We start from the raw sequence: 72,024 nt of genomic DNA, 5'->3' as shown, positions 1-72,024 counted from the left end.
GCCCCAGGATCCCAGCCAGGGCGGCCTAGCGGGGCTCCTCGTTTTCCCCAGGTTTCTCCTACCCAAGAACCTGAATCGTCTGGTTTAGCTACTCTGAGACCGAAAAGGTCAGTGACGTTGAGACTTAAGTAGAAGCCAACTGGAAACTCAGGGACAAATCCTTCCAAAACAAAGCCAGGATTGTTTGGTCTTTTCAGGCTCGGAGATGCCTTCTGTCCTGGTAGCTTGGACAGACACTTGGCCAGCTGGAGCCTTGGATCTGCGACAGGCTGAGAAAAACGCAGGGCTGCTCACCACCAGAACCTCCCACTTGCCTGTCCGGGCTTGGGCAAAACTTGACCCTTATTTCTTTTGCTCTGCCCTGTATTCCAGGTGTGGCCACATGTTTTTCCATCCTGGCTTTGAGAAGACCTGTCCCAGGGAGACCCCATCATGAAGCTGATGGAAGTAACAGCCCAATTATGTGTGGAGCAAACGTTTCCCCCAGAAGGGCATCCCTGGTGGCTCAGACCATAGAGAATCTGACCGCAATGCAGGGGACCTGGGTTCCATCTTGGTGGGGAAGATCCCCTGGAGGAGGAAATGGCAACCCATTCCAGTATTCTTCCCTGGAGAATGCCATGGCCAGAGGAGCCTGGCAGGCTACAGTCCATTGGGGCTGCAAAAAGTTGGTCACAACTGAGCGACTAACACTTTCACTTTCTTGGGGAAAGAGCAGGCTCCCTTTCCAGTGGAGGTTAGAGAGGTTAGCGGACATAGGATTCCTTAGAGTTGCTGAGCTGGGATCAAACTTGGGTTTTATTCCAATACCCAGGCCCTTTCCCTCTGTCAAATGGCCCTGGTTTTACAGCCGAGGAAAAGGCTTAACAAGTTAATTTGTTGCTCAGCTGCCAGCAAATAGTGGAAGTGCCCCACTGAAACTAGGGTGGTTTCCTTTTCTGGCCATAAGGGGGAAAAACTCAGGAGTACTGCTTCCAGGAAACCAGAGCCAGGCTCTCTGGGGCTGAAAAGTTAGTTGGTCACTTATACTATCTCCTACGTCCAACTGCCTGACACCAGTGTCTTGTTTTGCCCCTTGCTTTTTCCCTGCCTTTGTCTGCTGTGTGTAAAATGGGAATAATGGTCTCTGTTAAAGTGAGCTAAAATATATATAACACATAGAACAGTACCTGGCACATGAGGAGTGCATGTTAACCATGAGAGCTTCACTGGAAGCCTCTGGTGTTGGGAGATGAGTGGGAAGCTTTGATTGGACTCATCTGGAACCTTGGAAGTCTGAGGTCATTACTCCACAGTCTCAAATGCTGGTCATTTTAGTCCAAGGGCTGACACATATTGCTTGAGAGTGGGCACTAGAAATCAAATCTAGTGGGCCTGTTCTTATTATTGGAGAGAGAAGGATTTTGCCAGTGGGTCCTGGTCTTAAAATCCAGCCCTTGGAGACAGTGAGCAAGCAGCACCTCTCCTGGGAGCGACTTCTACAGCAGAGTCCACCAGTGATAGGGATCTGCTGGCATGTGTTCACTGAGCTCAGCTCTATCTCTGGCCCTGGGCAGGAGGCAGAGTCATCTCAGGGACTCCCAGGGCAGGCCTTAGTTGCTCATTGGTCCTGCTGAGTCTCCCCCAGTAGGTATGGACTCTGTATGGGATATGGATCTAACTCTATCCACAATGCCTTCCTATCACTCCCAACAAGGATCTGACAAATGGAAATTTCAGAAAACCTGGAGAAGGTCTCAGGTCTCCCTTTTATGGTCCAATGAAAAAGGCAAAATACCGGTTCAGTCAGGAGGTTTTTTTTTTTTTAATGGATTCCATTTACAGGTCAGAGATGATATCTGTTTGATTCTGGTTTTGGATTGTAGGGTTTTATATTACTTTGTGTGTGCTAAGTCACTTTAGTCGTATCCAACTCTTTGGAACCCTGTGAACTGTAGCCCGCCAGGCTCTTCTGTCCTTGGGGATTCTCCAGGCACCATGCCCTCCTCCAGGGTATCTTCCTGATCCAGGGATCGAACCTGAATCTCTTATGTCCCCTGCATTGGCAGGTGAGTTCTTCACCACTAGCAAAAGGGTGGATAGGGTGTGGGCATATAAAGTCTATAATTTGTCCCTTTAGGGGAACATACTTTCCTATCTTCATTCCAATCCTAATACAGAAGGCTATCATAACTCAGCACTATAAAGCACAGCCTGTGCTTACCCATAAACTTCTAAACTGCTTTCCTTCAGCAAACTTGATCGGCATACTGTTGTCCTACAAGGTAGAACTGACTGATTTAGATGGGCCCACCTAGAGGCCACACAGTATCTTGTCCAAAGTTACAATCTCTGTGCTAATACATGTCCACATTCCTTATTGAGTCCCTGGGGCCAGATGTAGTTCAGAATATAAAAATTTATATTTTTAGAAAGTAAGATGCAGATACTCCAATGGGACTTGGGCAGTACCCTGTGATCAAACTCATTGATATTTTTACTGTAAAAATGTATACATATTGGTATTAAGTGGAATAAATTTTATTTTATACATCAGGCTAGGGCATGGAATGAGTTTTTAAATGGCAGATTAGAGATCATGACTGCTTTTTTTTTTTTGGCCATGGCCAAGTATTTTATATTTATTTATAATATTTTACGTGTGTAGGGTATTTTACATTATATATACATGTTTTCCATTTGTCTATACTTTTACTATAAACATTTTTGTTTTTATTATTTTTTTGTTTGTTTTTGGCTGTGCAGGCTCTTAGTTCTTCGTGTGTGTGCGCGTGTGCACACTCAGTAAACCAGGGGTCAAACCCATGCCCCCTTCAGCTTGGAGTCCTTGGACCACCAGAGAATTCCCTATAAACATTTTTTAAATGCTTCATGAATTTGCATGTCATCCTTGCACAGGGACCATGTTAATCTTCTCTGTATCGTTCCAGTTTTAGTATGTGTGCTGCCGAAACAAGCACCCTATAAACATTTTTAAACATGCAGAAAAGTGGAAATATTTTTACACTACATATGTGTATACATTCTACCTAGATTTTGTAATAAACATTTTACTATACTACTTGCTTTTATTATGTATCTATCCTACCAGTTTTCTTGTTAATCCACTATTTTGCTTAATTTTTAAAAGTCAGTTCACTTCAGCTATAAATTCTTCAGCATGCATATTAGTAACCAGAGTTCAATATTTCCTTCCGGTTTATTTTCTAAGTAATATTTACAAAAGTGAATGCAAATTGTAAATGTATCTTTTGACACATTTTGACAAATATGTAAGCTTGTGAAACTCAAACTGTTTATCATGATACAGAATATTTCTATCACCCTAAGAAATTCCTTTATACCTCTTCCCAATAATTCTAAATTCACCTTCCCTCAAAGGCATGACTTTTACACAATTGTTTTGTATCAGTAGCATTTTTACTTTTTTAATTGAGTTATCGTTGACATATAATACTATATGTTTCAGGTGTATAACATAACTGTTCACTATTTGCATATACAGTTAAAAGGATCACTACAGTATGTCTAGTTAACACCTGTCCCCATACATAGTTACAAAAATGTTTTTCTTGTAATGAAGACTTTTAAGGTCCTTTATTGAGTGCTTACTGTGTACAAGTACTGTTGTAAACATGTATTAATCCTTGTAACAAAATGAGCTAAATATAAAGATTGGGAAATGGGGCCCCAGAGAAGTCAAACAATGTCCCCCAATGTTACAAGACTAGTAGATGGCAGAATTAAGATCTTAACCCAGTTACCAATTTCAACCACACAATCAGCAAAGTTTTCTGCTACTTTCTTACCTTCTTTTCCTTATGGGGATAATTGTTGCCCAGAGGACTTGTATGATGAGGAGGATGAAATGAAATGGACAACCCAGAAACACATATGGATACTCGCTTTACAACAATATCACTGCAGACAGTAGGTACAGAAAATCTGCAATAAACGGTATCCAGATGGAAACAAATGAAACTTTACTCTCTACCTATTCCCTCCCCGCCCTGAGAATTTATCTAGAGGCAAAGGGCAAAACAATAGGACTTCTAGAAGACAAAATAGACAAATATTCATGAACTCAAGGTAGGAAAGACTTCTTCAATAGGATACAAGATACATTAACCATAAAGAAAAAGATGCTTTTGACAGGGAGAAAAGGACAACCAGAATCAAGGGAAAGATCTGGAGCACGTTTAATTGACTAGGAGCTTATTCCAGAATTTGTAAAGAATGTCTGTACATAAAGGAAAAATAATCCAATTGAAAAATGTTTGGTTATTCCCTTGCAGGCCAATGGTTAGGACTCTACGCTTCCACTGCAGGTGGCCCGGTTCAATCCCTGGTTGGAGAACTAGGATCCCACCTGTCATGGGGCACAGTCAAAAAAAACAAAGATGGTTGAGACTAGAATAGGGGCTTCACAAATGGAAGTAGTTAATAAACACAGTAAAAGGTTTATTTATCACAGTTGAGGGGAATGCAGTTTAAACCACAGTGAGATTTAAACCCAGTGTATGCATGTCCACTCCCATGCCACCGCCCAAGAGAAATGCACCCATATGTTCACCAAAAAGCATACACAAAAATGCCCACAAGATGGCTTGTATGTCCATTTGGATTCATAGAATGGAACGTTAACTGTGAAACACTCCTACAATGAAATACTACTATACAATTGCCATTCTTGTAGTAAAAATTTGTCAAATAGTATGCATCAATGATAATGAACAATTTATTTATTATCTCATGGAACAAAATGGATAAGTCTCATCTCACAAACATAATTTAAGTTAAAGAAGCCAGACCAAACTTTCATACTGTTTGATTCTAATACTTGTAGAAAAGTCCCAAGCCAGACAAAATGAAATTTTAGTGATCAGGAATGTATGCTTAAGTGGTAACTGAAGAAAAGTGAAGTCTGACTTCCTGGCGGTTCGGTGTTAGGACTCCGTGCTTCCACTCAGAGGGCCTGGGTTCCATTCCTGGTCCCACAAGCCATGCATTGTGGCCAAAAAAAAGGAAAAGTCTGTGCAGGTCACTTTGGTGGGAAGGAGGAAGACTGAGGGAACACGAGGAGATTTCTGAGGTGGTGGCAGTCTCCTTCTTGATTGTGATTGATTTGTGATAAATCTTTGAGTTACACTAATCCTATGTATTTTTTTTCCCTATGAATGTCTCACAATTAAAAAAATTTTTTTAAACTTCATTAGTATTAGGTAGGAATTCAAGGAAGAAGATAGGTTCTGGGTTTATTTCACTGAGTTGGAATTCTTTTAAAGCCAGTAAGTTTGAGCCACTTACTAGCCTTGTCACATGAATGTTCCATCAGTAGCAGAGCTAGTCCTTCTATATGTCTTGCTCTGTCTAGGATGCTTAATCAATTGTTGGTTCATTAATTGGCCCCACACATAGAAGGCAGGCAGAACCCTAGAAAGAGGCAACCACTTTAGATTGGAAGGTAGCAGGGTTAGTAAGCCGGGAAACTCACATATGAGGCTTGTCTTGGGCAGCTGCAAAACAAGTAGATTTGTGCACCTGCCTGCCAGAATTTTAAAAGTTTCTATGGAAGGCTTAACTGGGCTCAGTCACACATATCACCCAGATGGTCTTAACAACACCGTACTCTCCCAAGGCTGTGTCCTTGAAACAGCTGGGAGACTGTGCATTCCAAGAACAGGGGAGGGAGTGAGGAGCCTACAATTGCCTGGGTCTAGCTCCAGGGTCAGCCAGCGGTCACATCCTCTCTATTACCCCCTCCAACACCAATTATGTGATAAATTTTTAAAATAGAACACACAGACTTTCTTAGTGGGAGTAAACTGAATATAACCACCTCCTGATGGCTTATTACTTATGATCATTTTACAAAATCCAAAGACAATCCCAAAGTTCCTTAAGCACTTCAGAGCTGTTTTTAATAACCTAAATAGGTCCAGATTACTAACATACCTTTAAATTTTCCCTATTTGTATATGCTTTATCATCATCATTCGTTATTATTATTATATTGTTATTTCTAACCAGTTGTGGATTAAGAAAATTGCCCATCTCATTCATTTATCTGTTCAATTAACAGTCATTGAAACTGTGCGTCAAGCAAGAGTAAGTAAGCCTGAATCTGTTTATATGCATCTTGTGCTACCTAGACTTAAAAACATTTACTCAGGATAACCAGAAAATGTTTCCTTACTTACTGGGCTAGATTCTAAATATTTGAGGCCATTGCCACTAAACTCCTATTTTAAAAGGACATACCATAATAGGAATAAGCCTAACAAGCTGGCTTCAATGTGGACCAGTATGTATGTGTGTATATGTGTATATGTGTATATGTGTGTATCTGAGCCTCAGATGCACAGTCTGGGTGGTAGCCAGGGGTCCAGCGTGGAGAACAGGTGGCTTCCCTGCCATCTGGTCTGCTTTCTCCTTCTGTCACTCATTCCCACGCCAGGGCCTTTGCTCTTGCCGTCCTCTGAGGGAAACATTCGCTTGGGCGTTCACAAGGATACGCCTCCTTATCATTCAGGTCTCAGAGACCTTCGCTGTGCATTTTCCTGGCCCACCATTGTCACCCTATTTTTATCTCCTTCACAGATTGTTGTATGGCTTTTTTTGTTTTGTATTTTTCAATAATAGACCTCCAAAGAGATGACTTCTTCCTGGGCTGAGGGATTGGGGTTTGAGGCCCCGATTGCACCATAAATATTTCACTTTCAACTCAAGACTTTTTTTTTGAACTTTTAATTTTGTATTAGGGTATAGCTAATTTTTTGTATTAGGGTATAGCCCCCATGGGGGCTTCCCTGCTGGCTCCAACGGTAAAGTGTCTGTCTGCAGTGCTGGAGACCCAGGTTCAATCCCTGGGTCAGGAAGATCCCTTGGATAAGGAAAAGTGCTCTTGCCTGGAAAATCCCATGGACAGAGGAGGAGCCTGGTAGGCTACAATTCATGGGCTTGCAAAGAGTCAGACACAACTCAGTGACTTTACTTCTACTACTACTACTCTAGCTAATTAACAATGTTATGACAGTTTCAGGTGGACAGTGAAGGGACTGAGCCATATATACATGTATCCATTCTCCCCTACAACACCCACCTCATCCAGGTTGCCATATAATGTGGAGCATAGTTTCCTGTGCTATACAGTGGGTCCTTGTTGATTATCCATTTAAAATATAGCAGTGTGTACATGACCATCCCAAACTTACCCCTGGCACCCAGAAGTTTGTTTTCTAATTGACTTTAGCATTTCTTAACCAAGGGGATTTAGAGTTTAGAACATACAATTTTTTATCACATTATTTTAAATTAATTCTTAATTAATTAAAATCAAAAGATTTTAATAATAATTGGAAGTTCAAGAGGCACTCACAGCTCTGAACTTCAGTGTGAAGGCCATCCGGGAGGGCTGCATCGCCCTTCTACTCTCTGGTGCCTCTGGGTCCAACAGGCCTGGTTGAGGACATCAGAGAAAGAGATATGATTCCCAAGCACCACACCCACACAGAAAGATCTCCTAACAGCCCTTTAGGCATCTCATCATGTGCAATCACACCTCCCCCCCAAATGGAAGGTTTAGAACCCAATGTGGGTGGAGTTACGGCAGGGGGGGGAGGGGGGGCGGGGGGGTAGAGGGTGTGTGTATTCTCTCAGGAGGCATTGCTGACAGTGTGAGAGCAGTGCTTAACCATGATCTTCTTGGGACCTCCCTGGCAGTCTAGTGGTTAGGACTCAGGGCTCTCACTGCCAAGGGTCTAGGTTCAATCCCTGGTAAGGAAACTAAAATCCCACAACCCGCCACCCCCCATCCCCAAATAAAAAGTCTTCTACTTTGCTTTAGCACCTACTCTGCTTCAGCTTCAGCTTCTACTCTCCCCTCCAAAGCATTATGTATTTAGATGTTCCTAAAGGTAATACTTATGGTGCCAAACAATTGGAAATCACTTAAACGAGTGTATAACAACTTCAAACCTCACAATCTTTCCCACATTGACATCTATTATACGTAATGCTATAGTATAGGCTAGACACAATGTTTACTGTTTCATATATACATAACAAAATCCTTATATCCAGACAACCATTGAGCCAATGGGGTACCACTGAAAAAGCACAGAATAGATACAGAGAGAAAAAGATTAGAAGGTATATACTAGTCTTAACAGGGATAATCTAAGGATTTAACAATTTATTCTTATATATATGTGTGTGTATCTATACATACTTATTTTGAAATTAGAAAGAGAAATTTATTTATTTATTTATTGGTCATGTCACACAGCTGTGGGATCTTAGTTCCCTGACCAGGGATCAAACCCAGATCCTCGGCAGCGAAAGCACCCTGTCCTAACTACTGGACTGCCAGGAAATTCCCAAGAAGTAAAAATTTAAATTTTATCCATTATCCATCCATTTATTGCTAAAAGCCCAGGTGGCATAGAGGTAAAGACTCTGCCTGCCAATGCAGGGGATGCAAGAGGCACAGTTCCCATCCCTGGGTTGGGAGAGTCCTCTGGAGGAGGCAATGGCAACCCATTCCGGTATTCTTGCCTGGACAATTTCACGGACAGAGGAACCTGTTGGGCTACAGTCCATGTTGGTTATGGTCCGTGGGGTCACTAAGAGTCAGACACGACTGACCAAGCATTTCTGAATTCCCAACCTAGAGGCCAGCAAAATGCGAGCCCTTTGATAGAGTTCATACAGGTCTCATGGAGCAGAGAGCTTGGAAAGAAGGGTGGACAGTGGATCTGAAAAGAATAATGATTTATTCTGTCACTGACTGACATGGTTTTCTTACTTGTTATATGGGGGCAATGTTTTGATCTGCTTTACCTAACTCATCCCCTTCGTGGATCACAGCCTTGGTGTGAGGAAGGGGTTTGCATAACTCAATGAAGCTATGAGCCGTGCTGTGCAAGACCACCCAAGATGGACAGGTCATAGTGAAGAGTTCTGGCAAAACATGGTTCCCTGGAGCAAGGAATGGCAAACGACTCCAGTATTCTTTCCTTGAGAACCCCATAAACAGTATGAAAATGCAAAAATATATGGCAGATGAATCCCCCAGGTCAGAAGGTGTCCAATATGCTATTGGAGAAGTGTAGAGAAGTAGCTCCAAAGAGAATGAAGAGTCTGGGCCAGAGCAGAAATGATACTCAGTTGTGGATGTATCTGGTGGAGAAAGTAAAGTCCTGTAAAGAACAATGTTGCATAGGAACCTGGAATATTAGGTCCATGAATCAAGGCAAATTGGAGGTGGTCAAGCAGGAAGAGCCAATTCACTATAAAAGACCTTGATGCTGGGAAAGATTGAGAGCAGGAGAAGAAGAGGGCAACTGGGAGGATGAAATGGTTGGATGGCATCACCGACTAACTCCATGGACATGAGTTTGAGGAAACTCTGGGAGATGGTAAAGGACAGGGAAGCCTGATGCACTGCAGTCCCTGGGATCACAAACGCTCAGAAATGACTTAGTGACTGAAAAACAACAATCTCACAGATGATGAAAATTTAGTAAGACAGCACAAGAAAAGAGCTTTGTAACTCTAAAGACTTACACAAATGTCTGATAGTTGGATTGTTTCAACAATGTATATACACATACACAAATATTGTTGTGTTCAGTAGGGAGAAACAGGGTAGTCCTTCCGCATCCCCAGTAACCTCTACCAAATGTGTACTTGTGCATTGACAAGGATGGGAATTCCATTTAGAATATTTATATCACTTATTTGTCCTTGGTTTTACCTGAAAAGCTGCTGAAATGCATAATAAATTATAACACAAACTCTAGCTCTTTGGGGACACCTACTCTCATGCATGTAACAACCCAGCCCAGGATTAGGTGAAGGGGAGGCCTGGCCTGTGTCAGGACACTCCTGTCCTATCTCTTCCTCCTGAAACGCATCCTGCTTTCACCCACCCTGTTATCTGTTTTACACTTTACCAGTCAACAGAGGAAGGCTTTCAGACTTTCTGTCCATACATAGTGTCCTCTCCCACTGTTCCTTCTTGAAAGCTTTGCTGCTACTGCTGCTAAGTTGTTTCCATCTCTTTGCGACCCTATGGTCCAAAGGCCATCAGGCTTCTCTGTTCATGGGCAAGAATACTGGAATGGGCTGCCATTTCCTCCTCCAGAGGCTCTTCCTAACCCAGGGATTGAACCCATGTCTCTTTTGTCTCCTGAATTGGCAGGTGGGATCTTTATCACTAGTGCCACCTGGGGAAATCCAGCAGGCTGATTCCCCAAATGCCCCTGCTTTCCAGCAAACCCCTCCCACCCCAATGTTCCTGCCTTTGGAGAAGGCAGGAGTTAGATATCTTATCTTTAAATTCATCAGCCTTAGCCGTTAAGGACACAGATAAAGTGCCTGAGCACAGATTGAGGCAGGAATTACTCCCTCAGGGGCAGGCCCCAGGCAAGAGAAGACAGGTGTGTTCTGTGCTAATCTGAACAGGCAATGCCCAGGCCGGGCTTAGCTCCAGATGTTGCAGGACAGACAGGGATGGGATGCTGCCAGATATTTGGACTTTTCTGAAGAAGTCAGTTTTTCATGTGAAATTTACCACTAGGAAAAAAAAAAAAAAAAAGGCAGGCCAAACAAAGCAGGTCTGTATGCGTGCTCACTGGTGTCTGACTCTTTGAGACCCCCGTAGCCCACCAGGCTCCTCTTGTCCATGGGATTCTCCAGGCAAGAATACTGGATTGGGTGGCCATTTCCTCCTCCAGGGGATCTTCCCAATCCAGGGATCAAACCCGTGTCTGATCCCTGCATTGCAGGTATGTCTCCTGCATTGCAGGTGGATTCTTTACCACTGGAACACGGAGAAAGCCCCAAAGCAGGTCTGTGGACCGCCAATTCAGTGTTCATGCGATGCCAGAATCTATCCTCAGATGTTCAGACCCTGACCCTTTCCACCAGCTGTGTATTAATATATGGCTTATCCTCTGGGGCTGAATGCTTCTTCCTGCTGGTCTCCTAATCCACTTGGTGGGGCTGGCATTCTTTAAGGTGGTAGAGAGAAGCTCTCAAGAGGAGACAATGGCTCTCTTGCCTGGGAGATGGCTGTGTCCTGAGAGATGGGCACCCGGGAGCCAGACTCTTTCATTTCTCATCCTCAGCTCAATGCCCTGCCCTCCAAGTCACCAGGCCTGAGAAAACCAAGGCATTCAGACAGACAGGAGAACCAACCCCTGGCCTTGCCCAGTTCATCCCCAATTCCTCAGCAGTGGGAAACTGCCAGTGACTGAAACAAGAAAAGAAGGGAATGGCACATATTCCTGTTTGGGTCTCATCTGTGAGAACTGGGCCCAGAGAACTTGTCTACTCAGGTCTGGAGGGCAGTGGGCAAGCAGCTTGGTGCTGTCCTGCCCACAGCCCCTGCAATACAAAGGCATAACGTAGATTGTACCATAAAAGCCCGAAAAAGTGGCTCCAAAAATATCACCTGAACAAAACCGCTTAGAACCTTTTGCATCCATTAGGAGCTTCTTCAGGGCCTGTGGCAGCGTTGATAATTTTAGACTGTTCAGCCAGGCCCACTCTTCAATGCAGCCAGAATTCAGGAAATGTCAAAGAATATGCTGCATAGTTGTGAGACAGCACTAGACTTCAAAGGATCAGGTTTAAATGGGAAAAGGTTAGAGAAATGGAAGACAGACTGACATAACTATAGGCTGTTTTCAACTTTGCTTAAATATGTGTATAAATATGCAGAGAAAAATTCTGGAAAGCAATGCACAGAAAGGTTCACAGTGGCTATATCTGGAAATGTGTGAGTTTTTTTTTTTTTTTCCTATTTCCATACTGCCACAACAGACTGGTTCCAAATAGGAAAAGGAGTACATCAAGGCTGTATATTGTCACCCTGCTAATTTAACTTATATGCAGAGTACATCATGAGAAATACTGGGCTGGAAGAAGCACAAGCTGGAATCAAGATTGCTGGGGGAAATATCAGTAACCTCAGATATGCAGAGGACACCACCCTTATAGCAGAAAGTGAAGAGGAACTAAGGGAAAGGGAAAGGGAAGTCGCTCAGTCGTGTCCGACTCTTCATGACCCCATGGACTGCAGCCCACCAGGCTCCTCCATCCATGGGATTTTCCAGGCAAGAGGACTGGAGTGGGGTGTCATTGCCTTCTCTGAAGAGGAACTAAAAAGTCTCTTAATGAAAGTGAAAGAGGAGAGTGAAAAAGTTGGCTTAAAGCTCAACATTCAGAAAACTAAGATCATGGCATCCGGTCCCACCACTTCATGGGAAATAGATGGAGAAACAGTGAAAATAGTGTCAGACTTTATTTTTTGGGGCTCCAAAATCACTGCAGATGGTGATTGCAGCCATGAAATTAAAAGACACTTACTCCTTGGAAGGAAAGTTATGACCAACCTAGATAGCATATTGAAAAGCAGAGACATTACTTTGCCAACAAAGGTCCATCTAGTCAAGACTATGGTTTTTCCAGTGGTCATGTATGGATGTGAGAGTTGAACTGTGAAGAAAGCTGAGCGCCGAAGAATTGATGCTTTTGAACTGTAGTGTTGGAGAAGACTCTTGAGAGTCCCTTGGACTGCAAGGAGATCCAACCAGTCCATTCTAAAGGAGATCAGCCCTGGGTGTTCTTTGGAAGGAATGATGCTAAAGCTGAAACTCCAGTACTTTGGCCACCTCATGGGAAGAGTTGACTCATTGGAAAAGACTCTGATGCTGGGAGGGATTGGGGGCAGGAGGAGAAGGGGACGACAGAGGATGAGATGGCAGGATGGCATCACCGATTCGATGGACGAGTCTGAGTGAACTCCAGGAGTTGGTGATGGACAGGGAGGCCTGGCGTGCTGCGATTCATGGGGTCCCAAAGAGTTGGACACGACTGAGTGACTGAACTGAGCTGAACTTCCCTTGTAGCTCAGTTAGTAAAAAATCTGCCTGCAGTGCAGCATACTTGGGTTTGATTCCTGGGTCGGGAAGATCCCTTGGAGAAGGAAATGGAAACCCACTCCAGTATTCTTGCCTAGAGAATCCCATGGACAGAGGAACCTGGAAGCCTACAGTCCACATGGTCACAAGAGTCAGACATGACTTAGCAACTAAACCACCAAAGAGGATTTTAGGAAATCTTCAAAGACACAAAAGAAATTGATTTAAAAATAAGTGAGAAACAAGAGGCAAAGAGAAAGATGGGGAAGTAAGATTGAGGTAGGAAAGAGGCAGGTGCTATATATTAAGTGGAACCAAATGAAATTGCCATTTTTTGTGGATCAAAAATTTTCCCCCAATCTCATGTGGCCCAACTTAATATAAAATGCAGATCTAGACTCACTGGAGCTCAGGCAACTTTGGCTCTCAGTTTTCTAGTCACCAACTGGAAGGGGGAAATAACACTAGCTAAAAACCTATGGTGTCCATTAGATTAAAAAAAAAAAAAACTAGATGCTTGAGACTTTCCTTCTACTAAAATATTTTTCAAGACTATATTTCCCTTTCTTAACCAGAAATTCTTAAGGTAAATGCTTTTTAAAGAAATTGGTGCTGAACCTGAGCCCTCCATCCCTGAGTTTTCAGATTTGAAGTAGTGTCACTCCATTTCTCAATAAGATAGTATCTACTCAACTCACTCCAAAGGTGGTTTTGAGTATTCAAATAAGATGATGTTCAATAAGGTGTAAAATTCATCTAGAAGCCTTGCAGAGAATAGTAATGGCACCATTTATTAAGTGCTTGCTATAGTCAGGTACTGTGCTGGTGTCTAGTAACAAATAAGTCCTACAGAGTTATAGTCACAGATGTAAGAGACTCACACCTATGGAACTGATGAGTGTAAATGTTTATCAGTAAAGTGCCTTGCATGATGTCTGACACACAGGAGATCCAACCACAGTAATGACTGTTGGTACTTCTAAGAGATATGAATGTTCTGTTTGAGTCATAACTAATAGGTCCTAAAAGTTTATAGAACTTTGCATATTTCATAAGTTGTTTAGTAAATTAACGAATATCAAGTATTATTATAATGCCTAGTACACAACAGGGACTCAGGAAAAAAGCTATTATTCCATTTATTTCTTGCTAAAGGTCTGTAACAACTAGAAGCAAAGTTAGGCTCTCAAACCTTGGCCTCTCTGGTTCTCAAATCCTTCTTATCACACATTTTGAACATGCAGAAGGTATGATGTATAATTATCAATTTAATGAGAAGGCTTCAGTACCTTGAGCTTTTTTTACCTTGAATCTTATTATTATTATTTATAAATAGTTCCTTAAAGTCCCCTGATACCCTCTTTTGTTTCACTGCTACTTAATTTATCATAACCAGTTTCTTCTCCCATCTCTCCTATGGGGATAAATCATTCTTACATTTATTTTCCTCTGGAATCTGAGGTCTCCCCCGTCCCTTCCCTCTGGCCAGCTGAGAGACTGGGACCCTTCCACAGCAGTTGGTCAGGAAGCCTTTATGGACACCTACTATGTGTCAGGCTCTATGTGGAGGCCTGGTCCCTGCGCTTACAGTGCCTACAGCAGCAGGTTGTCATCCAGACTAGTTTAACAGAGGCATGTACAATACCAAATCTACAGCTTGGCACACAGTAGGACTCCACTGTTGTTTTTGTCTTAATTCTGTGTGGGGAGCCTCTATGTTCCAAACCCCAAATCTAGCTCCTCATGCATTATCTCATTTCATCCTCAGTTGTTGTGTGTTAGTCGCTCAGTCGTGTCCAACTCTTTGCGACCCCATGGACTATAGCCCACCAGGCTCCTCTGTCCACGGGATTCTCCAGGCAAGAATACTGGAGTGGGTTGCCATGCCCTTCTCCAGGAGATCTTCCTGACCTAGGGATCAAACCCAGGTCTCTCACACTGGAGGCAGATTCTTTGTCACTGAGCCACCAGGGAAGCCCATTGAGTGACTGAATTATTAATTATTTACATGCTAGAGATGAGAAATCCAGACCAAGACATTCATTACTTTCCCACCTGTTGAGATTCACTCACGTCTGCCTGACTCCAAAGCTTATATGTCCGTCCAGGGCCTGGAACACGAGAGGCAAGAGGCACTTAAAGCACAGAACTCAAGGACGGACTCACGCTCAGGTTCAATTGCAGACATTTCCATTCCCTCCAAGACCCCAAAAGTTTACTAATGTTTGCGTCACCTCACACTTGGTGAGATTCAAATCTCTGTGATTTGAATCACAGTGAAATTAACATGTTCTTTCTCTGCATATAGACTTCTTCCCTCCCTTTCTCTTCCTCCCCTCCTTTTCCCTTCTCTTTCCTTCATTCTTTCCTTTCTTCCTTTCCTTCTTCTTTATTCCCTCCATCCCTCCACCCTTTTCTTTTGTCTGACCCAACTCAGAGTTGGCCTGTGTTCTGCTCTAAAACCATAACAAGCAGGCCTCTCCATCCTTGGTTTGCCAGAAGCACAAATCTCAGGACCAGTGGTTTCTAAGGAGAAAGGCTGCTCCATGCACTGGGCTCACTTAAATCTGAATTACAGGGTGGAGGCCTAACAGCAGGAACAGACGCAACTCCAAAGGCCAAGGATGTTTTATAGTCTTCAAGGCATTAAAGCAAGAGTCAGCCAACTGGCAGGAGAGGCCAGAGAACTCACAACAGCTCCTCATCCTCTAAACACTAGTTCTTCAAGTGTGGTTCCCAGACCAGCAGTACTGGGACCTTTTCGGCAATGCAGTTTCTTGTCTCCACCCCAGATTTTCTGATGGGGAAGCCTGGAGATGTGGCCCAGCAGTCACATAGGTGATTCTGGTGTGCACCAAATTTTAAGAACTACTAGCTGCTAAGACAGAATCCAAAGTCTGCTCTGGCAGTCTATCCATGGCTCTGCCTATATATCCAACCTCTTCTCTTTTCTTCCCCTGTGTCACCTCCCCCAGGAAGCTCTCCCAAGGAAAAGCCGACACTGTACCTTCTTAATCTTTGTGTCCTTGGAGCCCAGCACAGAATCTGGTTCTCAGTGAATATTTGTTGAATAGTAATAAAATCAAAGCAGACATGAGAAAGTGGGGCTCAGGGTAGTTCCCACAGAAGTGCAACACCTTCCTGAGCTGGAACTCTGGCCAATGGCCAGTGCCACAGTCAGGCGAGTCTTCAGTGAAAAAGGCCAGTGTAATAGAAGGTCCCAGAACTCCTTGACTGTCCGGTGGTTAGGACTCTGTGCTTCTACTGCAGGGGGCACAGGTTCCACTCCTGGTGAGGAAGCTAAGATCCCGCCAGCTGAGTAACCAAAAAAGAAAAAGCAGCAGCGGCCAATACTCACCTTCAGTTGATTGTTGCTATTTAGCACAAGGACCTGTGTTGCTACGTCTCTCACAGCTCAAAAAATTAAGGCCTTTAGTGAAAATTTCAGAATTTGGGGACTTCTCTGAGGGTCCAGTGGCTAAGACTCCATGCACCCAATGCAGGGGGCCTAGTCCCTGGTCAGGGAACTAGATCCCACATGCCACAACTAAGACCCAGCGCAGCCAAATAAATAAATAAGATTTCAAAGAAAAAAAAAATAATACTAAGTTAAAAGAATAAAATTTCAGAATTTTTGAGGTTGGCTCAAAATTTTTGAATCATAAAAACCTCCAAAAACCCATCCTGGGGAGCTGAACAAAATATCAGTTCAGTTCAGTTCAGTTCAGTCACTCAGTCATGTCTGACTCTGCGACCCCATGAATTGCAGCATGCCAGGCCTCCCTGTCCATCACCAACTCCCAGAGTTCACCCAAACCCACATCCATCAAATTGGTGATGCCATCCAGACATCTCATCCTCTGTCGTCCCCTTCTCCTCCTGCCCCCAATCCCTCCCAGCATCAGAGTCTTTTCCAATGAGTCAACTCTTCCCATGAGGTGGCCAAAGTATTGGAGTTTCAGCTTTAGCATCAGTCCTTCCAAAGAACACCCAGGGTGTTCTCCTTTAGAATGGACTGGTTGGATCTCCTTGCAGTCCAGGGGACTCTCAAGAGTCTTCTCCAACACCACAGTTCAAAAGCATATCTCAGGCCAAATGCAGCATACTAGCTGCTGGCTAGCTTACTACCTCTGAACGGCATCACTGTTTAGTTCTTTCTAGAACTAAGTTCTAGATGACAATAGAATATACACTGCATGGAGGCAGGGATTTTTCTCTTACTCATTGCGGTGACCCCCAAACCTGGAGGGGCACCTCGCTCAGAGTAGAACTCAACCGATATTTGTGGAGTGAATGAATGTCACAGAGAACAGGCCTATGTCATCAGCATCGTGGCCTGCCTCTGTGCCAGTTCTCCCTTTATCAGAATCAGCCTCATCTCAGGAAAGAAGGCTCCTAAGAAACCACCTGATTGCAGGCATCGCATTCCTGTCCCAACTCTTTAAAATGCCAGTGCCTTGCCATCACTAATGTTGACGTGGTTGCCCCTTTGGCTCTCTCCCATCACAGAATGAAGAAGGTGAAGAGGGCCTCCTTGTCCCTGTGAGGTGTCCATGTTTGCACTGGGCGACTGTCCAGAGGATTTCATCCTGGGAGCAGCTGCTATGTACCAGGAACAATGAAGCCTCTTTGTCCTTATAGAAACTCAACAAAATGAAAATCCTTTCCCTCCCTTGCTAGAAGCTTTGTAACTCCTGAGAAAGGGCAAGAGGTTTGCCATTTTTAACTGCTACTGTTAGCTGTTATTTCTTTCTTTCTGATCTGTGGCGGATAGGAGGGGGGGACCCTTGAATGTGACTCAGAAAAAAGCAATGGGTAGACACAGTGGAGCAAACACAACCTAGTCTCATCTTGTTTCAGGAAATGAACCTCTTCTGATTTGGGGTCACTGCACAAGTTACACAGTCTTTGCCCTGAATGGTAAGTTTGACCAAATTTCAATTCTTTCCAGAAACCTCCAAAGTAACCCTTCTGATCTAGGCACTGTGGTATCCGCTGAGCTCTCACACAGGGAACCTGTCAAAGCACTTTCCACTCTGCCAGGAATCTAAGGCGTCATCCTGTGTATAACTCTGTGGAAACCTTTGCTCAGATAAAATTGCAGTACTGCAATCATCTCAACAATTTACAGGTAACACAGAACACAGAATGTTGAAGTTGGAACAAACCTTAGAAATCATCCGTTCCAGTGATTTTTTTTTCCTGTGGAATCAGATAAAAGCAGAATTGAATGATCTGATTCCCCAGCCTCCCATGCTCTTTCTACCTCCCAATCTCCCTTCCAGCCTTTACAACCTGGGTGGAGGCTCTGGGGGTGGGGATAGGGGTGCAGATTGGGAAGGAGCTCTGTAAAACCCCTGGGATTTCTGAGTTGTGGCCTGCAAAACTGAATCAGTCCTCATATTCAGAAAAAAAGAAGAAAAATACATTTATTGAAGATTTCTATTATAAAAGGAATCTATGGCTGTTGTGGAAATTGTGACATTTCCAAAAAAGGAGGGAAGTTACTGTCAGTGAATAGTCACTATGACGAGTTTGGGTGCTTTTCACTCTAGTTGTTTTTCTCACACCCAGAGATTTTTTGTTGGTTTTTAATTTTTGCCTGGGTCTGTGCACACCTTCCCCATGCATATGGAAGGGGGCGGCAGGACTGGGCCTGCGTTATATAGTACAGTGAAGTCGCTCAGTCGTGTCTGACTTTTTGCCACCCCATGGAGGCTCCTCCGTCCATGGGATTTTCCAGGGAAGAGTGCTGGAGTGGATTGCCATTTCCTTCTCCAGGGGATCTTCCCGAAACAGGAATCGCACCCGGGTGTCCCGCATTGCGGGCAGACGCAGCCTGTGTTAGAGCTGCACAGACTTCCATCCATGCTGCGCTGATTCCACAGACCTGGCTCCATTCCGTTTGGAATCACAATCATCCTTTTTGGTGACCTCACTGTTTACCATGGATGAGCATAAGCTGCAGACTCAGGGCCTTTGGGAGAGATTTTGATGGGAAAGCAGGTACTACACTTAGCCCCAAGTAAGCCCAGAGCTAAAGCCACCACATGGATGTCCAAGCGTTCAGCCACAAGTCAAGGGAGAGCAGGCAGGCACACTCCAGTGGCAGACTGCAGACCACTGGAGGGCTTTAGCATTTTTTGTTTGAGTAAGTGAGCAAAGATCTCTAACTCCCCCTGCCTTCTCCTCAGCTAACAATACCATCTAATCTTTATTAGAGGGTCTAATCTTTATTAGATCCTCTCCCCTCCCTCTTCTGCCCTGCTCCAGGACAGCTCTCCCAGTCATCCTCCTCATTGACCTCTCATCTCCCTCTACTGTCCCATTTCTCTTTCTCACCTTTTAGTAAATTCCTTCAGTCATCCAGACCCTGTCTTTACTTCTCTCCTCCATCCCAGTCTCTCTGGAACCCATTCTAACCAGGTTTTGGCCCCCTATATGTCACCAAAAGTACTTTATCAAGGTCCCCATTGCTTTCCATGTTGCTAATCTCATTTTCAGTGCTTGGTTACCTCACTCAATCTTGTGATAGCATTTTTGAGGCACACGATCTCTCTCTCTGATTCAAATACTTTTCACTGCTCAGCTTCTTAATGTTCCTCTTACATCACTCCTTCTCATGAGTTGCTTGTTGGAATTCTTTCCTAAACTTTATACCTCAAAGTGCCCCAGGGATCAGTCTTCAGTTCTCTTTCACTCAGCCCTTAGCTAAATGACCTTCAAACTTTTGACCATGACTCTCAGACAGTAAAGAATCTAACTGCAATGTGGGAGACCCACGTTCAATCCATGTGTTGGGAAGATCCCCGGGAGAAGCAAATGGCTACCCGCTCCAATATTCTTGCTTGGAGAATCCCATGGACAGAGGAGCCTGGTGGGACACAGTCCGTGAGGTTGCAAAGAGTCAGACATGACTGAGCGACTAACACACTTTCACTCTCACAGTAAGAAATACATTTTACATCCGGACCCAGTTTGTGCGTGTACATAAACACAACTGAAATCAAATATTTCACAAAACAATGACCACATACTATGTATAACACACTGTGAAATTTCTATTTTACTCACTTTTTTTAAATGCTGGTCAGGATTACCACTGGGGCATAGGTCATTAAATGCCTTTAAATGCCCTCACTCTGCTGACAACTCCCAAATATTTATTTCCAGTCTGGAACTATCTGAGTTTCAGACATGAATTTCCAACTGCTTCTCAACAGTTCCTGTCATAGGTATATCCCACCAGCCTTTCAAACTTGACATGACCTAAATTCCACTCCTGACTCCCCCAGCCTTCCTGATCTTAGTAATGAGTTACTCAGTTGTTCACATTAAAAACTTTAGAGCATAACATTAGAAAGACACAATACCTATCCTTACCAAATTATTTTTTTAAATTGAAGAGGAAGGAAAGCTTACAAACTCATTCTATGAGGCCAGCATTACCCTGATGGCAAAATCAGACAAAGATACCACCAAAAAAAATAAATAAATAAAATTGAATGCCAATATCCTGGATAAAAAAAATAGTTGGAAAAACAAATCCTCAATAAAATATTACCAAACTGAATTCAATAATACTTTAAAAGGAGTATACACCATGATCACATGGACTTTATGCCAAGAGTGTAAGATGATTGAATATTCATAAGTCAACATGAGTCATCACATTAACAAAATGAAAGATAAAAATCATATAACCATCTCAATATATGCAGAAAAAACATTTGACAAAGTTCAACATCCACTTACAATAAAAACTCACAACAAAGTGAGTGCAGAAGAAACACACCTCAGCATACTAAAGGCCATTTATGACAAACCCACAGCTAACATCACACTCAATGGTAAAAAGTTGGGAGCTTTTCCTCCAAGAACAGGAATAAGACAAAGATGCCCATCTCACCACTTTCATGCAGCATAGCATTGTAAGTCCTAGCTACAGCAATCATAGAAGAAAAATAAGCAAAAGTCATTCAAATTGGAAGGGAAGAAGTAAACCTATCACTATTGGTAGATGATACTATATATAGAAAACTCTAAAGACTCTACCAAAAAAACTCAGTAAAATTGCAGGATACAAAATTAATATATACAGCTTGCTGTACACCTGAAACTAACACAATATTGTTCATCAATTATATACCAATATAGAATAAAAATAAAATAAAAATTAATATACAGAAATATGTTACATTTCTATACACAGATAATAAACTATCAGAAAGAAAAATGAAACATCATTTATAATTACATCAAAAAAAAAAAGAATAAAATACCTAGGAATAAATTTAATGAAGGACGTAAAAGATCTGTACTCTGAAAACTATAAAACAATAATAAAAGAAATTGAAGACAACAAAAGTAAATGGAAAGATATTCCATACTCATGTTAAAATGCTTATATTACCCTCAAACTATCTACAGACTCAACACAATCCCTATAAAAAATAGCCATGAAATTTTCTAGAAAACTAGATCAAATAATTCTAAAATAGAACTGCAAAAGACCCAAAATAGTCAAAGCAATCTTGAAAAGGAATAACAAAGCATTACATTTCCTGATTCCAAATTATACTACAGAGTTGTAGTAATCAAGATAGTATAGTACTGGCACAAAATAGACACATAGATGAATGGAGCAGAACAGAGAGCTTAGAAATAAACCTACACTTATACAGTCAATCTATATGGACTCTCTATTCTGTTCCATTCATCTAAGGGTTTATTTTTGTGCAGAACCTGCCTGCAGTGCAGGAGACCCAGCTTTGTTCCCTGGATTGGGAAGGTCCCCTGGAGAAGGGAATGGAAACCACTCCAGTATTCTTGCCTGGAGAATTCCATGGACAGAGGAGACTGCTGGGCTACAGTCCGTGGGGGTCACAAAGAGTCAGACTTAGCAACTGACTCTTTCACCCGTGGTCAATCTATGACAAAGGAGACAAGAATATACAATGAGGAAAAAGTTTCTTTAATAAATGATGCCGGGAAAACTAGACAGCCACACACAAAGAATGAAATTAGACCACCTTCTTACACCATACACAAAAACAAATTCAAATGGACTAAAGACTTAAATACAAGACCTGAAACATAACACCTTTAGAAGACAACATAAGGAGTAGGTAAACCTTTTGACATTGGTCTTAGCTGTATCTTTTTGGATCTTTCTCCTCAGGCAAAGGCAACAAGGCAAAAATAAACAAATTGGACTATATCAAACCAAAAGGCCTACAGCAAGACCGTAGGCGCTGGAGCCATTGCTGTGTGGCCCTGGAGCAGCTGTGAGGAGACAGTCCACACCCAAGGACAAAGGAGAAGCCCCAGCAAGATGGTAGGAGGGGCGAATCCACATTTGGAATCAAACCCCATTTCCACCAGAGATGTTCAGAGGACTCAAACAAACCTTGTGCACACCAGGACCCAGGGACCCCACAGAGACTGAGACAGACTGTGTTTGAGCACCTCCTGTGGAGATATATGTCAGCAGTGGACTGCCACAGGAACAGGGGCTCTGGGTGCAGCAGACTTGGGTATGGCATATACCCTCTTGGAGGAGGTGCCATTAACCCCACCATAGAGCTGCCAAAACTTACACAGGACTGGGAAATAGACTCTTGGAGGGCACAAACAGAACCTTGTGTGCACCAAGACCCAGGAGAAAGAAGCAGTGACCCCACAAGAGACTGACCCAGACTTGCCCGGGAGTGTCCAGGAGTCTCCAGTGGAGGCGTAGGTCCATGGCAGCCTGCTGCAGGGCTGGGGGCATTCGTAGCAGTGCATGCATGGGACCCTTTGAAGGAGGTCCCCATTATCTTCATTAACTCTACCATAGTTTGAAGTGAAGTCATTCAGTCGTGTCTGACTCTTTGCTACCCCATAGACTGTAGCCCACCAGGCTTCTCTGTCCATAGAATTCTCCAGGCAAGAGTACTGGAGTGGGTTGCCATTCCCTTCTCCAGGAGATCTTCCCCACCCAGTAATTGAACCTGGGTCTCCCGCTTTAGTTTGGCCACAGGTAAATAGCAGGGAGGGAACACAGCTCCACCTATCAACAGAAAATTGGATTAAAGATTTACTGAGCATGGCCCCGCCCATCAGAACAAGACCCAGTTTCCCCCTCAGTCAGTCTCGCCCATCAGGAAACTGCCAGAAGCCTCTTATCCTTCTCCATCAGAGGGCAGACAGACTGAAAACCACAATCACAGAAAACTAACCAATCAGATCACATGGACCACAGCCTTGTCTAACTCAATGGAACTATGAGCCATGCCATGTGGTGCCACCCAAGATGGATGGGTCATGGTGGATAAGTCTGACAGAATGCGGTCCACTAGAGAAGGGAATGGCAAACCACTTCAGTATTACTGCCTTGAGAACCCCATGAGCAGTATGAATAGGCAAAAAGATAGCACACTGAAAGATGAACTCCCCAGGTCAGTAGATGCCCCATATGCTACTGGAGATCAATGGAGAAATAACTCCAGAAAGAATGAAGAGATGGAGCCAAAGCAAAAACAACACCCAGTTGTGGATGTGACCAGTGATAGAAGCAAAGTCTGATGCTGTAATGAATAATATTGCATAGGAACCTGGAATGTTAGGTAGGTCCATGAATCAAGGCAAAAAGGAGATGGCAAGAGTGAACGTTGGTGTTTTAGGAATCAGTGAACTAAAATGCACTGGAATGGGTGAATTTAACTCAGATGACCCTTATATCTATTACTGTGGGCAAGAATCCCTTAGAGGAAATGGAGTAGCCCTCATAGTCAACAAAAGAGTCTGAAATGCAGTATTTGGATGCAATCTCAAAAATGATAGAATGATCTCTGTTCGTTTCCATTCAGTATAACAATAATCCAAGTCTATGCCCCAACCAGTAATGCTGAAGAAGCTGGAGTTGAATGGTTCTGTGAAGACCTACAAGACCTTCTAGAACTAACACTCCAAAAAGACATCCTTTTCATTTTAGAGGACTGGAATGCAAAAGTAGGAAGTCAAGAAACACCTGGAGTAAAAGGTAAATTTGGCCTTGGAGTAAAGAATGAAGCAGGGCAAAGGCTAATAGATTTTTGCCAAGAGCATGCACTAGTCATAGCAAACACCCTCTTCCAACAACACAAGAGAAGACTCTACACATGGACATCACCAGATGGTCAATACTGAAATCGGATTGATTATATTCTTTGCAGCCAACGATGGAGAAGCTCTATAAAGTCAGCAAAAACAAGACCAGAAACTGACTGTGACTCAGATCATGAACTCCTTATTACAAAATTCAGACTTAAATTGAAGAGAGTAGGGAAAACCACTAGACCATTCAGGTAGGACCTAAATCAAGGCCCTTACAATTATACAGTGGAAGTGAGAAATAGATTTAAGGGATTATATCTGATAAACAGAGTGCCTGATGAACTATGGATGGAGGTTCATGACATTGTACAGGAGACAGGGATCAACACCATCCTCAAGAAAAAGAAATGCAAAAAAGCAAAATGGCTGTGTGAGGAGGCCTTACAAATAGCTGTGAAAAGAAGAGAAGCAAAAAGCAAAGAACAGGAAAGATATACACATTTGAATGCAGAGTTCCAAAGAATAGCAAGGAGAGATAAGAAAGCCTTCCTCAGTGATCAATGCAAAGAAATAGATGAAAACAATAGAATGGGGAAAGACTAGAGATCTCTTCAAGAAAATTAGAGATATCAAGGGAACTTTTCATTCAAAGATGGGCTCAATAAAGGACAAAAATGGTATGGACCTAACAGAAGCAGAAGATATTAAGAAGAGGTGGCAAGAATGCACAGAAGAACTGTACAAAAAAGATCTTCATGACCCAGATAATCATGATGGTGTGATCACTCACCTAGAGCCAGACCTCCTGGAATGAATGTGAAGTCAAGCGGGCCTTAGAAAGTATCACTACAAACAAAGCTAGTGAAGGTGATGGAATTCCAGTTGAGTTATTTCAAATCCTAAAAGATAATGCTGTGAAATGCTGCACTCAATATGCCAGCAAAGTGACTTAGCAGCAGCAGCAGTGGCCACAGGACTGGAAAAAGTCAGCGTTCATTCCAACCCAAAGAAAGGCAATGCCAAAGAATGCTCAAACTACCGCACAATTCCACTCATCTCACACAGCAGTAAAGTAGTGTTCAAAATTCTCTAAGCCAGGCTTCAACAATACATGAACTGTGAAATTCCAGATGTTCAAGCTGGTTTTAGAAAAGAAAGAGGAATCAGAGACCAAATTGCCAACATCTGCTGGATTATCGAAAAAGCAAGAGAGTTCCAGAAAAACATCTACTTCTGCTTTATTGACTATGCCAGAGCCTTTGCCTGTGTGGATCACCACAAACTGTGGAAAATTCTGGAAGAGATGGGAATACCAGACCACCTGACCTGCCTCTTGAGAAATCTGTATGCAGATCAGGAAGAAACAGTTAGAACTGGACATGGAACAACAGACTGGTTCCAAATAGGGAAAGGAGTACATCAAGGCTGTATATTGTCACCCTGCTTATTTAACTCATATGCAGAGTACATCATGAAAAATGCTGGGCTGGAAGAAGCACAAGCTAGAATCAAGATTGCTGGGAGAAATATCAATAACCTCAGATATGCAGATGATACCACCCTTTTGGCAGAAAGCAAAGAAAAACTAAAGAACCTCTTGATGAAAGTGAAAGAGGAGAGTGAAAAAGTTGGCTTAAAGCTCAACATTCAGAAAATGAAGATCATGGCATCTGGTCCCATCACTTCATGGGAAATAGATGGTGAAACAGTAGAAACAGTGACAGACTTTATTTTCTTGGGCTCCAAAATCACTGCAGATGGTGACGGCAGCCATGAAATTAAAAGATGCTTGCTCCTTGGAAGAAAAGTTATAACCAACCTAGACAGCATTTAAAAAAGCAGAGACATCACTCTGCCAACAAAAGTATATCTCGTCAAGGCTATGGTTTTCCCAGTATTCATGTATGGATGTGAGAGTTGGACTATAAAGAAAGCTGAGTGCCGAAGAAATAATGCTTTTGAACTGTGGTGTTGGAGAAGACTCTTGAGAGTCCTTGGACTGCAAGGAGATCCAACTAGTCCATCCTAAAGGAAATCAGTCCTGAATATTCATTGGAAGGACTGATGCTGAAGCTGAAACTCCAATACTTTGGCCTCGTGATGTGAAGAACTGACTCATTTGAAAAGACTCTGATGCTGGGAAAGATAGAAGCCTGGAGAAGGGGATGAGAGAGGATAAGATGGTTGGATGGCATCACTGACTCAATGGACATGAGTTTGAGTAAACTCCAGAAGTTAGTGATGGACAGGGAGACTTGCTGTGCTGCAGTTCGTGGGGTCGGAGAGAGTGGGACATGACTGAGTGACTGAGCTGAACTGAACTGAACCCAGAAATTTTAATTTAAAATAATGATTGCATAATTGATGTAGATTTTTGTGAACTTAAATTGAAATTTTATTCAGTTTTTAAACCATATCAGAACACTTAAGAGTACTTAAAATTCATTATTTTAAGGTTTAATTTGTTAGATTCATAAAAATGAGGTAACTATCTAGTTATTATATTCGATAATCACAATGACTTAAAGAAACCAAATATATTGAAAGTGCAAATGAAGTTTAAAATGTAAATAAAGTGATTTTTAAATTAGTTGTTCAAACTTTGGTAGGTTTATACATAGTAAAAAGATATTTTACAACTGAATTTAAGATGAAGTGAGAAGGGAAATTCCCTGGTGGGCCAGTGGCTAGGACTCTGTGCTTTCACTGCTGAAGGCATGGCTTAAAAAAAAAGATGAAGGGAGAAGTAGAGGTTTTAAAAATTGAAACTTAAATCTTTATAGAATAATCCTTTCCATAAGGGATTATCTTTTCAGAATAATCCTTTTCATAAAAGAATCCTTTCTAAAAGCCAATCTCCAGGGCACACAAAAGATAAACAAACAAAAAAATATCCATTTGACAGCTGGGTTGAACCTGAATGAAGTTTTTCAGAGTAGGTGGATTTGTGCATTTTTCTAAAGAGTGGGTCTGATCTTTTTTCACATCTACAAATGTCCTTCATCCCAAAAGTTTAAAAATCTTTTTCTGTGGATGGAGTGACTTATACCTCTCTCTCCCCAGCCCCATGGGTCCTAAAGCTGCCCTGGAGCTTCACTTGGACCTCCCACTAGTGCCCCACATGCAACAGTCTGCAAAACCATTTTATGAGTGTGCATGCATGCTAAGTCTCTTCAGTCATGTCCAACTCTGTGTGACCTCATGGACCGTAGCCCACCAGCCTCCTCTGTCCATGGGATTCTCCGGGCAAGAATACTGGCAGAGTGGGTTGCCATTCCCTTCTCCAGGGGATCTTCCTGGCCCAGGGATCAAACCCACATCTCTTGGGTCTCCTACATTGTCAGGCAGGTTCCTTTACCCCTAGCACCACCTGGGAAGCTCATTATTTTACGAGAAGGACCCTCCCAAACCAGTCCCTCCCACAGAGATGCCTCTCCAACCTGCAACCCAGAGGCTCTCAGCTATCAAAGCCCTTCTTCTTTGCCAAAAAATCTAACCAATGTCTTAATTCTATTGCTCTCTCTACTGGCTTTCCCTGTGTTATTGATTTCTGCAATTGCCTAAACTATTGATCAATTCTAATTGATTCTATTGGAGATCAATAGAATTAGGCAACTGGTTGGTTATTTCCTTCCCCTTTGCCACAAAGATCCAAATTTCCCCCAAGCCCTAGTAATTCTCCCCTCTGAGTATTCACCATGTTTTCCTTTCTCCCAGTACTCACAGAAGCATCAGTGCTGCAGCAGACTGATGGTTCTCCCCACCACCCTGAATGACGTTCCCCCCAAAAGCCCTCAGGTATGTTGCTCTAGAGCCTTCCACGGTTCCTGGCTACCTCTGTGGAGGTCTCATCGCCCAGGCAATGGTGACTTTATGCAAACTCTGAAAGTCATGCCAAGGACAGATCGCTGAGTGTAGCTGTTCCTGCCTTCATCCTCCACATGCAGGGAATGCCCTTGGAGTGTCCTTAATTTTGCCTCTGGAAATCCCATTTTCCTTCAGGACTTAACCTACTCAGGGGCCTTCTTTTCCTTTAAATGATTCAAATAACAACCACAGGTCCTCCTTCTGTTGCTGTGTTCTCCAGCCCCTAAGTACTTAAAGCCTCTGGAGGGTGGAAACCATGGCTTCTGCCAATTTGAAATCTGTGAAGGGAAGCCTTGTTTCCACTTATTTCTTCAGCACCAACTGTTTGCCAGGCACTGTTCTAGGTGTTGGGGAGAATGAGGGAAAGAAAGTTCCTACTATCAAGGAGTTTACGTCTTAGGGGAGTAGAGAGGAGGTGAAAGGCAATCAACAAACATATATACACACACAATTGTTTTAGTGGTGACTCGTACATGAGGAGAATAAAACAGAGTTATGGGATAAAATGTGACAGTTTGGGGGGGGGGGTGTGGTGGTGGCACTTGAGATCTGGGTGGTAGGAGAGCCCTTTCTGAGATGGTGACATTTGCACCAAGACTGGAATGGTGAGAAGCAAGCCCCATGTGGAGACCCGGGGACAGCATCCTGGGAAGAGGGGGACAGTGAAGGCAGATGTGTGTGGGGTGAGGGGACTTGTCATAATGAGATGGTGGTTCCAGAGGAAGTGCTATAGCAGAGAGGCCAAGTGAGGCCACAGCCCATCACATGAGGCCTCGAGAGGACATGCTGGGGGGAGCTGTGGGTTTAGGGGCATCAGAGGGTCTCAAGCAGAGGGTGCCATCCGAGTCAGCTGTCTGAAGGCTCACCCCGCTGCAGTGTGGAGCATAGCCGTGGGTGCAGAGTGAAGGAGGGAGATCAGCTGGAGAGTACGCAGTTGTGCGTATCAGACAAGTGTGGCCAAAGCAGAGTAGGGTGACCGACTGCCCCTGTTGGCCTGGGACTAAGGGGTTTCCTGGGACATGGGACATTTAGTGCTAAAATGGAAAAACCCCTGGCCTGGGTGGTTGGTTATCATAGGCCACCACGCTTGGAGGCAAGACCATCTGACTCGCTGATGGATGGGATGGAAGGAAAAAAAGGAAATCTACAGAGAATGATGGGAGTTAGCTTGAACAGCTGGGTAGGTAGTGGTGCCATTTACTGGTGGATGAGAGAGAAACAAGTTCAAGGATCAGATCAAGAGTTTGACTTTCTGAGTGCCCCAAAATGAGCTCCATAAATCTACCAAGTGGTGAAGTCATGATATAAATTGGGAGGGCATTACTGCTATCCTACAAGGACAGAGGACTAAAGGGTTAGTCACTCAGCTGTGTCTGACTATTTGTGACCCCGTGGACTGTAGCCCACCAGGCTCCTCTGGCCATGGGATTGTCCAGGCAAGAATACTGGAGTGAGTAGCCATTCCCTTCTCCAAGGGATCTTCCCAACCTAGGGATGGAGCCCAGGTCTCTTGCCCTGCAGGTGGATTCTTTACCGTCTGAGCCAACAGGGAGAAAAACAAGTTCAGGAATAAAACCAAGAGTTCAAATTTATGAGTGCCCCAAAATGAGCTCCATAAATCTCCACCAAGTGGCAAAGCCACTATAATAACCTGGGAGAGCATTACCATTATCCCAAAAGTAGTGAGAACTAAAGTGGATACAAAACTAGGCATTCGGTCAATAGCAAAATCACTCTGGAACCTCTTAATTGCTAACAGTCACAGAGGAGCCAACCTTCCCAGAAAGAGTGGATGAATCCATTTCCTGCAGATGTGATGTTAATGAAATCCAGAAGTGGACCAGGGACCACACAGACCCTGGCCTCTGCAGTCTTGTGACAGGCTTCACTCCCAGCAATTTGTGATGGTTGGAAATGTAATTTAAGATGAAGATGGAAAGTCACAAAGAGGCTTCACATGGAGTTCCTGCAGTAGCATCCTTCTCTGTCTCCTCTCTTGCATCCAAAATCCTCCACCAGGCTCCAATTCAGTGCTCCTTCCTGTGTTACACAATAGCTTTCCCTTTACTCTGCTTTCAGCTGCCAGTGAAACCCTGACTGCAGCCTGTACTGCAAATGGAGTTTTTGAAGCATTTCTCAACAGAGATGTCCTCTCTCCCACTGATGTTAAGAGAAAACGCTCTCTTGTCTCCTGTTCCGGCCTTCCTCTCAGTCTTCCCCTTGCTAGCCTTGCAGGTTTCTGGGAGAGAATACCACCTCTTAGAATTACTCTAAACTCAGCAATTCCTTCTGCTTTGCAGCAGCTGTTCCTACTTCGGAGAAGGCAATGGCACCCCACTCCAGTACTCTTGCTTGGAAAATCCCATGGATGGAGGACCCTGGTAGGCTACAGTCCATGGGGTCGCTAAGAGTCAGACACGACTGAGCAACTTCACTTTCACTTTTCACTTTCATGCATTGGAGAAGGAAATGGCAACCCACTCCAGTGTTCTTGCCTGGAGAATCCCAGGGATGGGGGAGCCTGGTGGGCTGCCGTCTATGGGGTCGCACAGAGGTGGACATGACTGAAGCGACTTAGCAGCATTCCTACTTCTCCCAGAGATTCCCCGCCTGCTTGCTCAAAGCTAAGGAAAACCAGAAGGATAGACCCCTGGGTCCCAACTGGTGGGAGGAAGAGAGGCCAGCCTCCCTGTCTCCACTGACCAGCCTGAGACGCTTCATGATTTTGCCTCATTGTGACACGTTCTCATGGCATGAGGAGGGGAGTGGTGACCCACACAGGAATTGACTCTTTAAACTTTGTTATTTTGTTCATCATGACTATTTTACATTAATTTTTGTTATTTTAAAAATACTGCCTTAAAATGTAATTTCTCTTGATTACTGAGTGTTTGGGCATCCACTTAAATTTTGGGCCCCAGGCAAGTACCTTACTCATTTCATCTTGATCTGGACCTTCTCCTTTGCCCTTTTCTGGGAGGTGGATCTTTCCATTTTAAAACTAGGGTGGTCCCGGGCAAATCAGTTAGAGTTGGTGTCACCCCTGGACTGCCAGATATCACATCTTGGTGTGGCTGCTCTGTGGTTGGGGGACAGCCTCTCTGTGCTCCCATGCCCCCATCTACACAGGAATGGAGCAGCAGCCACCTCAGAGAGGGGCTATTGTGAGTCTGTCTGCAGTGAGCTTGGTACAGTGCCTGGCCCATAGCCAGTGCCTCACAACATTAGCAGTGATGGTGATTTACTGAGTGTCTGCCACCTGCCAACTTCTGTGCCAGGACAGGGCATCCAGTGGTGCTGGTGACAGACACACCTTGCCCTCCAGGGGGCCATATTCTCGTGAGAGGGTCAGGCTGTGAACGGGTGATATCAAGGGTTGTTTGTGTATGACAGACTCTAGTTTCACCTACAACTCTACAAATGCCCCAGTTTTGTTCCTTTTTATGGCTGAATAATTTTCCATTGTATATATGTACCACGTCTTCTTTATCCCTTCATCTGTTGATGGACATTTAGGTTGCTTCCATGTCCTGGTTATTGTAAATAGTGCTGCAATGAACGTTGGGGTACATGTGTCTTTTTGAATTATGGTTTTCTCAGGATATATCCCACAGAGAAGGCAATGGCACCCCACTCCAGTACTCTTGCCTGGAAGATCCCATGGATGGAGGAGCCTGGTAGGCTGCAGTCCATGGGGTCGCTAGGAGTCGGACATGACTGAGTGACTTCACTTTCACTTTTCACTACCATGCATTGGAGAAGGAAATGGCAACCCACTCCAGTGTTCTTGCCTGGAGAACCCCAGGGACGGGGGAGCCTGGTGGGCTGCTGTTTATGGGGTTGCACAGAGTCGAACATGACTGAAGCACTTTAACAGCAGCAGCAGCAGCAGGGTATATCCCAAGAGTGGGATTTCTGGGTCATATGTAATTTTGTACAGGGTGAGGTAAGTAAAAAAGAGGAAAACAAATATTGTATATTAATATGTATATATGGAATCTAGGAAAATAGTACAGATGAACTGGCTTGCAGGGTAAGGATAGAGACGCAGATGCAGAGGACAGACACATGGACACCAAGGGGAAAGGAGAGGGTAGAATGCATTGGAAGATTAGGACTGACATATGTATACTCTGCATGTAGAGTAAATAGCTAGTGGGAACCTGCTGTATAATGCAGGGAACTCAGCTAGTGTTCTGTGATGACTTAGATGAGTGGGACAGGGGTTGAGGGTGGGAGGAGGGTCCAAGAGAGAGGGGATAAGTGTATACATATGGATGGCTGATTCACTTCATTGTACAGCAGAAACTAACACATCACTGTAAGGCAAATATACTCCAACTATATATATATATACACACACATATTAAAGACTGGTTCCAAATAGGAAAAGGAGTACGTCAAGGCTGTATATTGTCACCCTGCTTATTTAACTTATATGTAGAGTACATCATGAGAAATGCTGGGCTGGAAGAAGCACAAGCTGGAATCAAGATTGCCAGGAGAAATACCAATAACCTCAGATATGTAGATGACACCACCCTTATGGCAGAAAGTGAAGAAGAACTAAAGAGCCTCTTGATGAAAGTGAAAGAGGAGAGTGAAAAAGTTGGCTTAAAGCTCAACATTCAGAAAACTAAGATCATGGCATCTGGTCCCATCACTTCATGGGAAATAGATGGGGACACAGTGTCAAACTTTATTTTTGGGGCTCCAAAATCACTGCAGATGGTGATTGCAGCCATGAAATTAAAAGACGCTTACTCCTTGGAAGGAAAGTTATGACCAATCTAGATAGCATATTGAAAAGCAGAGACATTACTTTGCCAACAAAGGTCCATCTAGTCAAGGCTGTGGTTTTTCCAGTGGTCATGTATGGATATGAGAGTTGGACTGTGAAGAAAGCTGAGTGCCAAAGAATTGATGTTTTTCAACTGTGGTGTTGGAGAAGACTCTTGAGAGTCCCTTGGACTGCAGGGAGATCCAACCAGTCCATCCTAAAGGAGATCAGCCCTGGGTGTTCTTTGGAAGGACTGATGCTAAAGTTGAAATTCCAGTACTTTGGCCACGTCATGTGAAGAGTTGACTCACTGGAAAAGACTCTGATGCTGGGAGGGATTGGGGGCAGGAGGAGAAGGGGATGCCAGAGGATGAGATGGCTGGATGGCATCACTGACTCGATGGACATGAGTTTGAGTGAACTCCGGGAGTTGGTGATGGACAGGGAGGCCTGGCGTGCTGCAATTCATGGGGTAGCAAAGAGTCAGACACGACTGAGTGAGTGAACTGAACTGAACTGAAAGAATTATTTGTGTAATACACATGCCCCAGAATGTACTGAGGATGCATGTGATGTTGCATAACCCTCTCAACCTGCTTGTAAAGGAGGTTCTCTCACTGCTCCCAGGTCTTGAAGACTGGGCCAGTCAGTGCGAGACCAGGACTTGGCTGAGATCCCACAAGGAGTGAGAGACAGCCTCCAGGTTCCACACCTGCCCTCAGAGCCAATCTTCTGCCCACTGCCTCCCGGCAGCTCTGGGAGGTATCTGGAGCAGCTAGGGCTCAGGAGGAATGAATGCCAGCTAACACTGTCTTACAGAAAATTCCTGACACCAACGGTAACCCGTGCTCATCAGGCAGATTCTCCCCTCGAGAAAGCAAATTACCCATTAGCACTGACTGCTTTTACATGATGGAACTGGCTGCCTGGGGAGGGGTGGGGGCGGGGGACAAAAAACACTGTGCTGTCTACCCTTCTCACTTTTGAACTTTGAGCCATCTGAATATAATTATTACCTATTTTAAAATAAATGCTAATATTAAAGTTCAAAAAGAAAAGAGAGACTTACAAATTATCTTCAGGAGAATCCTGGAGTGGATTAGCCCCTAAATATGTTCAGTTTCAGCAAAACCTCAGTGGATGCCCTAGTATGGTCTGACTGGCTGGGGAGGGGAGCCAGTCTCTCCTGGGTGAATTCACCCTTGGGATCGCATTCTAGATTCTCCGGATGTCCAAATTTCTATTTCTTTCAGATAGACCTGGAGTGACATTGGGCCTGCAAGATTTTCCTCAGAGCCTCAAATGATCCAGACACAAGAATAGGCTTCACAGGACAGCTCCTGAAGCACGTAGAGGAGTTGTAACTGGCCTGGACCACTCTCTCGGTTCATTGGAGAGGAGAAAGAAACACTACAGTCAATAACTCACATTTGGAAATAACTATAGAACCCAAGGGGCTTCCCAGGTGTGCTGGAGGTAAGGAACCTGCCTACCAAGGCAGGAGACATAAGAGACACGGGTTTGATCCCTGGGTCAGGAAGATCCCCTGGAGAAAGGCATGGCAACCCACTCCAGTATTCTTGCCTGCAGAATCCCCATGGACAGAGGAGCCTGACGACTGAGCTAAGCACAGCACACACATAGAATCCAAGGTGACATCAAACCCACAGCCCTTCTGAGGGAAGATCATATCCCATATCCTTCCCTGTACTTGGGTGAGAAGCTCAGAATAAAGCATTATTCTAAAATGAAACACAGGAGATAGTGTATGAGGTGAGGAGTGTCCCAAGCAAAGAACCCAGAGACCAGTTGGCAGGCCCGAGCTCTGTCACCAACCCAGGGAGGGCGCTGAGGAAGGCTCCACATCCCCGGGGCTGTGAGTCTGCAGTGAGGCAGCTGGGCTGATGTCCCTCAGGCCCTTCCTGAGTTCTAACCCCTCATTCTGGGCTCCAACTCTCTCCTCCATCCCTGGATTCACTGCCTCAGACCCCAGGAACCAGAGTCCCAGCTACCTGCCTGTGTGTCGGGGCACAGCTGCCTAGGGCAGAGTCATGCCTTCATTCACTTTGTACATCTTCTCACGGAACACACAGTCCCAAATTCTTCTCATACCCGTCCCCCTCCCTCCTCCTCCGATATCTCCAGGGCTGCCTCAGCCAATTCGGGGTCACTCCTGCCTCTGGTCTCACGGGACACGTGTCCTGTCATATCTGTCCTGCTGAGCTGCGAGGGTCTCTGAAGACTTTTGATACTGGGAATGACCCCAGACTAGGCCAGCTCCCACCTAGGTGGGTATGGAGATGTCAAAGCATTGAACCACGATTGCGGGTAGTTTAATACAGGCAACGACTTACAAATTCCACAGAAAGGGACCCATATTCTAGGACAAGTTCCCAAGCCTGTCCTGCAAATTGCTCCATTCTCCCAAATCACATTGGTGGTGTTCAGATCGTCTCCTCACCACCAGCCCCGCTCCGCCCTTCCCAGCCTCAATTGATTGGAGCAAAGTAGACAACTGACCTGAGCTGGACCAATCAGTTCCTTGTCTGGAAAACGGAAACTGTGCTAAGAGATTCAGCCCAGCTGTGGCTGGTGTGTGTTAGCCACTCAGTTATATCGTACTGTTTGAGACCCCATCGACTGCAGCCCGCCATGCTCCTCTGTCCATGGAATTCTCCAGGCAAGAATACTGGAATGGAGTTGCCATTTCCATCTCTAGGGGATCTTCCTGACCCAGGGATTGAACCTGGGTCTCCTGTATTGCAGGCAGATTCTTTTACCACTGAACCACCTGGGAAGCCCCCCAGTCAACAAATCCTGAGGCTGTGGCCAGCCACTTTCTACCTGATGCAAAGAAAGTCAGTTTTCAGGGAAAGAGAGAGAAATGAATGAAGCAGAAATATAAAGAGGGCTCAAAAAATGGGAGTGGGAGACAGTCTCAGGGGCAATCCTGTCCCTGGTCAGTTCATGGTCAAGAGCTGGCAAAGAGCAGGTTTACATGCTTTCACGATCCAGTGCCCATCGCCTTCCAAATTAAGTCTTTGTTTCCTTTGGAGGAGTGACCTCTCTCCTCTGTGAGTCACTGCAGGGATAAGTCATTCCAGGCACGGTCTCACTGTGTTAGTGGGGAAACAAGATCCTTCTGCCCACCCCAGGGACCTCCACTTACAGGCTTTATGTCCGGAGCTGAACAAACACAATTGTAAGTGGCTGACCAGGGACAGTTCACCCATGTCGACTGAACAGCTGCTGCCTGCCCAGGCTGCTGGTGCTCAGCCCTCCTCCTTTTGTCTTTCCAGGCACCCTGGGGCCTCACCCTATCTGCAATTGGCCATGCGTGCGCCCCCATCACTCTTCCTTTACACTTCTTTTCATTTCTTTTAAAACAGGAGTGGAATTCTCTTGTTCACAAGTAAGAAGTCCTGGTTGATATTCACAGTTACAGCATATGCTAGGGTTCCATGCGACAGCAGGTATCCATCAGCCTTCAGCGAGATGGTATGGATTTCCGTTTCTCATGACCAAGAGTCCTTACAGGTTGGGGTGGCTCCTAGACAAACTGTTTAACCTCTCTAAGCCGGTTTCCTCTTCCTGAAAATGGTGTCACTGATTCCTGCTGTGCAGACAAACTGGAAGGATAAAATAGCAACAATAATGAAGTCACAGAGGCTAACTTTTAGCTAGTGCTTAAAATGTTCCATTACCTGTCCAAAGAGCCTACACAGAGTAACTCATTCACAACAACCCTATGAAGTAAACCCTTTTACTCATTTTAAAGGTTAGGAAACTGTGAATCAGAGAGGCTAAGTAATTTCTCCAAAGTTGCACAGCTAACAAATGCCAGAGGGCCTCATACTTGTTTTGTTGGGGGGTAGCTGTTATGTGTGTTAATCAAAGGATTTTAACGAGCCCCACAAAGTCAGTGTATGACTTAGGTAGCATTCCATATGCGAGGAAGGGTTGTGCAGGTCTCCACCCAAGGCAGCTGCAAAATTCGAAACAACAGTCTGTCTCTCTCTCCATTCACACAATCCTCCCACTGACCTCACCACTCCCATGGCTTCAACTGGACTCTCTAACCACGCTCCCCACCCCACCCAGCTGTCTGTCAGGCACTTCTGCCTCAGTAGCCCATGGGTGGCCCAAACTCAGCACAGCCGATGATAAACATTCCATTTTCACCCCAAGCCTAGTCTGCCTGCAGAGCTTCCTGCTTCACTGAATGGTGTCGCCATCTGTAAAGCTTCTTAAACCACCTGCCCAGGGTTCACTTCTCTTCCTCCCTCACCCCAAATCCATTCAATCCACCTCGAAGCCCGGTGCATCCTGCCTGGATAATCCTCATCTCTCCACTCACTACAGCAGCCCACATTCACTGTTGCCCCATCACATGACTGTTGGTCGCCAACCTCCTCCTCCCACTCCAGACTCATCCTACATCACAGCCAAAGTGATGCTTTTAGAACACAAATCTGGGACCTCCCTGGTGGCCCAGTGGTTAAGAATTTGCCTGCTAAGGCAGAGGACACAGATTCGATCCCTGGTCCAGGAAGATTCCACATGCCAAGGGGCACTTGAGCCCCTGTGCTACAGCTATTAAGCCTGCACACCACTAGAAAGTCACCCCTGCTCACCACAACCGGAGAAAGCCTGCTTGCAGTAACAAAGACCCAGTGCAGCCATAAATAAGTGAATAAGTAAAACTTAAAAATAACAACAAAGCATAAATAAAGCTCAAATCCAGTCAGTTGTTGCTCGGCCTAATTTTTGGTGGCTTCCCCTTGACCCCAAGATAAAGTCCAAGCCTTTTTTTATGGTCTATGGGACTTCCTGATCTAACCCCTGCCTACCTCTCCATTGTAAATTATGAGATTTTCAGTCCAACACTTCCTGCTTCAGACGTGCTAAACTTTCCCCTGGGGTTTTCACCATTCACTCACTTACTAATTCAACAGATTTACTGAACCTTTGCCATGAGCCAGGCACTGGGAGGTCAATAAGATAAACATGATTTTGTTTTCAGGAGGCTTGTGCTGGTCTGGTTGATTTCTTTTCATCATTGAGATCTCAGCTTTCCCCCCACCTCCCCTGGTAGTGCCACATGGCTTGTGGGATCTTACTTCCTTGACCTCGAAGTCCTAACCGCTAGACCCCCAGGTAATTCCCTGAAATCAGATTTTACATGAGTTCCTCCAGGAAATGCTCCCTCTCCCCTAACTAGGGTAAGTCCCTTAATCTGTGTCCCTGGGATACCTTATTCTCTGTTTAACATACACCACACCTTACTATTGTTTAACCTCTCTCTTTCCCGCCATACTGTCAACCCCATGGGGATGGGCACTGGCTCATCTCGCTTACTTCTGTATCCCCAAGCCTGGTACATAATAGACTCAAAAATAGCTGATGAATGAGTGAATACATGAGTGAATAGCATTATTATACTCAGCACATACTCATACTTCTGATTTTCCTACAAGATTGTAAGCTTTTTTTTTTTTTTAATAGGATAGATCATGTCATGTTTATATTTTTCTCCCAATGGCTTCTACATTAGTGCTCAAGGAGTTTTGGTTGAATGGATGAACAAGAGTATCTTCATGTAGGAAAATGAGAGTTAAAAAGGATGGTCAAAGCAGGAAGGCAACATCCTTAAGAAAATGAAGAGTGTGGGGACCTCTGACTTACAATCACATGATCTGATTGTTCTCCAAAGGGGCATGGAGTTCTTTGCTTCTCAGTGCTTGCTGTATGGTGGGTTCACATGGTAAGGTTGACAAAATACTGACGCCTGGGCCCCTCCTGCAGAGATTCCAATTCGATGAGTCTGGGCTGAAGCTAAGCAATGGGAAAAAAAATTTTCTTTTAAGTTTTCCAAGTGATTCTAATATATAGTTTGGGATGGACAAGTGTGGGGGCCCCCTGGAATCTAATTTGGACGGATCTGTCTGCAGATAAATAGATAATCTGTCAGAGATTCCTGGGATTGGATATGGGCCAAGACTTATGACACAATCAGAGGTGAAACCAAGGGAATGAAAACACGAGAAAGAGTTCAGGACCAATTATTAGTTATCCCTTCTAGATATACACTTATTGATGAATGAGTGAACAGGGAATGAAAGAAATGGGCAGGTGAGAGTAGGTCCTTCAAATTGCTGTGAACTCACTGGGAGTAGCTTTCTTTATGGACACGGAGCTGCTAACTCAGTTCAGTCGCTCAGTCATGTCCGACTCTCTGCGACCCCATGAATTGCAGCACGCCAGGCCTCCCTGTCCATCACCAACTCCCGGAGTTCACTCAGACTCACGTCCATCGAGTCAGTGATGCCATCCAGCCACCTCATCCTCTGTCCTCCCCTTCTCCTCCTGCCCCCAATCCCTCCCAGCATCAGTCTTTTCCAGTGAGTCAACTCTTTGCATGAGGTGGCCAAAGTACTGGAGTTTCAGCTTTAGCATCATTCCTTCCAAAGAAATCTCAGGGCTGATCTCCTTCAGAATGGACTGGTTGGATCTCCTTGCAGTCCAAGGGACTCTCAAGAGTCTTCTCCAACATCAAGTTCAAAAGCAACAATTCTTCGGCACTCAGCCTTCTTCACAGTCCAACTCTCACATCCATACATGACCACAGGAAAAACCATAGCCTTGACTAGACAGACCTTTGTTGGCAAAGTAATGTCTCTGCTTTTCAATATGCTATCTAGGTTGGTCAAAACTTTCCTTCCAAGGAGTAAATGTCTTTTAATTTCATGGCTGCAGTGACCATCTGCAGTGATTTTGGAGCCTCAAAAAATAAAGTCTGACACTGTTTCCACTGTTTCCCCATCTATTTGCCATGAAGTGATGGGACCGGATGCCATGAACTTAGTTTTCTGAATGTTGAGCTTTAAGCCAACTTTTTCACTCTCCTCTTTCACTTTCATCAAGAGGCTTTGTAGTTCCTCTTCACTTTCTGCCATAAGGGTGGTGTCGTCTGCATATCTGAGGTTATTGATATTTCTCCCGGCAATCTTGATTCCAGCTTGTGCTTCTTCCAGTCCAGCATTTCTCATGATGTACTCTGCATATAAGTTAAATAAGCAGGGTGACAATATACAGCCTTGACGTACTCCTTTTCCTATTTGGAACCAGTCTGTTGTTCCATGTCCAGTTCTAACTGTTGCTTCCTGACTTGCATACAAATTTCTCAAGAGGCACATCAGGTGGTCTGGTATTCCCATCTCTTTAAGAATTTTCCACAGTTTATTGTGATCCACACCGTCAAGGCTTTGGGATAGTCAGTAAAGCAAAACCTCTTAAGAAATCCTACATCCAAATACAGTCACACTGTAAGATGCTGAGGGTTAGGACTTCAGTATGTGAATCGGAGTGGAAACCGTTCTGCTGCTGCTGCTGCTGCTAAGTCGCTTCAGTCGTGTTCGACTCTGTGTGACCCCATAGACGGCAGCCCACTAGGCTCCTCTGTCCCTGGGATTCTCCAGGCAAAGCCCCAAACAAATTGTATCCTTCCTAGCATCTAGAACTGTGCTTGGCACATAGTACATGCTCAGTAGATGTTTGTTCAATGGGTGAATAGGGATTGAGTGGATGGCCCTGCAGCCCCTGGGGGTCTATGATATCAGAAGATTCTACCAGCTTAATACTGTTTAATCTTTTTAGGATTTTTTTTTCCTAATTGCCTGTGAGTAGTTAGCAGCTGGACTGGAAGAAACAAGCTGGAATCAAGATTGCCGGGAGAAATATCAATAACCTCAGATATGCAGATGACACCGCCCTTATGGCAGAAAGTGAAGAGGAACTACAAAGCCTCTTGATGAAAGTGAAAGAGGAGAGTGAAAAAGTTGGCTTAAAGCTCAACATTCAGAAAACGAAGATCATGGCATCCGGTCCCATCACTTCATGGCAAATAGATGGGGAAACAGTGGAAACAGTGTCAGACTTTATTTTTTGAGGCTCCAAAATCACTGCAGATGGTCACTGCAGCCATGAAATTAAAAGACGCTTACTCCTTGGAAGGAAAGTTTTGACCAACCTAGATAGCATATTGAAAAGCAGAGACATTACTTTGCCAACAAAGGTCCATCTAGTCAAGGCTATGGTTTTTCCTGTGGTCATATATAGATGTAAGAGTTGGACTGTGAAGAAGGCTGAGCACCGAAGAATTGATGCTTTTGAACTGTGGTGTTGGAGAAGACTCTTGAGAGTCCCTTGGACTGCAAGGAGATCCAACCAGTCCATTCTGAAGGAGATCAGCCCTGAGATTTCTTTGGAAGGAATGATGCTAAAGCTGAAACTCCAGTACTTTGGCCACCTCATGTGAAGAGTTGACTCACTGGAAAAGACTCTGATGCTGGGAGGGATTGGGGGCAGGAGGAGAAGGGGAGGACAGAGGATGAGATGGCTGGATGGCATCACCAACTCAATGGATGTGAGTCTGAGTGAACTCCGGGAGTTGGTGATGGACAGGGAGGCCTGGCGTGCTGCAATTCATGGGGTTGAAAAGAATCGGACACGACTGAGCAATTGAACTGAACTGAACTGAACTGAATAAAAATGATGTCATTAGGCTTATCTTAATCCAATATAACTGGTGCCCTTATATGAAGAGGAAATTTGGACACAGACATAGAGGGAAGACCATATAAAGACACAAGTAGAAAATGGCCATCTATACGCAAAGGAGAGAGGCCTTAGAAGAGACCAATATGCTGACACCTTGATCTTAGACCTCCAGCCTCTAGAATTGTGAGAAAATGTGTATGCGTGTGCATGCTCAGTTGTGTCAACTCTTTGCGACCCCATGGACCGTAGCCCTCCAGGCTGCTCAATCACTGGAATTCTCCAGGAAAGAATACTGGAATAGGTTGCCATTTCCTTCTCTAGGGGATCTCCCTGACCCAGGGATGGAACCGCATCTCCCGTGTCTCCTGCACTGGCAGGCAGATTCTTTACCACTGAGCCACCTGGGAAAGCCCTGTAAGAAAACAAAGGTCTATTATTTAACCCATCAAATCTGTGGTACTTTTTTTGCAGCCCTAGAAGACTAATACTGTAGCTGCAAAAGAGACCAAGTCCCTGTTTTCCAATGCATATATCCACCAAGCATTCATTTTTCGAAGGGCTATGTGCATACTTTAGGGGTATTTTTCTATTGCTATTTTTCAAGGCCTTATGGTCAATAGTTGCATTTAATAAAATCCACATTCATTGAAGGAGCTCCTTGACTCTAAGTGGCATTTTGTCATTATATATCTTTTGTACTAGATAAATTCTCAGTTGGCTGCTAGCGTGTCTTTAGCACCTGTCTAACACTGGCTAAGCTCTCTCGTATACAGAAAGCCTCAGGCTCAGAACTGTCCCCAAGCAGGAATATCTGGCTAGAACTGAATGGCATCACTGTTTTATTTTTTCTGTTATATATATTTGCACAGGTACTTGTATTTAATAGCAAGTTTTAATGGCTTTCCATTTGTAGTAATTATAGAATGTTTTCATTTCAGATACATTTTTACGGCAAAAATCAAGTGATTGTACTTTAAGAATGAATATTCAACAAATAAGGGTAATGTCATTTATATATAAGGCAAAAGTCATGATATGTGTGTGTGCTCAGTTACTCAGTCGTGTCCAACTTTTTGCGGTCCCATGGACTGTAGCCTCCCAGGCTCCTCCGTCCATTGGATTTCCCAAGCAAGAATACTGAGCAAGTTGCCATTTCCTTCTTCAGGGGATCTTCCTGATCCAGGGATCTAATCCGAATCTCATCTCTTGCATCTCCTGAAATGGCAGGCAGATTCTTTACCTCTGACTAAACCACTCAGGAAGATCTAAAACTCATGACATGGTATGCCAATGACAAAAGATTGGTAAACACTGAGTGAGGTGATTTTGTAGAAATAGATAGCTTTATTATTATCATTCATTCTCTCACTTTTTCATTGCATCAATACTGATCACTTCATGGCAAATAGATGGGGAAACAATGGAAACAGTGAGAGACTTTATTTTCTTGGGCTCCAAAATCACTGCAGATAGTGACTGTAGCCATGAAATTAAAAGACACTTGCTCCTTGGAAGAAAAGCTATTTAGTACAATAGACAGTGTATTAAAAAGCAGAGACATTACTTTGCAGACAAAGGTCCATATAATCAAAGCTATGGTTTTTCCAGTAGTCATGTATGGATGTGAGAATTGGACCATAAAGCTGAGCACCAAAGAATGATGCTTTTGAACTGTGATGTTGGAGAAGACTCTTGAGAGTCACTTGGACTGCAAGGAGATTAAACCAGTCAATATTAAAGGAAATCAATGCTGAATATTCACGGGAGGGACTGATGCTGAGGATGAAGCTCCGATACTTTGGCCACGTGATGCAGAGAGATGACTCATTGGAAAAGACCCTCATCCTGGGAAAGACTGAAGGCAGGAGGAGAAGGGGACGACAGAGGGTGAGATGGTTGGATGGCATCACTGACTCAGTGGACAAGCTCCAGGTTTGAGCAAGCTCCAGGAGATGGTGAAGGATAGGGAAGCCTGGCATGCTGCAGTCCATGGGGTCTCCAAGAGTCAGATACAACTGAGAGACTGAACAATAATGACAGCACTGATTGAGCACACACTAGCTTCCAGGCATTGTACTAAGCACTTTCTCATAAGATATCTTATTTAACTGCAGAAATTTCAGAGAAGACAGAAACCGTATCTGTCCTGTTCATTGATGCACATCCAGCACCTAGTGAAGTGAAAAAGCACTAAACACTTTTCCTTGGAAAGATACATGTGCATTTTTGAGTCAAGATTCAACCTACTAAAGGATACTATTCAAACCCAAAGTGCCTCCCACTAAGAATTAGTTGGAATGAAGGGCCAGTTTCTGATTTTCTCTACTCCCTCCGTCTATATTCTCTTTTGAAAGAATTATTGTTGTGAGACTATGGTGCTTTCTTGAGACATTAGGTGAGCTGCCCTACAACCTGAAATGGGCCTCTCTTCCCATCTATCCATAATCCACCATTTATCATCCATCCATCCAATGAAGAACCTGTGGAAAAAAAAAAACCTATATCTATCTCTGAAGAGAACTTGATTAGCATCTGCAAAGCAATTAATTAAATTCCATTACGTGCCGGGCCCTGGGGAGGAGAGAAACTGACTACCATGACCCCTTTTTCCACCTTCAGGGAGCAGTCCAGTCACCCTCCCCCCCTACCCTTCATGGGGATGCTCCAGGTCATTCAGAGTAAGTTGAATTTTGTGATTATCTTCTATATTTGGAAAGCACAAAACCAAATAACTCATCTTAGTAAAATTTCTAATCCAGATGTCTAAAAACTTTTTTAAGTATGAGTCTCTGTAGAACATTCACACTCAGTGCATACATACATTCATTCAAAAAATATTTATGAGCCCCTGCCATAGACCACGGAGAAGGCAATGGCACCCCACTCCAGTACTCTTGCCTGGAAAATCCCATGGACAGAGGAGCCTGGTGGGCTACAGTCCATGGGGTAGTGAAGAGTCGGACACAACTGAGCGACTTTACTTTCACTTTTCACTTTCATGCATTGGAGAAGGAAATGGCAACCCACTCCAGTGTTCTTGCCTGGAGACTCCCAGGGACGGGGGAGCTTGGTGGGCTGCCATCTATGGGGTCGCACAGAGTCGGACACGACTGAAGTGACTTAGCAGCAGCAGCCATAGACCAGGAACTGTCCAGTGCGAGAGCACAGAGGGGTGACGAGACAGCTGGGGTCCTTGTTCCATTGGAGTTTACATTCTGGGTGGGGAAATGACCTTAAGCGAGGAAATACTTCAGGGAACAAGGTAAGTTTAGATAAGAGGTTAAGTGCTGCAATACATATAAAACTAGATCAGACTGCTGTGTCAGGATTATGGGGTAGACAGTACCTAGGGTGGGACAGCCATGAAAGGCCTCACCGAGGAGGGACATTGGGAGCCATTCCCATCCCTCATTCCACCCTCTTGGCTCCCAGACATGCCCCTCCCCAGCTGGAAGAATCCTTGTCTCACAGAGCCACTGACAGACTTCCCTGAGGTGGGGAGAAGAAAACAAAACAACCACATTCTTTGAAGAGGGATTTGCCCAAGCTCGAGTCCTGCTTTCTAGAAGGAAGTTTTTGCAGTACCTGAATTAACACATCTTGCAGTTAATCTGAAGGCTGCCCCAGTATGACCCAGAGTACACATCAGAGACGGGTCATCTGCTCTCAGTGGAGTGGGTTGTTTTATTTCCCTTTGTTTAGCAACCAAGGCTCTGCTCCCCTCCCCTCCCCTCAACCCAGAAGTTAATAACCAAACAGCGACTGTCACTAACTCAGCAGAAGGATGGGTTCTACACTTTCTGGAGAAGACAATGGCAACCCACTCCAGTACTCTTGCCTAGAGAATCCCATGGATGGAGGAGCCCAGTGGGCTACAGTTCATGGGGTCTCGAAGAGTCGGACACGACTGAACAACTTCATTTTCACGCATTGGAGAAGGAAATGGCAACCCACTCCAGTATTCTTGCCTAGAGAATCCCAGGGATGGGAACCTGGTGGGCTGCCATCTGTGGGGTCGCACAGAGTCGAACACGACTGATGTGACTTAGCAGCAGCAGCAAAAAGCTTTCACCTGCTTCCAGTGAGAATGTTGGAGCAGATTCCTGTTTCACTTCACATCCCTCAGGAATGTGTGTAATCCCATTTAAGATGCTTGATTAAGTCTTTAGAACCCAAATCAAGTTGGGGACTTTTCAATGCCAGGAGCATGGCCTGTCATGAGATGGAAACGTTCCTAATCAAACATTGTCCTGGAGAGAAGTCTGTTTTTTCTGGTTCGAAGCATACAGAGATGAGTTCCTGTAAGAAATAGCAGCCATTGCCACATACGAATTCTTCTAAGCCAACTCAGATCCTTCAGCCAAAGAGGGCACATGTACTGCTAGACAGATTTGGCCTCTGACAGAATCCAGAGAGAAGGAGCTGTATCATCAGACTTCATTTTGCAATGCATTCTCCCCGGTTGCCCAGCCGTGCAGGTGGAAGAACTTAAGAATCAAATATGGGACTTTTCTGGTGGTCCAGTGGCTAGGACTCTGCACTTCTAATGCAGGGGGCCCAGGTTCGATCCCTGGTCAGGGCTCTGGATCCCATACGCTGAAACTAAGAGTCTGCATGCTGCAACTAAAGATCCCCCATGCCGTAATGAAAATTGAAGAACTCAAGTGCCACAACTAAGACGCAGGGCAGTCAAATAAGTAAATAAATATTTTAAAAATAATTATAATGATAAAAAAGAGAACCAAATGCACTGAGCAATTATTGATATGAAAAGTATGCTACCACATCCTGGAACAAGTCAGTAGGAAAGTCTCCTTGATCTCTCCCTCCAAGTGCAACAGCAGCACCCATCTACAGAAGCTATGAAGCAAGCGGAGACGCTACCAAGGTGAGTAGTCTCAACCCTTGCAGAGCCCATGCCATCTCCCAAAGCCAACCCAAGAAAAGTGCATGGCTTCGAGGTAGCAACCCAAGGCGTCAGAGTCCTCATCACAACGTGGAGGGAAAGCAGAGGACCTGCTTTAAGACCACATCTGGGTTAACGTGAAAACTGGTGTGTATTTCAACCGGCAAGAATTCACTTGCCAAGTTCTATCAAAGGACTGTTTTTCCTCTGAGAGTACCTGGTGTGATTTGGCCTATATGAATACCTGAATAGTTTCCCTCCAACACTGCTGAGCTGGAACTAAAGGGTCTATAAACTGTGAAATGAGAAAGGGATGTGGTGCAGCTTAATGCTAATGACCACTCAGGTGATGGGGCTGGGCTTCCACATCCTTACAGCTCCCAGAACCAGAATCTGATCAGTAACTCTTTTAAGGCTGAATATACAGTCTGCCCCAAATGCTTCTAAATAAAGGGAGTGTTATGGGCTGCCATCAGTCTTTCCCTCCTGTTAATCATTCAAGCATGCACATTGTGCACACAAGGGGACTATTAAGCAATTAACCCTTTAAGGATATATTTTTTTTTAAATTTCAAGATTTGGCTGAACTTGAGGATGATCCTCTTTTCCCCTCCCCATCCCCATTCCTTTTAACTAAGGATCTGAATTCATCTACTACAACAGCGGTCCCCAACCTCAGGGATCTAAGGCCTGATGATCTGAGGTGGAGCTGATGCAATAATAGAAATAAAGTGCACAATAAGTGTAATGTACTTGAGTCATCCCCAAACCAACCCCCCTCCCCCCCAGTACCCAGTCCATGGAAAAATTATCTTACACGAAACTGGTCCCGTGTGTCAAAAAGTTTCAGTGACTGCTCCAGTATAGTCTGTTAAAGGTGTAAATAAACAAGTTACTAAATAACCTGGTGATAAAAGCCAGGGAAATTATTTCTATTTTTAAAAAACGTATTTGTATTAGGATCACTGCCCTTGATTACAGAACTAGAAGCAATTATAGACCTGAAATTTCCTTTTCTCAAGTTGTGTTGTTTTCATTGCTTCTGGAGTGGAATAGCTGATCTATTTGCTTCATCGTGGAACCTTGCTTTTCAATTCTGTGCATTTCTGCGAAAGAGGTTGGCAATTCTTTTGTGTTTTTGCTTATGTGGTGATTTGGGAGATGGGATCCTGATGGGGAGGAAGGAAAAGAGTGGTGTAAAAATTGGTAAAGCATTAGTGATACAGAGCTCATCTTATAGCTTTCATTTTAGATTTACTTTACTTTATAGATTTGCAAAATTACTAATAATATGTGTAATCTTTCCCCCAAAACTGGCTTTTTTTTTTTTTTTAATGTGTCTGTGTATCTACTCAAAGTCAGAAGCCAATTAGTCATTTTAGGATTTTCTTTCAATTTTAATACCCACCCACCTCCAATCAATTACCAAAGCTAGGTGATTCCACTTCTGAACTCTCCAGGAGAAGAGCCAGGTGCCCTGCTGTCATTCAGGACCCAGTATTGTCTCCCAGGGCAGCGTGCAGTCCCATAGCCAGGCTTCCTAGTACCAGTCTGGCCTTCCACACACCCAGCCTCCACACTGTGCCAGTATGATGCCCTAAGAGCCCAACTTTCCACATCTACAAAGCCCCTCCTCAGAACCCATCCATGATCCCTTCTTGCCTCCCCCAGACCAACTAGGGGCCCTTCTTCAAAATGCCCCTCACCCTCCTCCCTTGTAAGGGCTTTCCTGGTGGCTCAGTGGCACCCCACTGCAGTACTCTTGCCTGGAAAATCCCATGGACGGAGGAGCCTGGTAGGCTGCAGTACATGGGGTTGCTAAGAGTCGGACACGACTGAGCGACTTCACTTTCACTTTTCACTTTCCTGCATTGGAGAAGGAAATGGCAACCCACTCCAGTGTTCTTGCCTGGAGAATCCCAGGGATGGGGCAGCCTATCGGGTTGCCGCCATCTATGGGGTCGCACAGAGTCGGACACGACGGAAGCGACTTAGCAGCAGCAGCAGCAGCAGCAGCAGCAGACCATAAAGGTAAAGAATCCACCTGCAATGCAGGAGACATGGGTTTGATCCCTGGATTGGGAAGATCCCCTGGAGGAGGGTTTGGCAACTCGTTCCAGTATTCTTGCCTGGAGAATCCCATGGACAGAGGAGCCTGGCGAGCTATACAGCCCATGGGGTTGCAAAGAGCTGGACACGACTGAGAAACTAACACTCCTCCCTTGTAAGGGATCACACTGGAATTTAATTTTGCTTGTAAAACTATCTCCCTCACTAGACTGTGAGCAGTCCAAAGTTGGAACTGTGATTTTTCCCAGGGCCCCACATAGAAAATGCTCCACAGATGCTCGTAAGAAAAGGAAAGGAAGAGGGACAATGGGAACCTTTGAGCTCTGTGTGTTGTGATACCCCAAGATATGGCTTGTCACCCTACTCAGCTAATTGCTTAGAATAAAAAAAGGACATGCCAGAGGAGAGGCCATAGTCTGGCATACACACTCCACTCCCATTTGGGGAGAATCTCCGGGCAGCAGGGCCGACTTCTTGCACACATGCCCTGGGCAGTTGTCCAGCACTCCACACTGAGAGGGTCCGTGAAATTGGTTTGATGTTCTATTGTCACATGCCGAAATTCTTAATACATTTTTAACAACGATCCCTATGTTTTTCTTTTGTACTGGGCTTTGCAAAGTATATAGCTGGTCCTGCCTGGTGAGTATTGAAGTCGGGGACAAGGGCCTGGGGGCTCAGATCCTCCTGCTTTTCATCCCCTGGTGAAGAAAGACCAAGTTCCTGTCCTCTGGTGCACAGACTCACCAAGCATTCATTATCATTTTATAGTCTTTCTGCATATCTGTCTACCTCTATTTTTCAAAGTCATGTAATCATGGATGAATTTAATAAAATACATGTTTATTTAAAAGAGTTCCCTAATTTAAAATGGCATTTTAGCATGAGATGTAGTTTGTACAGGAGAAGGTCACAGTTGGGTTCCAGCATATCTTTACTTTTCTAACAGTCACCATGTTCCTTTGTCTAGGATAGAAAAGTATCTGCAGGCTCAGACTCTTCCTCGAGTTTAATAGAGCTATCTGCTTAGATTTGAACACCGTGTTACTTCCCACCCCTGGGAGCCAGGAGCCCAGGGACACCTCAGCTCCCACCAGGAGACGAGGAGGTGATGAGATTCTCTTGTGGGATGGCCATGATGGTCGATTTCAGTAAAAGAAATAAAGGATACGGCACATCCCTCCCAGCCTCCCCTTCAGCTCCTACCTGTTTCCCCAGCCTGCACCTTCAGGCACCCACTAATTGTGAGAGTCCCCACCAACTCCAATAGATACTCTTTTTATTGAGGCAGTGAGGTTGGGTTGCTACTAGTTGAAACGGGGAGACTTCTTCCTAAAGAACCATAAACATTCAACCACTTTTGCTAGAGCCTCTTTTCCTTTTCACCCACTCACACTCCCAACATCAGACATAGGGACGTTTGCTGATAGACAGCACACCTTCCTTCAGAGCCTCGGCCTTATCCCCAGGCCCACAGGTGGGGCACTTTGCCATATGATGGAATTCAGTATTGTTGGTTTTGCATTCACCTCTCTTCCTCCTCCTGCTCTTCTGAGTAATAACATCTAAGGATTATTTAGTCTGACCAGGTACTCAGTCAGCTCTGAACCCTCTGTGTATCCTGAGAGCAGTATCGTGGAGCAATTGTGAGCTCAGAGTCTGACTCCATACTGTTGGATTAGAACCATATATGTGAGATATAAACAACAAAAAGTACCCATCTCCAGCACCAGTGTGAAGTTAAATGAGCTGAAGTATATGCTACACTTAGCCCAGTGCCTGGTAAGCAGTGCTTGTGCTTGCTATTATTGTTAATCCTGCATCATTTAACCCCAACAGCAGCCCAATGAGGGACGTTTTATTAGTATCATTATCACTCCCATTTTGTAGATGAGAAAACTGAAGGGCAGAGAAATCAAGAAACTTGCCCAGAGTGACCCTTTAGTAAGCGGTGAGGCCATCACAAATGGCCTGAGATGGTCTCATTCTGGAAGCAAGCTCTCTCACTACTAAGAATCACCACCTTCCCCAAGGGAACACCTAGCTGACTGTGGACCACTGTGACCCCAGATATTTCTCCAGGTCTAACACCTTCTTTGCAATCCTATGCCTGGGTCCTATATGCATAAACCTGCCAGCTGATAACAGGGCCTACAGAATTGCCTTTGTTTTTCACCAAGTCCTCTGGTCACCAATCCCCAATGTGATATGGAGGCTGGGGAAGGAGTTCAGAATGGGGTGAAGGTGGGAGTAAAAGGCTGGGCCTGGTGGTGTAGGGGCAGTAAGAGATGATGTGAGGGAACAGTATGGTTCCTGGGAGAAATGTGGTGGATCAGTACTTCCTGCCTTCTCACGGGGCTTCCTCCACTGCAGAGGCTGAAAGTTAAGGTCTATAATTCCCAGATGCACTTGGGGTTCCTGCAACCAGAAGGAAGCAGTGAGGGAGAGACCACACTTGGGCTGCTTCCACTGTTTCTGCTGGCAAGTACCATTGCTTCGGAGTCTGGAATTTCCATGATGTTTTTCCCATCCAGCTGGTAGTGTCCACTTATAAAAGATAGTAGTGCCTTCTGTGTCCCTGCCATGCTGCAGCACGTTTCTCAGAACTATTCCTGAAAGCTCAGTGTAGTCCCTCCAGCCTCTTGAGTAATTCTGTGGTGGTGGTGGTGGTTCAGTCACTAAGTCGTGTCCAACTCTTGGGACCCCATGGGCTGTAGTCTGCCAGGCTCCTCTGTCCATGGGATTCTCTTGGCAAGAATACTGGAGTGGGTGGCCATTTCCTTCTCCAGCACAGTATTAAATCTCCTTCAGCCTAAACTCACTAGGGAGCTAGAGTGGATTATGTCTCTGCCATTGAATCCTGACTGATACAGCATCTGAGAAGTGGAAAATTGACCATGACTGAGGGGTGACATGTCTCATTATCAAATATTGTATTTTAAAAAAAAGCATAGAGAAAAATATGACAAACATCTGTATCCACTACCCAGATTAAGAAAAAAATTAGTTAAAACTGATGATACCCTGTTTCCCCTTTATCATTTGAATCCCCTTCTCCTACCCCAAGGACTTAACAGCATAAAATGCCTATATGTATGTTTACCTTTTTACTCCTTAAGTAGCTCTGTGACAAATATAACATGATTTTTCATGTATCTGTCCACAAAGTTCTTGTTTTTGTTTTTCAACATTAAGTTTTTGAGATTTGCCAGTAGTGATATTCAATTGCCTTATTTATTCTTTTAATGACTGGATGGTATTTCATACATGAAGGTATTTCTTGTGTGATTTCAGCACAGTTTACTCTGCTATTGATAAGGAACGTAGTTTAACTTTCTAAGGTCTATGGGGGTGGAACTTCAAATGTCTTCAGAGCAAATGGGTTAGAGAAACACACAAAACGCTCTAGGGATAATAGGCAGACTAGTGTCCATGAAGACTGAGATGTTTGCATTTACATCTTAAAGCAGTGCCCTGGCTGAGCTAATCTCACCCCGGGGGAGCAGGATCATCATGGGGTTCCACTCTTGTGTCCCCAAGACATGCCACAGAGGCTGTCCATGACAGCCAAGGCCCCCCGGCAGACAGAACCAGACTTGCTACCAGGAAATGAAAATTGGGATCAAAGCAGGTAACTGGCTTATGCAGTCCCTGAAGCCGTGTCCCCCAGGTTCTGGGAAGATGCTGATGAGTTCACTGACCAAACATGAAGAAATTCCAGCACCTTTGCCAGAAATTCTGGATGAAAGGATTCAGGAGCTTTTATCCCCAGGGCTTACAATTGGTTAATTACTCTGTCACCCAAAGTTACTGAATCATAAAAAGTAGACACACATTTGCTATAATTCAGCTCCAGTGAGCAGAACTGGACCCTGTTGTGGGGAAAAGGGAAAAGAGCAGGCCTTTGAAGTGGAACACACATAAACCCCCCTTCCTGCCACTTCCTGTGTGTGAACCTGGACAAACGGCTTCCTGCTTCTGAGTATTAGTCACCTTGTCTGTAAAAGTGAGGTGAGAGTGAAGTGTTAGTCCCTCAGTCGTGTCCAACTTTTTGGGACCCCATGGACTGTAGCCTGCCAGGCTCCTCTGTCCATAGGACTTCCCAGGCAAGAATACTGGAGTGGGTTGCCAGTTCCTTCTCTAGGAATTACAGGGAGTCACCAAATTTTTGACAAGAATGAAGGCAATAAAGCAGCTTGTATTGCTTAGAGGTAGGGGGTGGGGGGAAAAAAAACAATTCTTAGTAGCATTCTCTGAGTGCTTAGATCAAGTTATACTAAAGGCCAAAACCCCAACTCTTGGGGTTTATAGTTTAATCTGTTTGTCTTGCTTAAGCCAGTTTGAGTTGTGCTTTCTATCACTTGCAGGATAGTAAGCCTTGACCAGTATTGTCTCGCTAGGAAACTGTGAGGATTAATCAAGATGGCACGACATGAACCTACTAAGGATCAGATTTCCTTGCCCTGCCTTGTTCTTGAAAGTGAAAGTCACTCAGTCGTGTCCTACTCTTTGCCATCCCATGGACTGTAGCCTGCCAGGCTTCTCTGTCCATGGAACTCTCCAGACCAGAATACTGGAGCCGTTCCCTTCTCCAGGGGATCTTTCTTACCAAGCCAGGGATTAAACCCAGGTCTCCCACACTGCAGGCAGATTCTTTACCATCTGAGCCACCAGGGAAGCCAAATCTATCTTAATTTAACTCCTTTTTCTTTTTTTGGCTGCACTACATTGCTTGAAGGCAATGGCACCCTACTCCAGTACTCTTGCCTGGAAAATCCCATGGATGGAGGGGTCTGGTGGGCTGCAGTCCATGGGGTCGCTAGGGGTTGGACATGACTGAGTGACTTCACTTTCACTTTTCACTTTCATGCATTGGAGAAGGAAATGGCAACCCACTCCAGTGTTCTTGCCTGGAGAATCCCAGGGACAGAGGAGCCTGGTGGGCTGCCGTGTATGGGGTCGCACAGAGTCGGACACGACTGAAGTGACTCAGCAGCAGCATGTTGCTTGAAGGGGTCTTAGTTCCCTGACCAAGCATTGAACCCAGGCTCTTGGCAGTGAGAACAAAGAGTCCTAACCACTGAGACACTAGGGAATTTCCTTCATTTAACTCCTTTAAAAATTTTATGTAGTTCTAAAATCATTCTGGGTTTCTATAAATGTCTCAAAACTATGATATATTAGAAACTTGAAAAAATTAAAAAGCTTACCTTAACCATATGATCTAGCAACCTTCAGTTCAGTTCAGTTCAGTCACTCAGTCGTGTCCAACTCTTTGCGACCCCATGAACCGCAGCACTCCAGGCCTCCCTGTCCATCACCAACTCCTGGAGTCCACCCAAACCCATGTCCATCGAGACGGTGATGCCATCCAACCATCTCATCCTCTGTCGTCCCCTTCTCCTCCTGTCCTCAATCTTTCCCAGCATCAGGGTCTTTTCCAGTGAGTCAGCTCTTCACATCAGGTGGCCAAAGTATTGGAGTTTCAGCTTCAACATCAGTCCTTCCAATGAACACCCAGGACTGATCTCCTTTAGGATGGACTGGTTGGATCTCCTTGCTAGCAATCTTACTCCTAGGCAAATATACAGAAAAGATGAAAACCCTTCTTTGAAAAAAATACATACATCCCAGTGTTCACAGAAGCACTATTTACAATAGCTAAGATGTGGAACCAACTCAAATACCCATCAACAGATGAGTGGTTTAAGATGTAGTATGTAAATACATATACTATTCAGCCATAAAAAAGAATGAAATATTGCTATTTGCAGCAATATGGGTAGACCTAGAGAATATCATAGTAAGTGAAGTAAGTCAGATAGAGAAAGATAAATATTGTATGATATCACTTATTGTGGAATCAGAAAATGATACAGATGAGTCTATATACAAAATAGAAACAGATTCATGGTCATAGAATAGAAGCCTATGGATACCAAAGGGGAAATTCAGGGGTGAGGGATAAATTAGGATTATGGATTAGTAGATAAAACTGCTATACTTAAAACAGACAAGCAACAAGGATATACTATACAGCACAGAGAACTATATTCAATATCAAATAATAACTTTTAATGGAAAATAATCTGAAGTATATATGTATTTATATAGTAAGTATTATTATTTATATTTTATGTGTGTGTACTAAATTGCTTCAATCGTGTTCGACTTTTTGTGACTCATACAGACCTATGGACTTTAGCCCTCCAGGCTGCTCTGTCCATGGGCTTCTCCAAGCAAGAATACTGGAGTGGGTTGCCATGCCCTCCTCCAGGGAATCTTCCTGACCCAGGGATTGAACTTGCTTCTTTTATGTCTCTTGCATTGGCAGGCAGGTTCTTTACCACTAGTGCCACCTTGGAAGCCCATTTATATTATATACACACATGTATATCAGATTATTATCCATGTACTATAGATATATTTATGACCAAATCACTTTGCTGTAGGCCTGAAACTAACACAATATTGTAAATCAACTATACCTCCAAAAAATGAAAATTAGAGTTTAAAAGGCGCTTTAGCTTAGAAAAGATTGTTAGGTAAAATAATAGCTTTCTTAAAATACTCTAGGATGTCACAGGGAAAAGAAATAGACGTCAACCTGCAGAGCAGAATTGGGTGACTGGGCGGAAGTCAGAGGATGCATGACTTCCAAATGAGGACAAACTCTAGTAACAAGCTCTGGATTGCACTTCTGAGGGGGAGGTTTCTCATGACAGGAGATGCTTGTGTTGAGAATGGACAGCCTATGACTGCTGTAGCACAGATTCCTACTTCAAGGGCACAGTTACAGGGTGACCACTAAGCCCCCTCACTTAGGATTCTAAATAAAGTGCCAAATATAACTATTACTTCTGCCTTCAATGTAAGAGTATCTCTGATTTTTCCATTAAAAAGGGATTTTGAACAATTTGAGGATACGAACTTTTAGGAAGGCAGAGGAATAGTTAGATATGCTTTCCTATCTTTAATTTATGATATGAGCTACATAAAGGTTTGCATTGATATATTATGTAAAATTATCATGTGTGAATTTAGAAAAGTTGCTTTATCCATTTTCACATTTAGTGAAATAACATTCAAGCCCTTCACATGTACTTTGGCATTACTTTCTTTTTTATTAGAGTCACTTTTCAGCCATAGAATGTTGGGTTTGTTCAATAATGTTTAACTTTTAGAGCTGTGCCTTTATGACTATAAAAAACAACTCCAAGATAAGCATTCTGGCAGAAAAAAATACCTTTTTTATTGCAAGTCTAACACTTTCCAGCCCCTAACCTCTCTGGTCCTACTGTAAGTGATTTTTTTAAAGTAAGTTTTCTTAGAAATTCAACTATTACAGTTTAGCAGAATAAACCATGCTTAGTAACTAATAGAATATTCTCTGAATAAAGAAAGATACAAAACCACATGTATGATATGGTCCAAGCAAAATATGATGAAAAGTTGGACTAGATATGTAGGCACAAACAAAAATAATAGAAGGAATATAACAGAAAGTTAGCAGCAGCTATCTCTGAAATGTGGTTATCATACACACTATGGTTTCATTTTTCATACTTCTTTGTAGTTCAAAGTTTTATGCAATGGGCATGAGTACCTTTATAATGAGAAAAAAGACCTAGCTATAAAAATGAATGCCTGAGTGGTATTTATCAAGTATAAACCCTTATTCCAGCTTCTTTGAAGTTTACAAGATGCAGTGGGGTCAGGGGTCACAAACTCAAAAACTTTTATGTAACATAAATAATGAAAGTGGGCCAATTAAAATAATACAGAGTGCTGAGAACTGTGGCAAATGGGAGAATATTTGGCTAATTAAAACAGGGCAGCGGATTATTGTCATGTAGGAATGTGAGCCCAATAGTATCAAATGCTCTGATATTGGATATTTGTATAAAATTTCCCCCACTTTGCTTTTTAATAGTGAAGGCCAAACACAATCCTTGTTTCAGTTTGCCCTTGTCTGTGACCTCTAAGTTAGAGTTCCCATTCTCTATGAACTGGTACTCAAACTGGCCTTCCCTGCAAACCATAGGTTTTAATTCCCTGTTCCTCTCCAGTCTTTCCAGCTCTCCAGTATCCTATTTCACCATTCACACCTAGGTCAGAATTTTCCAAAGTGTGTTCCATGGAACACAAGTCCTTTGGGATGTTCTGTGAAGAGAAAAGGGAAGGGTTCCATAGTTAAATGTGTCTGAGAAACACTTTTTTGTGTTTCCCACCTAGAGATTCCCAGCATACACTAGTATTTTAAAGTCCCCAGAAGTTCCGTGGTTTACTAAGTAAGTAAACTTTGTTTGTCACAGACCTAGACAATGTTTTAAAAAGCTGAGAGATCAATTTGCCAACAAAGGTCTGTATAGTCAAAACTATGATTTTTCCAGATCTGTAGTTATGTACAGATGTTATGACCAACCTAGACAGCATATTAAAAAGCAGAGACATTACTTTGCCAACAAAGGTCCGTCCAGTCAAGGCTATGGTTTTTCCAGTGGTCATGTATGGATGTGAGAGTTGGACTATAAAGAAAGCTGCGCACCAGAGAATTGAAGCTTTTGAACTGTGGTGTTGGAGAAGACTCTTGAGAATCCCTTGGACTGCAAGGAGATCCAACCAGTCCATTCTAAAGGAGATCAGTCCTGGGTGTTCTTTGGAAGGACTGATGTTGAAGCTGAAACTCCAATACTTTGGCCATCGGATGTGAAGAGCTGACTCATTTGAAAAGACTCTGATACTGGGAAAGATTGAGGGCAGGAGGAGAAGGGGACGACAGAGGATGAGATGGTTGGATGGCATCACCGTCTTGATGGACATGGGTTTGGGTGAACTCTGGGAGTTGGTGATGGACAGGGAGACCTGGTATGCTGCGGTTCATAGGGTCACAAAGAGTCAGACATGACTGAGCGACCGAAGTGAGCTGAACTGAACAGATGTCAGAGCTGGACCATAAAGAAGGCTGAGCACTGAAGAATTGATGCTTTTGCATTGTGGTGCTAGAGAAGACTGCTGAGAGTCCCTTGGACTCGGTGATCAAACCAGTCGATTCTAAAGGAAATCAACCTTGAACATTCACTGGAAGGACTGATGCTGAAGCTGAAGCTCCAATACTTTGACCACCAAGAGCCAACTCAATGAAAAAGACCCTGATGCTGGGAAAGACTGAAGGCAAAAGAAGAAGGATCGACAGCAGATGAGATAGTTAGATAGCATCACTGACTCAGTGGAAGTGAATTTGAGCTTTGCTAACTCTGGGAGATAGCAAAGGACAGAGGAGCCTGGAATGCTGCAGTCCATAGGGTTGCAAAAAGTCAGACATGATTTAGCCACTGAACAACAGCAACAACAAATTTTGCTTAGTCTAGCATGTTTCAAACTCTTTTGCCCATGAAATCCTCTATGGACCATAGAACACAGTTTGAGCAACACAGATCTGGGTTTTGTGAAGCTTTTGGTGGAGAAAATAGCACAAGCTAAATGAAGGTCAGATTTTTTTTTCCTGGATGAAGAAATGCTTAAAGTGTTGCAAAAGAAAAGAGTGAGAGAGGGAGTAAGATGCTAAGTGTATTATGGTTGGTCTATGTACCACATGGTGACTACAAGTGTGGTCCACAAAACCAGATTTCCTGGTTTGGAAGGGCAGGTTCTGCCACTAATTAGTGATATGACCTTGGGCAAGTTACTTGACTGCACTGTGCTTCAGCTTCCTTGACATAAAATAATGATAATTATAGTGTCTACCTCAAGAATGAATTATTGTGAAATGTATAAACATTCCTGACATTATTGTAGGTGCTCAATAAATATTTGTTATGCTCACTTCCCTGTTCACATTTGCTAATACATAGATAATAATAATGGTGATTATTAATGTATCATGATTATTGTATTTTATTAGCTAACATATATTGGAAGCTTAATATATGCCAGGCACAATGCTAAATAGATTATCTCCTTACAAAAAACTATATGAGGTAGCACTTTATTATTATTTCCACTCCATACATATATATGGGGGACTGAGGTTTGGAAAGTTGATGCAACTGGCCCTCAATTAAATAACTAGCAATGGGAGAGCTTGTATAAAACCCTATTGGTTGGACTTGGACTCTCACCCTTATAAATGCTACGTTCTGCTTCCTTGAAGTGAAGGCCCAGGACCTCAAAGATGAGTTACAGAAAGTTGACTGGTGCCTCCATAGGAGCAACAGTTAGAACTGGACATGGACCAAGAGCTGGTTCCAAATAGGAAAAGGAGCATGTCAAGGCTGTATATTGTCACCCTGCTTATTTAACTTATATGCAGAGTACATCATGAGAAACGCTGGACTGGAAGAAGCACAAGCTGGGATCAAGATTGCCGGGAGAACTATCAATAACCTCAGATATGCAGATGACACCACTCTTATGGCAGAAAGTGGAAGAGGAACTAAAAAGCCTCTTGATGAAAGTGAAAGTGGAGAGTGAAAAAGTTGGCTTAAAGCTCAACATTCAGAAAATGAAAATCATGGCATCTGGTCCCATTACTTCATGGGAAATAGATGGAGAAACAGTGGAAACAGTATCAGACTTTATTTTTTTGGTCTCCAAAATCACTGCAGATGGTGATTGCAGCCATGAAATTAAAAGACGCTTGCTCCTTGGAAGGAAAGTTATGACCAACCTAGATAGCATGTTCAAAAGCAGAGACATTACTTTGCCAACAAAGGTTCGTCTAGTCAAGGCTATGGTTTTTCCTGTGGTCATGTATGGATGTGAGAGTTGGACTGTGAAGAAGGCTGAGCGCCGAAGAATTGATGCTTCTGAACTGTGGTGTTGGAGAAGACTCTTGAGAGTCCCTTGGACTGCAAGGAGATCCAACCAGTCCATTCTGAAGGAGATCAGCCCTGGGATTTCTTTGGAAGGACTGATGCTAAAGCTGAAACTCCAGTACTTTGGCCACCTCATGCGAAGAGTTGACTCATTGGAAAAGACTCTGATGCTGGGAGGGATTGGGGGCAGGAGGAAAAGGGGAGGACAGAGGATGAAATGGCTGGATGGCATCACTGACTCGATGGACGTGAGTCTGGGTGAACTCCGGGAGTTGGTGATGGACAGGGAGGCCTGGCGTGCTGCGATTCATGGGGTCGCAAAGAGTCGGACACAACTGAGCGACTGAACTGAACTGAACTGAAGGTCCAGGGAGGTTGTGTGCCCTACCTGAGGTCAAATAGATGGGATCTGAACTGGGATTAAGGGAGAGAAAAAAGGAGGGAAAGGAGACCCAGAGCATCTTGGGGAAGATGAACCCAAGACTTCTTATCTTGGCCATGAAGGGGATGAGAATACGACCCCCCCCCAAAAGAAACCACTTTAGCATAAGGATTATTTTGAGTTGAAGGCAACTGAGAGTCAGCAGATGCAGGAAAAGCTCTTTATCTTCCCCCTTTCTGTCTAAAACAGCAGGCATAAATTTCCCTTTTGTGAAGTCTTTACTTTCTTCTTCTGTACTAGGAAGAGGAGATGATTCATTGCTGGAGATGGTATGACTTGAATCTGCATTCAGGAACCTCACTGGAAGAACACTTACCTCCCATTAGTTTCACCCACATGTTTCCCTTCCTGCGAGTTCAGTTCAGTTCAGTTCAGTCGCTCAGTTGTGTCCAACTCTTTGCAACCCCATGAATCGCAGCACGCCAGGCCTCCCTGTCCATCACCAACTCCCGGAGTTCACTCAGACTCACGTCCATCGAGTCAGTGATGCCATCCAGCCATCTCATCCTCTGTCATCCCCTTCTCCTCCTGCCCCCAATCCCTCCCAGCATCAGAGTCTTTTCCAATGAGTCAACTCTTCGCATGAGGTGGCCAAAGTACTGGAGTTTCAGCTTTAGCATCAGTCCTTCCAAAGAAATCCCAGGGCTGATCTCCTTCAGAATGGACTGGTTGGATCTCCTTGCAGTCCAAGGGACTCTCAAGAGTCTTCTCCAACACCACAGTTCAGAAGCATCAATTCTTCGGCGCTCAGCCTTCTTCACAGTCCAACTCTCACATCCATACATGACCACAGGAAAAACCATAGCCTTGACTAGACGAACCTTTGTTGGCAAAGTAATGTCTCTGCTTTTGAACATGCTATCTAGGTTAGTCATAACTTTCCTTCCAAGGAGCAAGCATCTTTTAATTTCATGGCTGCAGTCACCATCTGCAGTGATTTACCACCCCTAGAAATCCCAACCCTTTTCATTAGTCTTATCACCTCTCTACAAATTGTTACTTTTTGTTAAACTGGTATACAAACTCAGGCTGAACTGTCTTCCTTTTTTTTGAGACCCTTGTGTACAAGTAAAAATCAAAATAGTAACAACAAATAACATTTTTATGGCTTTTCTTCTATTAATCTGTATTGTGTCAGTTTAATTTGCAGGGTCCTGGGAACTGAACTGAAAAAGGTAGAAGATAGTTTTTTCCTCCCTCGTAGCCACATGCAGTTCTAAGAACCTTACAAGTCACCTATAAGAATGGTCAAGAAGTCAGTCAGGTCTTCAAGCCTGAACTCCTGAACTCAGGTGCCAGATTGATCTCCTATCCAGATGCATCTCCTATCCCAGGAGCCCTTTCATCATCCCTCATATCCTATGGAATCTCCACGTCCTAGAGATCTGCCCTCCATAAATCTTGTATAGCATACCCACTTCTCTCCACCCCTTATATCTCTACCCTAAGCAGGTCCACCATCGTCTCTCCTGTGTGTGCCTATGCCGCCAGCCTTCAACTTGGTCTCCCTGACTCTAGGCTTGTCCCTTTCCATTCAGCCTCCATACTATAGCCAGAGCCAGTTTGGCCATGTCCTTCTCCAGCTCAACGATCCTTCTATTACTTTCCTTTGTTCCTCCAGGCGTGCTGGTGCCCTCTGTGGCTCCTGCTCAGCTCCCCAATCCCATCTCCAGTTACGTCCCACAGCGTGCCATGGGCTCTTCCTTCTCCCTGCTTTGGTAGATGCTGCCTAGGGTACTCTGTCCTTCCCACCTCCTTCATCCCACTAATTCACATATATGTTTCTGGTTTTCCTCTGGAAACCCTTTCCTGCTCCCACCGCAGGCTAAGTTGCCTCCGAGGGTCCTCATAGCACCTTGTACTTACCTTCATCATAGTGTTCCTCTTGTTGAATTGTAATTGTCTCCACCTATCTGTCTCTCCCAACAGAATAAGGGCAACTTGAGTGCAGGATGCATCTTTGCCCAGTGCCTGGTACATAGTAGGTGGATAAGAAATGTTTTTCGAATGAATTAATGAATAAACAGGCAACTGATACTAATTTATACCATTGCAGTTTGGATTCCTGTCACCTGACCTCACCTGACAACTATTTTTATTAGACAGCACATGTTGGAGGCCTACAGTATGAATGCCAGCTGCATATGTAAGTCAGGATCACCTGCAATCAACTTTCTTGGAATGTGCAGTCTATGACATTTCTACCAAATTTTATATATAGCTGTTCGGCTCGTGTTACTTGGTTCCAGGAAAAAGAATCTTTCTGTGTCCAAATTCTGAGCTCGTAGCATCTCTCTTGGCTGCGTCACTGGTGTACGCTGCCTGGGGCCAGGGAGAGGAGAAACCGGTTTACTCATTCACGCAGGACATTCATGGAAAGCCGACTCCGCAGCCAAAAAGACGAGAGGGAGTTGTGTCTGTCCATCTAGGGCAGTTTCAATAAGGACACCTGAAAACCAATCCTTCTCAGTTGCCTCATCTGACAGGGCTGAATGCCTCCATCCAGCCCACACAGGCTCAACTCAAATGCCCTCCTTTTCGAAGACCTGGTTGTTAAGAACAAGAATCTGGAATGACGGACAAAATATAGGACATTCAGTTAAATGTGAATTTCAAATGAACAATGAATAAATCTAAAGTATAAGTATGTCCCACATACTGCACTGGACGTACTTCTGCTAAAAAAGTGACTCACTGTTTTCCTGCAGTTCACATTTTATTAGGCATTCTGCATTTCCGTTTGCTAGATCTGGCAATTTCCAATGAAGTTGTGGGTTGGGATTCTAAAAGGACATGTTTTCCCAGCAGGCCTCTCCGCTAGTAGGCTGCCCAGGGATAATACGTGGATTCGAGGCCTGGAGGAGAGGTTTGAGCTGTTAGAAGTTGTTTCCACTGAGAGTACAGGACTGGGTCATGTGATGTGGGAAACAGAAAGAGGTTCCCAACCTCAGCTGCATGTGAGAACCACAGGAGGGGCTTTAAAAACATCTCAAAGCACAGGCCACATCACATCAGTAAAATCAGAATCACCAAGGTTGGGATACAGGCTTGGGTATTTCTAAGGCCCACTTTGAAAATGCAATTGTGAAGCCAAGGTTAAGAAACACGGACCTACAATCTTTCCTCCCCTTATACAAGTCACAGGCTAATCTTCTGCCTTCACTGAGTGTGGTAATCTGCCATTCAACTAGCAAAGGATCAAGGAGGCTGGTTACCTGAATCAATGCAGTCTGGTATCTGATGCCAGAAGTGGAGTTGCAACTTGGCTACATACCAGATGTTAAGGCCTGAGCAAGAGGTGCTCTTATGGCTCTGAACATCAGCCACCAGTTTGTAAAATGGAACCGCTAAAGCAGAGCTAACGGTGCCTTGTCTGCCTGCTTTGCAAAAGTGTAGCATGAAGGTAAGAGTCAGGCAAAATGTAAGAAGTCACTGAAAGTGCCTGATGAGTTCAAATTGCTAGAAAAGTCAGTTGTCATCATGCTGAGAACCTTTTGGGCTCAGGAGCAGATCTCAGAGTTAGCATTCAAAAGAACAAAATGAGAAGCAGAACCTGAGTTTCACCAAGGTCCCCAGGTAGTAGTCAAGCAGATTAAAGTCTGAGAGGTATTGAGGATGCAAATCCGGATTCAGTGGGCCTTGAAGGGCCAGGGCTCGAGAACATGCACTTCTAGAAAGTTTCCAGCTGATTCCAGGCTAGAGGGTGTGGTCCACACCCTAAGCAGTGAGAATTTAGAACAGTGAGTCTCAGCTCTAGCTGTTCTCTGGGATCACATAGGGGACATATTTGACCCCACTTCAGGCCTACTGAGTCAAAATCTGGGGTGGGCTCTGAGCATAAGCATTTTTAAAAATCTTCCAAAGTGTGATCAGCTACATCTGTTTTCCAGAATTCTGGGAAATCTGGATCAAAACTGTGAAGGCAAAGAGCTGCTTTCTTATCCATGTTCCCAGCATCTAGTTGCCAGGTTGCTTTATGATAGCTCTACAGCCCTCTTCCTTTCCATTGCCAAGTTCTAAAATAGATCCTATCCAGGTCACCCCAGGCCTGAGCCAGCCCTTGGACAATGGCCCTTGAGCCTCTTCTAGCACTCTCTTCTCAATCCATCTCATGCATGGCTTTAAGATACTTCGCCCTGGGGCATCATGGTTCACTGCCTGAGAAACTTTGAGTGTCTTGCAAGCACTGGTGTGCTGGGAAATGCTTAAAAATTGTCCCTACCTTATCCCCGGAAGGACAGCTCTGTGGTTTATAACGGAACTGTGCTTCTCACATAGGAAGCAGTATCACCATAGTAGCTCTGGTGATTATCACTGTTACAGTCATATTCTGAGGCTTCCCCATTCCTCCTCCCTTCCTTGAGGGTTCCATGGTCCAGTTACTGATTTGCACACTCCACCCCCCCACACCCCCCGGCCAGTCAGCTTCCTCAATTGGGAAATGGGCTCCACGTTGCTATAGCCTAATCCTCAGGTTCCTCCACCTCCTCTTTCCAGAACTACAGGGTGGGAGGAACAGGGGTGAATCTTCCTCTGGGACCTAATTAGTATGTAGAAAGAGTCCTCTGTGATCCACAGATGAAAGGCCACTCTCCCTGAGATGTCATAATGATGAGGAAAGTTTCCCCATCTGTAAAATGGGCATTGATGAGACTGCTTGTTTACGGAGCTCCTGAGATGAAAAGGCTTGTGATGGGACAGGATGCTGATGAGTCCGGCTCAGAGTCAAGTTTGCTGTTGGGGGCAGGTGTGTATTAAGGAGGCTGGGGGCGCCTCCGTCCCCTCTCTCAGTTAGAATCTTGTGCAATACAGGAAATGGGGCAATGAGAGGGGGAAAGCAGAGGTGAGGCTCCTGTGTAAGCGTGTGTGTGCTTGTCAATGTGCATACGAGAGTGTGCATTTGTGTGTGGGAAGAAAGCAGTGTGTGTATGAGTGTGTGTGAATGAGTGTATGGTTGTATGTGTGTGTATGATTGTATTAGTGTGTGTATGATTGTATGTGTGTATGACTGTTTGTGAGCATGTGTGTGATTGTGTGTGTGTGTATTCATCACCAGGTGAACAGATAACGTCCTAGTCTTGAGATCAGGAAGAAATCATGGGTTTCTTTCCCAAATTCTAAGAACTCCTTAAGCAGAAGCTCAAAGTAGTTATCTCTCAGGTGATGGTTCTGTTCTGATATTTACCCAGCAACCTGTGGAGGCCCTCTGAGATTGAATTCCACTGCTGGGGGGAGGGCAAGAGAAGGGGACCAGAGGGTGACCCTCAGCAGCCTCTTCAACCAAAATTGCTCCACATGTACCTGTTTTTACATTGGTGGTTATTCACTAAGTCGTGTCTGACTCTTTGCAACACCGTGGACTGTAGCCCAGCAGGTTCCACTGTCCATGAGATTTTCCAGGCAAGAATACTGGAGTGGGTTGCCATTTCCTTTCCCAGGGGATCTTCCCAACCTAGATATTGAACCTGGGTCTCCTGCACTGCAGGTGGATTCTTTTCCAACTGACTCGTGTTTTTACATTAGATTTCCTTAAAGATTTCACATGAAAGGAAGGGTCAATGGCTTACAAATGCTTCAAAAACACAATTTAGGGGCAGGGGCCTAAAGTAAATACAAAGGGCTCTCCCTAGTGTCAGAACAGTATACCATTAAGGAACACAATCTTTAGGGACAGATGGCCTCGGTCTTGGCTATGTGGTCTTGGGCAAATTGCTTCACATCTCTGTGCTATTTCCTGAACAGTAAAGCATAGCATAGCCCTGTAGCTGCCTCACAGGGTTACTGTGACGATTAAATATGTTTATACATGTAAAGCACTGGGAGTGGCGCCTGGCACATGGTGAGGGCTCTGAAGTATCTACCACTCTGACCAAGAGCCCCAATTTCACCTTGTCAGGCTTCTCAGGCACAGTGCCTGATACATCCACATACACTTCTCTATGGCATCTCCTCAATGACCCTCTAAACTAAAACTACCATTGACCCATTTTATAGACCAGGACATTAAGGCTTAGGGAGGTAAGTGGAAGGATCAGAGCTGGAACCCCATCTGGGCACCCCCAAGCCCAGAGCTTCCCGTTGCTGTCCCTAAACAGGAGGGAGGGGCTGTATCTCAGGCAGATATGGTCCCCCAACTTGGGCCTTCTCCATGCTGTCCAACCATTGTCCAACATACTGTCCATCGAGGCAAGTGGCTGGCTCCAAGGATGAGCTCATCTACCTACAAACAGCAGGACAAGGGGGGCCAGAAGTGACCAGTGTAGCTGATGACTGGCCCCATGTCTACGGGCCCTGGTAGCCAGGAACAGGTTTAAAGTTTTTCTAAGATGGTTGGATGACATCATTGACTGAATGGACATGAATTTGGGTAAACTCGGGGAGTTGGCTATGGACAAGGAGGCCTGACATGCTGCAGTCCATGGGGTCGCAAAGAGTCGGACATGACTGAGCGACTGAACTGAACTGACTGAAGCTATGCCCAGTAGATGTAGGTCAATGTCACCCCAAATGCTTTCTGGGGATCTCTGCTTCAGAACCTCCGGGGATTTCATTAAGATGCAGATGCCTTGGCCCCAAAGAATTGAATCTCAATCTCCAGAGAAGATGCCTGGAGTCTGGATTTAACAAGCACTCCAGGGGGCTCTGATGTTCCAAAGGGGAGATCCCTGTGTTTCAGCCCTGTGCAGGATCGGGGCAAGGTGGGTTAGGTGATCTGACCTTCTCCTTGCTTCTCCAGCCCCAGACCCAAGCTCCGCCCCCTCTTAGAACCTTGACCCTGCAGCCATGAGGCCTTTTCCGGCCAGGCACCAGGCCCACTTCTGTCTATAAAACTCTGCTGCTATGAACTCAGGCCCACAAGGCTCCCATGAGCTGCACTGCTGGAGGCCGGACTCTGCTTCCAAATTCTCTCCTCCCACATGTGATTTTCCCTCTTTCTTCTCCTCCTCTTTGTGGGGCTTAGCCCCCTCCACCCCATGTCATCATAACTGCCCTTTTCTAACCTGTTAAACGGGGGCGTTTCCTCACCTGTAAAACGGGGGCATCGACCTTGTATTTTTTCCTTGTCCCTTTCTAGACACAGGGCTGTCCCACCCCCCAGACCACTCCCACACCTTTCATGAAGTGATTACGGATGTGGGGGGGCGGAGCTGAAGACAGAGGGGTGATAAATGGAGATAGATGTATACCTGAGGGGGCTCTCCAAGTCTGGATAAGAGCAGTAAGATTCCCCGGGGGCCAGATTGAGGGTCTCTTCCTCACAGGTGGGTATCATGACCCTGACAGACAGAATCAGGAACATGGACCAGAGGAGAAAGCAATTTCACGGAAAGGGTAAAGAATGTACGGTCTGACAGGACTTTGTTGGGAGGTGTTTTGTAAAAAGAGAAAATGCGAAGATACTCTCCATTCAGTACCTTGTGGTACAAGTCCTAGATCTGTGAGGAGAGCAGAACGTGACCAGCCGAATGCAGGTATGAAGCAGGGGGCGTCTTGAAGACTGGACAGGAGGCAGTACTCAGCAAGGGTCTGGGCTGTGACTTTGGATCCCTCTGGGCTGTCAGTGCAAGCCTGATACAAGCTGTGTGGGTTCAGACAAGGTCTGAGCCTTAAATTTAAGGTTTAGGATTTAAGACCTTAGGTTAAGGTCTTAGCCTTACCCTAAATCTAAAGTTCCAACTGGGCTGTCAGTGCAAGCCTGATACAAGCTGTGTGGGCTCAGACAAAGTCCTTAACCTAAATTTCAAGTCCCCATTTATAAAATGGTGACAGTCATAGCAACACCTGATAGGTTTGAGTGAAAGCCAAATGAGATTAAGTTTGTACCAGGCTTAGCCCCGCTGAGTGGCATTTATTCCATGTCTAGTGTGGTATCCCAGAGACCACGATTCCCAGTATCTGATCTGCTCCAAACTGACAGTTCAGGGAGGGTCAGGACTGAGTCACTGACCCGAAGACAACTGCAGGTTCTGGTCCCCAGGTATCAAGGGGAAAAGGAAGATGTGTGATTGTGAACCGTGATAATACATTAAATCCCTTACAATAAGGCATAGTAAATAAATATCTGTAGGCTGGGCTTAGGTGTTTTCCTAACAAGTAGCAACTTTGCTTCTGTCCCAAGCCCATTCTCGTGGGAGGCCTCTAAAGCTTAGAGTCTATATCTCCCTCTGTCTACTAATCTTCCAGAGGAAAGTTCAGTTGTTCCCGGAGGAAAGATCAATTTCACCAACAGTAATATCAGCCACATCAGTAGCAGTGACAGTGTCCTGGATGAAGCAGTGGTCACTGCTCATTTCATCCTCAGCAACCTTCTGAAGGCTGTGATTCTCCATCTCCTCTTAGGGCACTGGTGTCTGGAGAGCATCTCTCCAAAGTCACAGAGCAGGCATGTGATAGCCAGGAAAGGGCTTGAACCTGGGCCTGAGTGGGCCTGTGAGCTCTCCGCCACACAGCCTCCCAACATCAGGCAATCTGTCACATGGCGAAATACTGCCAGGGACAGAGAGAGAAAAGAAGACAAGAGTCTAGAAAACTCTAAGGATTGGATAATAAATAATGACTCCTGAATCATCCACTGTGTCTTTGAAATTAAGACTAAGAGCAACTAAACAGGGATGAGAGAGGGACCAGAAGCTTCGAGTCAGGCTCAGGGTGGCGGTGTCATCTCTCCCAGACATCCTGCTTGTGACCCTTGTGATCTTGGACTCTCCCAAGAAGTCAAACACTTCGCAATCAGATTAAAACTAAACCGAACCTTGCAGGCAGGGAGAAGGTGGAGCTGGCAAGGCCAGGGGATTAAAGTCAAACTCCCAGAGCAAAGTTTGACAGTGACAGCCTGTTTGTCCCAGGCCACTGGTATATGGATGGAGCAAGGGTAGGGAGGGCAACACATCTTCCCAGGAGGTGCCCCCACCGCCCTGGGGAGTGGGTGATTTTGTGCTGCAAGGGGCTTCTTGAAGTCAGAAGAGGTGATGGCAAAGGATACTAGTTGGAACCTGATCTAAAATGGTAACACAAAACTCAAGTGGCCCAGAAGGGAAGGAAAGGAGTTGCCCCAGATGCAGATGGCAAGGATTAAAAGAAGCCTGGCAGAACTTTCTGCAGAGGACACAGGAATTAGGTATGGAGATGGAAATCAACCTCTACTGACTGACATCAGCCTGGGTGCTAGGCTCCCTCTCCCACCTCCCAGGAACCCTGAGGTCTCCTCCCAGGACATGCTGATGAATGGGACTTTGACATGATCCTGTGGGAACTGGAAGAAACATGCTGCAAGATAAAGTCCTACAGTTCTAGAAACCAGAGTTTAGAAGATGGAAGGAAGAAGGGAGGATGTTTCAAGTTTACACTAAATTATACTGTTTTCTACATTCCCTCCCCCAAAGTGTTCAAATCTATCAGTTTTCTCGAACTAGAAACTATTCTGCCCCACTTAAACATATATTTAGACCTCATGGAGTACGTTGGAGAGGGACAAAGAGCCAGCACTTAAAATTCCAGGCATTTGGTAGTCCACACAAGACCACCGAATCTCAAACCAACATACTCATGGTGTGGGCTAATGGGGAGGGGAAAATGTTTAATAATGTCATAAACCAAGGGAAATTTTATTTTAGGGTCAATTTGCAGAACACACACATACATACCCCAAACCCCTAGGGTGGTCAGAGCCAAAATATAAGTATGATAAGAAAGATGTAAACTCACAATGAATCATCAAAATTTCCTGAAATTCTTTATGTCCTAGGAATAATTGTCTTTTCATAAACAGTCCTCAGAGCTGCTCTCAGAGCCAGAACAACACACAGTTGCTGAAAGCGCACTGGTTTTACAGTCAGATAGCACCAGGTACAAATTCCAACTCTGCCTTACTGTTACCCTCATTGACCTGTATGAGCATCTTAATCTCTCCAAGGCTCAATGTTCTGAGCTATAAAATAGAGTTCATAGAGTTGGAAGGAATAAAGACAAATATTTATTGAGTACCTATAATATGCCAAGCCCTATTCAAGGCAATGGGGATACAGAATGAATAAAACAAAGGTCTGCCTTCATGAAGTTTAGAACCATGAGGGGCAAGATGAACAAGAAACACGTAATCCAAAAAAGGCAGAGTATATCAGATGGTGATGAGAAGGAGATGAGGCTGAGTGAGAAGGAGGCTATTTGATTTAGGGCCATTAGAAAAGGCTCATGATAAAAGAGACATGAGGTTGTGAGTCATGCAAATGTTGGGGAAGAGGGTTCCTGGCAGAAAGAACAGCAGAGTAGAGGTCCTGAGGCAGAAGCCTGCTTGTTGTGTTCAAGTAACAAGACGGACCTAATTAAAGGAGATGGAGCCAGGTGGGGTAAAGCAGGAGACAAAGACAGAAGGTGTCTGAGTGGGAGGAGGCAGGAAAGATGATCTGGAGTTCAGCCTGGGTGAGCTGGGAAACCAACAGAAGGATGTAACTGGCTTATATTTAGAAAGGATTACATTGCTACAAGAAGATGTGGCAGGAGGGGGTAAAAGTGAAAAGGGGGAAATTAGAAGGCAACTGAAATAGTCTAGACAAGAGATGATGATTGTTTCAGGTTCTTGGGCTGAGTAGTTAGAAACAAGGAGGTGCAACTTACTGAAATGAGGAAAACCAGGAATGGTGGGTTTGCAGAGAAGAAATCAGATCCATTTGGGACATATTGAAGTTTGAGAAGTCTACTGGATAACCAAGTAGGGGATGCTGGGTCACTAGTTGGATATATGTGTGTGGACTTCAGGGGAAGTTTTAATGCTATGGGTTTGGATATGCTTAGTCAGGGACTAAGAACAGATGGAGGAGAGAAGAGTCCAAAGACTCCAGGGATTAGAGGTCAAGGAGATGAAAGGAAGAAGCAGAGAAGACTAGGAGTGGCTGGTGTGGGAGAAGGAAAACCAGGGTCCTGAAGGAGTCTACGCCAGTGGTCAGTACGTTTTCTTCATGAAGAGCCTCATAGCAAATAGTTTTGGCTTTGTGGGCCAACTGGTCTCTGTTGCCACCACTCAGTCCTGCCACTCACTCTAGCATGAAAGCAGCCACAGACGATACATAAATGAATGGCCATGGCTGTGCTTTCATAAAGCTTTATTTATGGGGGCACAGCAAAGTGCTGGATTTGGCCTGAAGGCTGTAGTTTGCCAAACCCTGGTCAAGGCAAATGATGCCCCGGGAGTATAGTGTGGACTGAAGACAGAATGCTCTGGAAGCCAAACGGACAAAGTATTTCAAGGGCTCAGAGTGATAAATGGCATCAAATGCCACTGATAAATTAAGTCAGGTGAAGACTTAGCCATTGGCTATAGGAACACATCAGTCATCAAAGGCCTTAACAAGAACCTTTTCACTAGAGTGATGAGGGCAAAAGCCTGATTGGAAGGGGTTCAAAAAAGCTGGTAAGAGAGTGTGGGCATAAACAACTCTTTTGAAGAGTTTTAGTTCCTGGCAAAAAGGAAATGTTCAGCATGGTCATTCTTTTCCCATAAGTGGACCTACGATCCAGCAGTTATTATTTATGTAGAACTGAAGAGTTTACATTGGAGAAGGAAATGGCAACCCACTCCAGTGTTCTTGCCTGGAGAATCCCAGGGATGGTGGAGCCTGGTGGGCTGCTGTCTGTGGGGTCGCACAGAGTCGGACACGACTGAAGCGACTTAGCAGCAGCAGCAGCAGCAGAAGAGTTTACAAGGCACATGCACAGAGCATTTTCACATTAGTTTAAAGTAAGTCAAGTTAGCTATTCAGATTCACAAGAAAAACAGAAACTTGGGGTCTAGGGTTGAGTTAGAAGCCACCAAAATATGGCTTGAGTTTGATGGAGTGGTGCATTATCCCCAGAGACTAGTGTATTACACATCCCAAACGTGGCTGTCTGCCATTCATCTACACTCTACCCGGCGATGAAAGAGACGAGAGAGTATCTGCATCATGGTTAAGTCCCAGTCCGCGTTTGGTCAAAATACTCCATTCTAAACTCAGATAGCCACCTGCACAGTCTACACAGGCCAAATGAATTTTTCATTATCTGGGGTGAGTTATTGGCATGGGGTCCATCCAGTGAAAACATCTAAATTTATGCCACACTTTGTTTCCCAGGGAGCCCAAACTATTTCTTATAAATTACCTCATTGATCTCCAAAGCCCTTGCGTAAGATTTAGAATTATTATTTCTTTTTCATCTTGACACCCAGTCTGTAGGAAGGCAATAAATATTATGTTCTGATGTTTATGATGTGGGCCTGAGGACTCTTGTCAGTGAAATTCGTGTTGCGGCTTTAACCTCTGAGAGAAGCCGTGAAGCAGGGAGATGAAGTTTGTTCTAACAGACTGTCCAGGCGTGTTTCCCAGGCCCACCCACTTGCAGCTCCTGCTTGCATGAAGGACTACATTTTGTGCCCTAGGAGCCTGCTTCCTTCTGCCTTCTCCTTCACCAGCCACAACTCATTGGACTCGGAAAGGATCCCACCCCCAGAGCAGTCAATCTGCTGGCTGACCTAAGCCTATGTCTGTGCCTGGCATGACATGATGATCTGGGCCAATGCCAGCCTCTCCTGGGGAGGATTTCTC

General features: G+C 44.5%; 2 long non-coding RNA genes and 2 other non-coding genes across 5 annotated transcripts; 1 reads left to right on the top strand and 3 right to left on the bottom strand.

Annotated features, from left to right (window-relative positions):
* Positions 1-2,853: 2,853 nt before the first annotated feature.
* On the bottom strand, positions 2,854-2,960 carry LOC112447218 (U6 spliceosomal RNA). The gene has a single exon (XR_003035320.1). It is a non-coding gene; the product is annotated as a U6 spliceosomal RNA (small nuclear RNA).
* Positions 2,961-29,590: 26,630 nt separating this feature from the next.
* On the bottom strand, positions 29,591-31,525 carry LOC132345494 (uncharacterized). The gene is made up of 2 exons (XR_009494857.1): positions 30,802-31,525; positions 29,591-30,111 (listed from the first exon to the last, which is right to left on the bottom strand). It is a non-coding gene; the product is annotated as an uncharacterized lncRNA (long non-coding RNA).
* Positions 31,526-38,255: 6,730 nt separating this feature from the next.
* LOC112447057 (uncharacterized) lies at positions 38,256-61,759 on the bottom strand. 2 transcript variants are annotated; one of them, XR_003035113.2, is made up of 5 exons: positions 61,313-61,759; positions 53,398-53,762; positions 47,119-47,286; positions 46,935-46,985; positions 38,256-38,487 (listed from the first exon to the last, which is right to left on the bottom strand). It is a non-coding gene; the product is annotated as an uncharacterized lncRNA (long non-coding RNA). The 2 variants fall into 2 exon arrangements; XR_003035112.2 differs by lacking the exon at positions 38,256-38,487 and adding an exon at positions 42,536-45,510 and having other exon boundaries at positions 61,313-61,758.
* On the top strand, positions 45,721-45,793 carry TRNAR-UCU (transfer RNA arginine (anticodon UCU)). The gene has a single exon. It is a non-coding gene; the product is annotated as a tRNA-Arg (tRNA).
* Positions 61,760-72,024: the final 10,265 nt, after the last annotated feature.

Source organism: Bos taurus, chromosome 6 (assembly GCF_002263795.3).
Source record: "Bos taurus isolate L1 Dominette 01449 registration number 42190680 breed Hereford chromosome 6, ARS-UCD2.0, whole genome shotgun sequence".
Lineage (NCBI taxonomy): Eukaryota > Metazoa > Chordata > Mammalia > Artiodactyla > Bovidae > Bos > Bos taurus.
This window is presented reverse-complemented; position numbering and strand designations above follow the sequence as displayed.